Consider the following 55,843-nt stretch of genomic DNA (forward strand, 5'->3'; position numbering starts at 1 on the left):
CAAGACTGGTGATAAGAATTACAAATACTGAAGTAGATTTTCCACATCTTGGTTGAATACAAAACAGTGGTTCTCCTTACATCTAACCAACCATTATATGTTTACACTTTCCGTTCTCAGCTCAAACTAAACACTTCTTTAAACGTTATTGCTTTATAGAAGTTTATGTCTTTCAAAGTGAAAACTGAAACCCATTTTTTTAAAGTTTAAGTTTCCTAATAACTAAACTTTTGTACTTTAAACCTGTTACGGACATTTGGGTAACTCATTAGGTTTCAATTTCAAACTATGATTAATTACGCCCTGCCCACTTATAGTTTGCACAGGATACAAAACTAATTAAATAACAAATTCCATAATTAACTAAACTTTTTTTAATCATTAAATGATTTGTCTCTAAAGACTAAAATTCGATCATATCTTCCAAATCATATTGACACCCCAATTAGCTGTACTTGCTAAGATGAACCAGATTTAGATATCAGTTTTTACGCCATCAAGTTTTACCCTTGTGGAAGTTAATTGTAAAGATTTTTATTAAACTACTGTTCTCTTCCATTAGGTCTGGGCCATTATTACTTTTACCGCCTTTTCCGACCCATGGGGCATAATTTCCTTCAAAAGTGGGATGTTGTGTTACTTACCTACACCCTTGGAACAATAAAGACAATAAAATCCCGCTGTATAAAGGTTTCATAAAAAAAATCGCGCATTTTCATCTCAAAAGATGATAAACTAAGTATTTAACTACTATAAGTCTGTGTAGCTCTCTAGACAAAATTTGCATTAGGAACCCTTGGTAAAATCTCTAAACTTCCCTGTAATGTATAATTTTGAATAATTATTTCAATCCGTTCCTTATACCATGATGAACCGTTAATTATCAATTCGATAGCGATTACGTTTTGTTCCGTTCGTTAAGTTAACGGAACTTTTTCCAACCCTACTGATCAAAGATTTTGGGCCTAAATTTCAATAACTATTCAGATATATTATAGTTGGGGTTGGTTAGGACAGTAAAAGAAATGTACATTGGTTACCAGAATTTTCCGTAATTTTTTCGAAAGTTCCAAATCCTTTCATCCACGGAGCTTTCCTATGGTCCTACTTCACTACCAGAAATCGATTTTAAAATTGGCCATTCTTAATATTACAAGCAGAAATACATGTTATTTCATTTTAAAAGAAGTATAAGAAAAAAATCTAAAATTTGTTAAAATCTTTTTTGGTTCTGTGAACAGTTTTAGATTCATATTATTTTTTACCCAGTTTACACTGTTTACAGGGAAATTATAAATTTTGATTTACAGTTTACAGTTTTAGGAATTAGGTTTTGTTGAAAAGATTAATAAAAAGCCTTGTGTGAGTACTTAGTTAATGATTATCACATTAATTATTTCTATTACTGCAGCACTAGGTATTCCTGTCACCGGCTTCTTTAATTTATAAAAGTCAGGGATATACAAACCAAATTTTAAAATATAAAAAATTCAAAAAAATTCCTAAAGGCTTTGTTTAGGATGCCTACACAATACACATCCCTCTATTTAGTAATGTTTAAGCTTATTGCTTACCTACATTTGTTGTCTTCATACACAATACTATCCTTGTTTTAAAGCCTTAGTTATGTTAAATTCTAACAATTTCCTCTTTTTGTGCCTGAAGCAGAAATTCGCAAGTCACAATTTTTAGGCAGTGAAAAGTGGCTAATTCTGAATTGTGAATAGGACTCAAACTGGCAATCGCTTAAGTTACGTTGACAACTTGACAACTTGACAACTTGACAACTTGACAACTTGACAACTTGACAACTTGACAACTTGACAACTTGACAACTTGACAACTTGACAACTTGACAGTCCATTTAGGTTCAAAAATACTAAAGTTATCAAAACCTTCCCTCCCTGGTCCTGCAAATTTTCATAAGATAAAATAAAAATATTGTGAAAAATATTCTATCTATGAGCGTGATGTATGGGTTGATGGAAGGCCCCAATTTTTCGATCAATTAAGCAATGTCTGGAGGTTCAATGGTTAAACTCTACAAATATATACAAATTCAATAGTTTCCAGCTTTAGCCTCTCAGCTATAGCTATAGCTCAAGTTAATCAAAAGAAAACCTGAGGTTTAAGGCTTAAATCTGTTGTGCTTCTATATCCTCTAATTACTCGAAGTATTGATATGATTTACATTAAAAACTTGCTTAATTGCCTGTCTTTGTCTAATACTGATATCTATGCAACCTGATAGTGTAGGAGATATTTCAGAATATAATTTTTGTTATATTTAAAACCTTGAAACAAGTACACAAGAAATAGATAATTTGATGTAGCGTCCCATTTTGTTGCCTATATACTGTATAGTTTGTACATGTAAACTATAAATACAACTTGCTTAAGCTACCTAAAAGTTGGTATGGAGATTGTTAATATTAACTTATTTTTTTAAAATAAAAGTTGTTGTGCATTATTTATTTAACAGTTTTCATGGTGAGTAAATGTGATGCAAGGAGTTTGCTTTTAGTCCAACAATGGAGGATTGAAATATATTGTTCAACTTTATAAAAGAGACAGTAGTTCTACTGAATAATATGGGAAAAAAACAATTCAATTTTAATCATTAATACTTATGTTAAAAATATGTGTTAAATGAACTGAGCTGAAAACTTTAGAATGAGATATCCTTTATCTCGATTATTTAATCTGAGTATACCAATGGACACACTTTTGATTTTCTTCTTAAACCGTTCTTTCTAGGATATAGTAGAGAAAAATCAAAAACCGGTTTTTAAAATTAGAGAGTTCCTCCGTTTCTGTAAATAATCTTAAATGGCGCGCAAAATTTCAAATTTATCGGCTTCATATACGCGACTCTGATTGGTTAGTCTTGATATTAAGAAAAAGAGAGGATCAACCATTAATGATTAATCTCGCTATTCACCATTCTAAAGTTTTCAGCTCAGTAGAAATAATTAACCAAGTGAATACCCATTTTGAAAGAGGTACACAAAAGAAAATGACGACAAAGAAGACAACGACAACGAAAAAGTTAAAATCAACAACGATAAAAAAAAAGAAAAAAGTCAACACTGCGCAAAGAAACCCAGTCTTCCAGGAAGGAAACACAGCAAAATCTCCACCAGATTTCCTAATCAGGAGATATCTCATGTAAGGTTCAGATGCAGACCTGGACATGAGAAAGGAGTGCAGTTTGATCCTGAATAAAGAAACTCAAGCTCCTGACAGACCAGATGAGGACAAAAAGTTCCTTTCCCCAGCTAAGCCTCCATTGGCACGCTACTCGCGCATGGAGGGAAGGCTGGGGTTTTTCATAAAATACGCTCCATGGACTAGTTACTCCATTGTGATTTTAGATGTGTTTTTTTTAGTATTATTGTATTATATATGTTAGTAATTTAGACTGTATGTCAATATTTAAGATGCCAGTAATAAGGCATAAAGATATAAACGATAATACAGAGCAGTATACAGAGCAGTAGACATAGCAGTATACAGAGCAGTTTACAGAGCAGTATACAGAGCAGTATAGAGGGCAGTATACAGAGCAGTATACAGAGCAGTACACAGAGCAGTATACAGAGCAGTATACAGAGCAGTACACAGAGAAGAATACAGAGCAGTATGCAGAGCGGTATGCATGGCAGTATACAGAGTTGTATACAGAGCAGTATACAGAGCAGTATACACTATACAGGGCAGTATACAGAGCAGTATACAGGGCATTATACAGAGTGGTATACAGAGCAGTATACAGGGCCGTATACAGAGAAGTGCACAGAGCAGTATACAGATCAGTATACAGAGCAGCATACAGAGCAGTATCCAGAGCAGTATACAGAGCAGTATACAGAGAAGTATACAGAGCAGTATACAGAGCACTATACAGAGCAGTATACAGAGCAGTGTACAGAGCAGTAATTAATGCTCTTTTTCTATGAACATAATTTAAACGGTTAGATTGCAACAAAGCCTTGCAATTAATGGTTTTGTTCAGCTGAAAAGTAAAATTTAATTGTTTATCTTTTTTCATTCATTTTACACTGAACTGCATCATTCCTTCTAAACTTTTTTCGGAAAAAGTAAAAGAAAGTTTTTATGCTTCAAAATAAATAGATGATAAAAAAAGATCATCGAAAAAATGTTCAGTAAGTAATTCTTTTTTTTCATAAGGAATTATCATTATTTTAAGTATCTAGAGAAGAAAAGATCTGAGATTATTACAATGTAATGTCCTGATATGTTAATTTACTTAATTCTATTTTAGAAGTCAGGAAATGATAATTTTATAAAAAATAAAATCTGAATTTTCCTTTACTTCACCTTATAAAATCATCTTGGTATAATGCTTATGTAGCTGTTTATTATTGCACTGTGCAAAGTCTATTTATATTCCATACTTTCTCTAAAATATTTATAAAAATTTCTAGAAAAATCTAAATTGAAATGATATTTAGGGTAACAAAGTTTTTAGTTAAAAATGCTTAAAGGCTTAAAATGACTTGACCCTGATAAAGAAAAAAATGTGATCGAAAACTTAGTAGTACTGCGAACCAAAATAATATTATCATGAATATATAAAACTTTGATTAATGAATTACGTATGTATGGGTTCTCAGAAATCAAATTTATTTGATTTATCGATTAACATAAGTTTTTAAACCAAAAATATTAAAACTGCCAACTCGATTTCGTTTAAGCAATAATCAAAATTGTATTTCTATGAACAATTTTGGTTAAATAGTCAGCATGCCTTCTCTTTAAAATATTCCATCCCCCCCCTCGCCCCCATTTGTTAAAAATCGAAATATGTACTATGAAAATGTACATTTTTACCCGGGGGGGGGGGATGTTGGAGGTTCTTAAAATGACTTTGATAAAAGTCATATCGTCATTATGATTCATATATTTTCTAATAAAACTGTTTATGACAAGGTCATAATGATAAAATGATACGAAAAGTTTACAAATAAAGTTCTGCTTTAAAGTTTATGTTCTTTATATATCTACGTAGATATTATATGTATGTAGCCAGGGGGGGGGGGGCAAGGGTGCAGGTGCACCCCCCTTTCTTCTGACCGAGGGGTGCAATGACGAATTTGCACCCCCCCCCCCCCTATTCCTGTATAAAAGAAATTGTTTTCATAAGTTTCTAAAATCTAGTTATAAATTATATAGCCCGAGTAAGAATTGATTTCCAAACCAAATTATAATCTAAGATAAGATAAGATAAGATAAGATAAAGTTTATTGCTAAAATACATGCATCTGTATACAGATAGAGTTGAAGCACCTTGGAACACCTGACGAGCTGATAAAGAAAGCAAATACAATGTTGAAGCACCTTGGAACACCTGACGAGCTGATAAAGAAAGCAAACACAATGTTGAAGCACCTTGGAACACCTGACGAGCTGATAAAGAAAGCAAACACAATGGTGAAGCACCTTGGAACACCTGACGAGCTGATAAAAAAAAGCAAATACAATGTTGAAGCGCCTTGGAACACCTGACGAGCTAATAATGTTAAAAATCAAGAGAAACTGAAATTAAAAGTGGAACAGGACAAGGTGATCAGGCGCGCAACTGGTGGGGGGGGGGCCAAAGGGGGCAAGGTCCCCTCTAGCCTGACTAAGAGGGAGGGTATGCCCCTCCCTTAAGAAGACATACCCCCCTGTAGGGGGGGGGGGGCAAAGAGCCAAGAAGTCCACCCTGTTTTGCAATTTAGCGATTCATGAATTCTGATCCTGAGAAAATTTATGAGCTAGCAGAGCAAAAAAAAAAAAGTAATAATTGAACGTTTGTCTATTGAGCTTATAGTTCAATTGATATAATGTAGTACAACTATTCAATTAATCCTACAAGTTCACCGCAACTATTGTGTGATGTGTCAAATAAAAAAAATATTTTTCATGTAAAATCATGATTTTTTAATGAAAGACATTTCTTGTCAGTGTCTGAGTACAATGTACATATTTGATTTATGGATGAATAATGAATATATATATACGTAAATTGTAAATTAATTAATATTGTGATTTACATTAACCAGAATAGATTTCTTTTTTCATTTCATATCAGATGACACATCTGACTTACTGAATATCCGGTTGGTAAGGTTAGTTTTTTTATTGTTTGAGTAAAATTCACATTTTTCTTGCCCCCTAAAAATGTTTAGGGGGGGGGGCAAAAAAACATTTCGCGCTTCGCGCCAAATATTTCCTNTAGTTGCGCGTAGGGATTTGTCGAGATTCTAGTTTATTACAAATCTAAAAATTGTTCAAATGTTTAATATCTCCGTCAATTTTTTGATACAAAGGACAGGCCTAATTTTGGAAAGGTCACTAGACGTTTAATCTTTTTCTTGGTCCACTTTATGCCATTTATTAATTAAAGAAAATCGAAGACGACTTTCAAGTCGTCTCTCAAATCCCATGTTTAATGGGACACCCAGTAGTATATGTAAATGTTATTTATCTAAAACATAACTATACATTTTAAACTGTGAGTGTGGTGTTTAAAATGAAACATTTTATTAGAGAACTCTTTATGCAATATCCGTTATAAAGCTATGCAGTAATTTAATCATAAGAAACTTTCATGTCAACAAGAATCATTAAGTTTAATTTTGAGTTTAATTTGTATGTTTGTATGCTGGGGTTAGAGAGCATTTTAATTGTTATTGTGGGCTAGACAAATCTACGTTGTAATAGATACCCGTCAGTAGATTCACAATTATTAAAGAATTCAATAAGTTGAGATATTTATATATTTATATTGGCAAAAACGAACAATATATATTCTTTTTAGATTTAAGTAAAGTTTAAAACAAATATCTGCAGGTTTATCTGACATCCTTCACACCATAAGGAACATACACCTTTGCTCCAGCAATTTCCTTGGTAAGGGGAACCTAAATATTAGAATATTAGAAATCACGAGAAATGGAAGGATTACATTTAAACTTTTCTTATTTAGCAAAATTTCCAGAAAGTAGGATTAAAACAAGTTTTCAGAAAATGTCTGATTAAAACTTATCCAAGTAGAAAATGGGATTTCAGGAAAATTTCGAGTATTAGTTTCATGAAAGTAGTTTCTATGAATATCTTTATCAGAATCCTAGGCGTAAAAGGTGGTCTTGATAGAGAATCCTGAGCCCGCGATTTTAAAAATTCGGAAAAATACAACTCAGGTCTAAGCTGCTGTCGTTGGGCCTTATTTATGGCTTGGGCTTTTGAATTTAAGTTGCATCCAAGTTTCCACAGAGTCGAGTTCATTAAACCGGTTTATTAATGTATTTTTATGGTTGGAATTGGCGCATTTTGGGTTTTGATGAGAACAACACTCAGTATTGAGCTTTATTCTCCACTAAAAACAACCAAGTCGGCTTTATTTTCTCCGTAAGTCGAGCCCAAGATCTCGCAGCTGTCAATCACATGAGAAAAGCAGTCGTCAGAGTTGGGTCTTAAAGCTTTTAAATTGCAAGCTTTGAGCTAAGAACTTTCTATTTTTAGATGAAGTTAATTATTTTAATATATATGAACGGTACGACCAACAAGAAATAGACCAATTTAAAATTATTGCATTCTCAAGTCGCCTGTTATAAAAGGATTAGGTTCTTGATCGCTTGAAAGTGGATTTCAAGTTAATTCTTTTGAAGGCATTATTTATTTAGTTTTTGTTTAAATTTTTCTGAAAATTTTCAGATAAGTAATGAAATATATTTTTTGTACTAATCATTTTCAAATATTGCTAATAGTTTTTGCTACAAATTTTTTTATTACTTCCATATCTTTGTTCCATTAATTCCATTAATTCTGTTAAATCAAATACTCTATGTTAGAAATATAAAAGGTTTTCACTATCAGATTGAAAAGCTATTGAGATTTGAGTTTGTGGCAAAGACGCAATTCCTTTATCTTGGTTAGTTTAACTACAGGGTTACCCATAAAGGGTAATACTTCTGTAAGGACTGAACCTCTATTATCTCTGGACTGAACAGAATCTTAAGTTTTTATTGTATAAGCTATGATTTACTGCAACTAAACTTAATTGTGTCTTGCCAAAGCAGGTATTTTACCAGTAATAAACTATCTGTAAGGTAGAAAGCAAGTTCAAATTTTAGATCATTATTGTTAAGAGGTGGAGGTCGTCTTGGAAGTATTAACCCTTCGGTAACTCTGTAAGTACAAAACATCTCTTCCGATCAAGAAGTTCAAAGTCTTTCTTTTGGAAAACTGTTTTCGATTAAGATGGTTTAAACCCTTATATTCTTCTTTAATTGTGAAAATGAACTACATTAACTCTAGATTTAGTAAAAGATACGACTTATTACAGATGTACAGATGTAAAACAGCTGTACAGTACAGCTTATATATTGTATTTAGCTAAGCCCAATAGTTTGGCATAAAGTGTTAACCCACATATCTAAATTTTAAGACGGCCGACGGGTTACACGCTTTGGGTAACCCTGTTAAACTTAATACATAAAGGACTATGTGATACTACTCTTTTAATTTATTCTAACCTGGCAAGCAAGTCTTGAGGTTTCACAGGGTTCGAATGCTAGCTCAATCATGTCAAGCTCTTCGTCAGTAGGTTTCGCCTTGATCTTCTCGAAATCCTCCTGGGCAAAGTACACATGGCAGGTGGAGCAGGTGAGGGTCCCCTCGCAGGCTCCAAACCCTGGGAACTCAGGCTCAAGTTTATTATTCACCAACACGTCAAGAAGGTTTTCATTTTCCACACCTTTAGCTGGTAGATTTTTAATCTTGTTCGTCTCCACAAACATAACATCAATGACATTTTTCGATGCAGAATTTGATAGCATCGTTTTTATCCCAAAAGTCTTGATTCCTACGTTTCCTACGACTTGAACCAGAGATTTCCTGAGAGCGAACATGTTGCACGTGTGGAATCTGTCGGACTGATGGTTTGAGGATTTTTAAAAACTGTTTCGCGGATTTTTGACCCAATAATTCGGGGATTTAACTTAAATTTCTTTTACAAGCCTCGAGTTTTAATAAATCTGATGTTAGTAAGGATGAAACATTTTCAAATTACGGAGTTTATGGCAAAAATGATTTAAAATTTGCGGTCAGAACATTATAGCTCTTATAGCACTCTTCCCTAATCAGTGATCATGCCGAATAGTGTTATTTATGTCGTATTATGGGGAAGGGTATGTCTAAACCATATTTAACTATTCTTCGGAGTACGATATTTTTACAATAATAAACAAATATTGCTTTCGATAAAAATGTATGTATATGATGAAGAAATTTTTCGTATTTGCCAAAAACTTAAAATTAGAAACTGTAAAGTATATATTTAAATTAAAATGTTTTATGTCCAAATCTTTTTTTATTACATACAAACAGAAAAATATTTCTTTTTTTATTATTATTCTGTGAAAAACACATATTAAGAGATTGGTTGGTACCTATCTAGGTCAACAAATAACTCTGAGAATGAAGAAATTGAATAAAACTCAATATTTTGCATATTTAATATCTATTGCACAAAACATATTTTTAAACAGCTTTCTTCATCTACAATCTCTACAATGGGAAACAGAATTAAGTGGATTTCTCTCCTACATTTTAATCATAAAAATTCGTTGATGAATTTGACAATTAAAAAAGGGCTCTGGACATTTTTAGAAATATGTCATGAGTCATGACGCAACTGCGTTGCAAATTATGAATTAAAAAACTTTTTGATTAACGTGTTAGTCACTCAGGCACCATATTTTTCAAAATGTCTATTTTAAGAAGTATATCCATTCCCGTTTGCATATTTGGACCACCTGTAAAGCATATTGATTTTTGTGTCAGTTAATGTATAAAATATTTAACTATTGTTCTGTAAATAATTAAATAACTCTTCATTTTCCCAGTTATATAGTTGAGGTCCTCGGTCTGTAAAACAGTTATATATATCACTAGCTGAAGTGCCCGGCATTGCCTGTCGTAATTTAGATTTTTTTGAAGAAAAAAAATTACGAATTTTTAGATGATTAAATTTTAGATTTTTATCCTATTCTCCCCCGCGGGGTACTCAAGGGTTCCCTAAAAAAATGTTGGCCCATTCAGTCCATCCGTTTGGCCAACTATAGCTAACATACAAACAGATATAGATGAGCAAAGAACTTAATTAATTAGGAATAAATCTTACGAATTATGATGAAACTACAATGTAAGTAGAAGAGTATAGATATATTTTGTTTATAATATACTGTTACGTATTAAAAAAGCTTAGCACTTAGTATTATTGTAAACAATTTAACAGCCATTAAACATTTTACTTGATAAACTCAAAAATGTAAAATTCAAAAGATTCGTAAAATTATCTAGCGTTGGTTTAGCAATTTTAGAAATGATTTTTGTCTCGTGTTTTTTGATCCGAGCTGTTCTGTTTTTGAGATAATCTAAATTTAACAGCTGAGCTAAAGATAAGGGATAAACTAAACAATATATTGGGATCTGTAATGTGATTTATTTTAAAAATTTTAAACAATAATTAAATTAATAAAAGTTTAGCATTTTTAAAGAAAATTCATTTTCTGTATTTTAATTACTTTTAAAAGTTTTTGCGGCCCAGTCACCATTAGAAATTATTTTAATTTTCAAAACTTTTAAATTGCAGTCTCACAATCATCACAAAGTTAAACATTTTTCCTCAAAATTTAATAAAAGATATTAATTTCTAAAGTGACTGTACAGTGCAAAAGACATGAAATATCATCTTCTTTATTATTAATTTGCCTGAAAGGTGAAGGGCACATTTTGATGAAATAAATCAGTTTATAAGCTAAAATATTAATATTTTTTTTGTAAAACCTCTATTTTCAATCTTTGCACAAAATTTTATTGAACTTGAACATTTATAACAAATATTTTAACTCTTTATTAAATGCCTGTATTATAAGCCGGACATATTTGAAGTTAAAATGAAAAAGTCGACATGATAATCAGATAAGTCGATAAGTTAATCAGATAAGTCGACAAGATAATCAGATAAGTCGACAAGATAATCAGATAAGTCGATAAGTTAATCAGATAAGTCGATAAGATAATCAGAAAAAAGTGCCCTGTTACATCTACATTCTACAGCAGCATGATGACTATCGTTCTTGCCTTTTCAAAAAGAAAAGCAGAACTATTTTGTTTTTGTGAAAGGTTCAGAAGTCAGTATTGACGAATGACAAAAACTTGAACTACAGTGAGAACCAGACAATGAAGACTACTGTCAGGCGCAGGTTATGAATTTAGAAAGTCCAATGAACATAAAACAGACCCATTTCACTTAATAAGTGAATTGCTAAATTAAAAGTAAAACTGTTTGCTTTGTAACAAAATCAAAGACACGTATTTCATTGTTTTTATGACCTCTTCCTATTACAAAGTTTTTTTTTGGTTCTTGCGGTAAGAATAGTTAATTCAGTTAGTTAAACTCTCTAGTGTGCTGAGACTAAGAGTTCTACCAGCTATGCCTAGTTATTTATAGTAATATAGTTTTTAAACTTAATAATATTATAATAATATTATAATATCAATTTAAATTCGTTACTGCAGTACTTCTATATAAAAGAGCAACTATCTTTATTATTTGTACTGTATAAATGATTTTCTTGTTTAGTTGTTAAACAAAAGCACGAAAATGTGGTCTGCCTTTTATGTGCCTTCAAAATGACCGGAGAACGAAGATTTTTGTTCAGATTTCACATTTTGGAAATGCCAGGATTGTTTTTGATAATTTTTCAAGAATAATAAATATAGAAGTAGGTTGACAAATTATTTTACAAGATCGAATACTACCTTCAAGTCGTCTCTCAACTATCATGTTCGTGGGACACACTGTACACAAAAATTTGTTTTCTGTTCATACAGACAATTAAAATAAAAAGGCTTTAAGTGACAATAATTAAACATGATTAAAGATTTTATAAGAAAAAAAATATTACTGCACATGGATATATTCGGTATTTGTACATGCAGTTTACATATTTATCAGAGATATGAATTTTAGTTTGGAAATTGTTAATTTTGAAAGATTGATCAAATTTTAGGATCAATCAATGCAATTGATTCCTCAATTAAAGTTGTTCATGCAAGATATAACCATCACGGGATATCGTAGAGGAATTAACTTAATTCGTAGATTGAAAGAAGATGGAGATCAATGCTTGGTCTCAAGGTTTTCAACACAAAAGTTATGACTTCAGCTATAAATAATCAAATAACTGGTTTCAGCTGGATTCAAAATGGCGGATGAAAAGAAAGATGGCGCGAAGAATCCTAGCTACTGCTACAGTACAGCTGTTTCAGATGCTGTTCTAGCTGCAACATGTGTTTATGGTAGGCTTTTTCACACAATCACAAATAAATCCTCTCTTATAAAATGCATGTGCTCTTAAAGTAGGGTTTTACTTGCGCGCAATTGCGGGACCCAAAACCGCGTAATTTCACACAAATCCACGCAAAATGAGAACAGTTGCGCGCAATTCCGGGCAACGGAGTTCCGACTGGAACCCTATCTTTGACGTACATGCTTATTGATCACTTGCTTGTTTAAATATTTGACTTTACTATCAAACAGAAGCCTAATTTCAGCCTAAAGTCTGCTTTCCTGAATGCCTTTTTCCCCTATATTTGACTCATTCTTTTTTTAGACCCACTTCCAGAGTCCAGACATTGAATTTCAACATAAGTTTTGCAAACAAAATATACAGAAGCTTATAAACAGTGAATTACCACATTTCGGTTTTCTTTACTACACACTTAAATAGAAAACTATGAAAAAAGTTTACTTTGTTTCCGGATTTTATTCTAAAAATTAGAAGATTTGTGAACAATGGAATTTTGTAAGAACGCCATTGTATAATAGTACACACTCTAATACTGGCACGACGTGTTATACTGTTTTTGGACAGACATTTTCCGTATCTTGAATGACCTTTCCCTTTTTGAATCATACTTTTTACCTAAAGAAAAAAAGTAAAAAAAGATCAAATAATCTAATTGTAAAAAAAATATAATAATGGTTATTAAGGAAATATTTCATACTTGATTAATCAAACAATTTAAGTTAAACTAATTTGTTTTTGATCCAAAGATTATTTGTTTATTTTCTAAGAATAATGGTCGGCGTTTATATCAATACAATGCCTTTTCTTTTTACGTTTTGATTTTTAAATTACAAGTTTACAAGAAAACAAAGAGAATCTTTAAATTGACATCTTCTCTTAGTTTCCGTGCTAATACAGTTAAACCTTTAATAACGAATACATCGGAAGAATTTATCAAATGTCGTCTTGAAAATTTTTCAATGAGTTTTATACTATACTACGTAAATTTCAGTATTTACGAAAATAAATAAATAGCCATGAATATGCGGGAACAGTTTTAAAGAATTCCTTATAATCATTTAATTAAAAAACTAAATATCTGCAACATTCCATTATCAGAAAGTGAAGAATACGACATTTGATGAATTCTTTCGATGTATTCGTTATTAAGGGTTTCACTGTATGTATCCATGCTGTTTAAGAGCTTGGTGGACATCAAAATTGAAATCGAATAACGTCTTCATTTCATTGATATGTACGACGATAATTTTAGGTCTGGGAAGCATGGCACATGCGCACTGGTTAAACTTCCGGAAGTTCTTCCTGTTTGGATATATTTGGTTTGGTTTTTGCTTGTTTGCTTCCTGCCTTGGAGTCCTTCGCTTCGGTAGGGTAATAAAAAAATATTTTGAAAGAAATTTTTAATACACTCTCATCACTAAAGTCTATTCTTGCATTCAGAGCTAATTTCTTTTAAATTAAATTTTAGTACCACAAAAATCTTGGGAAAATCTTTCTTTTGAAGTTTAGAATTTGTTTTATAAATATATTGTTCAATTTATCGTTTTTTTAAAGCAAACAACACTTTTTTCATGAATTACCAGCAATAAGTTATATTTTCAGCTGTGTTTCAATGCACAGGATGCAAATTTCCAGGAGAGTATATTGAATGTAGATAGTTTTTTTTATCGTTTTGGATCGAGTTTAAACTAACTTAATAATACTTATAAGGTTTCAAAACTGCATAATGTTAAAGTATGCTTTTATTAGACGTTGCAATTTCTTAATCCAAAAAAAAATCAAAAAGCTATTCTTTCAGCACGTTCTTTTTTGCATTTTACTGGATTATTTTTGGCCGTTCTTTGCTGAAATCTTCCGTCAGAGTCAAAATTTGACATTGTATATAAAATTTGCTTTTATTCCACTATGCCAAATTTAGACCACGAAAATATAGGGGAAAACAAACCAACTAAAAATTATGTAGACTGCAGGTGCAGGGTTTCCTTTCAAGAATTTTACGAGTTTTAAACATATATTTATGTTTGCAGTAAAATATTTACATTAAATAATCCTAGGGCAAAAGAATCTATCTGTAAGTGTGAAGAATGCTCATGTTTTAATCTCCTGGGTAGCTGGAGCTGTAGGACTACCGAACCTTCTTGCTCAGTTCTATACATACACATTTAATAAGGTGGATTTTATCTAATTATTTTTATAACTATCATAGAGATTAAACAAATTTTAAATAACAAACTTCAGTTAGACTTTCCATGAGTCTTATCAGACTGAACATTTTGCACAAAAACGATTCAAACTTTTGTAGCATCAAAATGTATAAAAACAATACCCAATGAAATAAATGTGGAATTCTTAGAGTTGTTAAGTAGTTTGGTGGGTTAAGAAATTTTCTTTTATTTGTTCAGCCTGAGATAGGAAACCTTCATCTGATGACCTGTGGTATTCCTATCCTAGCTTACTTCTCTAGGAGGTCCTGGATACAGGTTAGGTTTGGGTAGGTTGGGCAACGCTTTCAAAAACTATAGGACAAAACTATAGTTTTAAAGCAAAAATTATCATTTTTGTTTAAATTTTAGATAAACAAAAGAATTGAGTCTTTGTCACACGGTCTAACTTTATAATCCCTAAACTTTGCAATCTGATAGTGTAGACCTTTGATGTTTCAAACTTAGATTATGTTTTCTACCGGAATTAGAAATATTTAAAGTCTACGACATTGGGTTGCAAAGACATAGGGATAAGAAAATATGAGTTTGTGGCAAAGGTCCAAATGCTTTTCTCGTTCGAAGAAATTTTTATTCAAATTTTTATTTTTCATTAAAATATGCTATATTTGTTGTTTATGTTTTAAAACGATTGTTTTCATTCCAAAACGATCGTTTTCATTCCAAAACTATCGTTTTCAATACAAAACGATCGTTTTTAAAATTATCGTAATCATTCAAAACTTTCGTTATCATTCCAAAACGATCTTTTTCATCCGAAACGGTCGTTTTAATTCCAAAACGATCGCTTTTCCATTTTTGAAAATGATCGTTGTCCGGAACGAACGTTTCGTTTTTTTCTTCTTAAAAACTATAATAATTAAGTTGCATCCCTTCCAAAAACGATCGTTTCGTTTTCAGATATTTTTAAATTGTTAACAAAACGAGGGGAACGTTTTCAAAACAGTGAAACTGTCCCTCTTTAATCATATGTGCTCACAATAGGAGTTTTGGATATTAAAACAACATTTATTGAAAACTATTTTTGCAAGTTGAAAATGAATTAATAATCAAACAAATGAGAGGTATAAAACCTGATATTTGAGACACAAAGTTAGCATAGCCCAGTCCTGGAATGGAAAGATAAAAGGAGTGTTTTCTGGGAGAACATTTTTTATATCTTTGAATAATCAGTTTGAAGTAGTTATAATTTTCATAAAATCCTTTTATTTAAAGGGAGTGTTCGCGAAAAATGAAAGGGGGTATAGGCTTGATGCGATAAAAAGCGCTTTTGATCGCTACTAATCTTACTTCTATCTGTTGCGTCTATAAGGAGAAAATTGTTTAAGACGTCTCATACTGAATAACTTGGCGTCCATACAAATTGAGAAAATTGCAACATACGAATTAGACCGTAAAAAATCAATTTAATTTTAAACAAATCATTCAGATATTACAACATATAGTCATCGATTATCTTTCGCCACATTTTGAATGGGCGCTAAGTTATTCGCTATGAGACGTCTTTAACAAGTTTCTCCTTATAGACGCAACAGATAGAAATAAGATTAGTAGCGATCAAAAGCACTTTTATATCGCATTAAGCCTATACCCCCTTTCATTTTTCGCGAACACTCCCTTTAAATGGTAACACAGAATATTATAAAATCATATCAGCATTATTGGAGAACTAATCTTATATTTTTGACAAATTTTTTCTTTGTAAAAATAAAACTGTACATATCATTTTCATAAAATAGTTTTTTTAATGGTAACACGCAATTTTATGTAACCATATAACCTTAAACACAATAGAGAGCAGTACAAATGTACATAATAATCTAGTTAGTTGTATAGTGTCTTAATATAATGTCTAGGATATGCTAAAAAATAGAAATAATGATAATGATAATGATAAGTTACAATGTTTTACAAAAACGTTTAATTTCTTAATAATATAAAAAAGATTTCCCGGAAAATACGCATTATTGCTATACCTATAAGCGATTTCTTGTTGAATTTCTATAATGTTTGACTTCATTTTTTCCCTTTCTAGCTACGTACCATTGAATTCTTTTATTGTCAGTTAATTAATCTTAAACATTTTTATTTTGTGAAGGAGTTGGCTGGGAAAGCTGTTGCTGTTGTAAGTGTAATATCCCTTGGTCTAGGAGGATACTACAACAGGAATATATATGCTGTTGCTGCTGCACTTTGCCTCATCATCTCATCACCTTTAGACAGGTCAGATAATTTTTGCCTGACTAAATTTCTTTTCAGACCCACTTTCAAAGATGGCTGAATCTGAACATGTTATAGCTTCCGCCAAAAAACGGACCAAATACCTAGCCACAAACTCGGATTTTCTCTATATCTTTGCAACCTATAAATGGAATAAACTTTTGGTACTCCAGATTTTACCATTACATTGAACAAAATTCATAGTCAACAAACTTTCATAGTTTTGAGTTATAGTTCTGGAAAAGTTACGAGCTAAGGTTGCTAAGATATAAAGATAATTTTAGCATTAGGCGAGAACTCAATTCCTTCATTATAACTTTCCCCATACCCTTCTTTGATGCACCACAGCAGAGATAATGTGAATGTAATATATTTAACAGTTCGTTAAACAGTCTGTAGTCGTAATTTTAAGTGATCCAGCATTTGCAGAGTGCCGTGTCCGATTTACAATTTTACTCTTTAAACATTCAACCATATCTAATCAATAATGTGGAAGATAACATCGTCTTCCTAGCTTGACATGTTTTAATTCCGATAATTTCTGCACTGTTTCCACGGAACAGAAATGCGCAATCGAGTGTTGTAGAGAAACCTCAAATGAAAATAATCAGTTTTCTAAATTATAGAGATTGATTTCTAATACTTGAAACTAGACATTGACACCGTTGTAAATCAGACTTGACCACTCTAAAACGGATGGTCACTTTGAATTATGTATACAGACCCATTAAAAGTAAAAAATGGCATTATTATCAAATACAAATATCTAAATTGATCTGATTTGTCTTTCTAGCTAATTTTGTTGTATTCCGGATTGTTTGATATATGAGTGAACAGTCCCTTGAATCCAACAGGAAGCCAGATGGATCAGTACATCCCGGACCGCTGCAGAGTAGACACAAGTCTCCCTGCACTTAGCCGTCCTGGGACCTGCGCTACATATAGTGCACACACAGCATACAGAGAGAACCCTTTTGGACGAGATAGAAGAAGATGAACCGTGTTCCTATTCTAGTACGGAACCCGGCCTTTGTTGGTGGACTAGAACCGGATGAAGATGGAGTAGATCCAGCAGACTCAGCTCCCTCCATAAGTGGGAATGATCCAGTTACCACAGTTCCTGCTTCAGATGACGAGGAAGCAGGTGGAGAGGTTACTACGGGTAGAGCTGAAGTAGGGCGAGAAGATATGGTGGATATGTATGACTTTCTAGGTGAGATAGTGGAGCAGATACAAGCATTCAACTCCACCATGCAAGGAAGCAGCAATCCCAGTCAACCACCTGCGGTCCCTGACGTCAACACATGGGATACAGGGAAGGCTATCAAGCAGGAATATCGGATGTTCCCCAACCCGACCAGGAAAGGGTTGAAGGACAGGTTAGACAACCAGATATGGAGCCTGCTCCAGATCATGCAGGAACGAGTTGACCAAGGTACCACCCCCCCCCCAGATTTAGTGTATATAAAATCGTTCTCTAGGAATATACCAATGTATATCTTTACAATCTAATGATGTAAACTATTGACATGTCTATCTATATATCTATATATATTAATAATAATGTTATACTATGGAATCGTTCTATAATAATAATAATAATAATAATGTTGTATTCCGGATTGTTTGATATATGAGTGAACAGTCCCTTGAATCCAACAGGAAGCCAAATGGATCAGTACATCCAGGACCGCTGCAGAGTAGACACAAGTCTCCCTGCACTTAGCCGTCCTGGGACCTGTGCTACATATAGTGAACACACAGCATACAGAGAGAACCCTTTTGGACGAGATAGAAGAAGATGAACCGTGTTCCTATTCTAGTACGGAACCCGGCCTTTGTTGGTAGACTAGAACCGGATGAAGATGGAGTAGATCCAGCAGACTCAGCTCCCTCCATAAGTGGGAATGATCCAGTTACCACAGTTCCTGCTTCAGATGATGAGGAAGCAGGTGGAGAGGTTACTACGGGTAGAGCTGAAGTAGGGCGAGAAGATATGGTAGATATGTATGACTTTCTAGGTGAGATAGTGGAGCAGATACAAGCATTCAACTCCACCATGCAAGGAAGCAGCAATCCCAGTCAACCACCTGCGGTCCCTGACATCAACACATGGGATACAGGGAAGGCTATTGAGCAGGAATATCGGATGTTCCCCAACCTGACCAGGAAAGGGTTGAAGGACAGGTTAGACAACCAGATATGGAGCCTGCTCCAGATCATGCAGGAACAAGTTGACCAAGGTACCTGCAATGATACAGATATTAAGCTAATAGAAGGATTACAAGTCCTAGCTGTTCTACACGCTAGACTCGATGTCCTTACTGATATAGCGATCAGACACAGAGCTAGGAGACCTTAACCATACCAAGGGATCTAGAGCTTATGTCCCGCTATTACTATTATGTATATGATATATATGTATGCATTTATAGATGTAAGATTAAATGTATCAATAAATATACTTATACATGTGAACGACTTTACTATTAGGGTGTTATTTATGTACGTGCATTCAGACATATAAGGCTATCTCGATATATGGAGATTGTAATACCAGGTTACAAATATATGACAGCGCATGAGGAGTTAGGCCCGCGGAGTAGGACTAACCCGATCTGCATTGAATACATATGTAAAACGTATACAGTACATAGTGCATAGTACAGATCATGTAGTACACAGTACAAAGTACATAGTATAATACAGTTGTACTGGCAGAAAGAGATACCCCCCCCCTAGGGTGATGGAAGGGGGATAGTATGGGGGTTGTGCAAAGCAATAAATTTAACTATATTGGATATTGAACCCTGAACTATTTGTCCTCAATATTTGAAAAATTTTAGTTGAATGACTGTTGAAAAACGTGCTAAATTCTAAAACAGAAGCCAAGCTGGACTATAACAATAAATAATGGGGCCAGGCTTGGCTTAGAGTTTATCCCAGGGTTGAAGGGGTCAACCCCCCCTTCTCACCCCCCGGAATACATGTGCAGGGTTGCGCGTAGAAACTGTACCGACCAATAGTGTACAGGATTATACTGGGCTCCGGCCGCGACAGAGGTGTATCATCTTATCCGCCAATAGGAGCAAGATCTGCACTATACTCTGTTTCAAACCCATAACACTGTACTAAACCAAGGGATAAACACTCAAGATAAAGAATGGCTAAAACTCAGTCTACCGACAACCAGGATAAGAAGAGGAGGACTTCAGGTATACCCCGGACTTAAAATATTTAGACAGATGGACTTTAGTTAGTTACTCTGTAAGAATAGTTAAGTACCTATAGCGTAGGGTAGATAGAAGTTCTCAACCACTTCATCCTAGAATAAAGAGTGAGTTAAAACAGTTATTTCAATTTTAAAGTTTCAAGTTCTACGGAATTAGAAACTAACAGTTACTTGGGTTCTACGGAATCCCTGTAGCTAATATTCAATAATCTCAAGTTCTACGGAATTAGAGATTAACAGTGACTTGGGTTCTAACGAATCTTTGTGGCTCAAAATTCACTTGGGTTACACCTAATCCCTGTGATTAATTATATATAATTCTTAATTTCAAGTTCACTAGAATTTGGAATAAACGAATAAACTGAGTTCTAAGGAATTAGGTTTTTTCGGAGGAATATATATATAATAATTATTTCAAGTTCTTAGGAATTAGAAATAAATTAATAAACTGAGTTCCAAGGAATTAAGTTTAAAACTGTAACGTCCCGAGTTCAATTGAATTAAGGATAAAACAGTATAAATCTCACCCTCTAAATATTCTCAAGAAAATTATACTCAGGGCAGTGTTAAAGGTTGACTATTTAACTAATCTTTAACAATGCCTGGAGATGAGAATAATCCTAACCTCCAGCCAGCTGGAGCCTCCACCGGAGCGGGAGAGGATATGCCCGTACATTAGGAGTGGGTGAAATATGTTTTAAAAATACATTGTTTCAATCCTTCCGTCCTCCTTGCTCATTTAATGTATCAGATATGGAACCTTCTATGTCTAAATACAGGAAGATGAGCAGGAAGGAATATGTACAGGCCCTCCATGAACGGTTGGAACCTGCCTCTGCTTGTGACCTCATTTATACTCAATTTAAAGAGAGGACGCAAAAAGTAGGGGAAGTATTTGACCTTTATCTTCGTGATAAATATAACTTATTTATAAGGTCATTTCCTAATGGGAAAACTAGAATTTTCAAAGAATTCTGTGAATCCAGTATTAGAGGATTACACAATGAAATCTTAAGGAATAAGGCTCGAGAATTCCTCTCGATCCAGGCGATCAACAGGTTCAAGGTTGAAACGTTTGATCAATTGAGGCGAATTATACAAGTCTCAGTTGAAAACATTCAGGCTAGAACCATCGCCGGAGAGCTTGATGCATCAGATGCAATAGGCACTGACATCTGTCTCATGAATTACAGTTACACTAACGCTGCAAGTTCCCGCGAAAAAGAGAGGAAAAGCAGATATGGAGTGAACGTAATGGATGAGGACGTAGAGGAAGACGAAGTTGCAGCCTTTAGAAGGTTCAAGAAATATCAAAATCAGACCGGTTATAAAGCTAAAGGGATTAAAGGATTTACTGTCCCTGGTAGACAACCCTCAGAAGACGATATTTGCTATAATTGTAATGGTAAAGGTCACTTCAGCAGGAATTGTCCCAGGAATAATTTACCTGGACGTTATCAGAACGTTAACAAGGTAGAGAAGTCCAATCCCGATACCTCTGATGATATTAAAGGAAACCAGGACAATTCAAGCTCTGACTCTGATCTAGAGATAGATTATGTAAAAGAGAAGAAGAAACCTAAAACCAGCCAAACAAAAAGCAAGAAAAGTCGTCGCAATATCTACCAGATAGTAGAGGAACAGGGTGCAAAATGCAAAAATGTCTGAAGTTTGTACCCTAAGCTCACAGCTGTCTGAACTGATGTCAACCATGTCAGGACGGAAAGGAGAGGTAAACACTCTAGGTGCAACCTCTGTATTCCCTCCAGACGTGGAAGACATCAATAGAGAAGGCAATGACAACATATTCGCTTTTTTATAGGCAGCTCATTATGTCGCAATAGACCGAATGTACAAACAGAGAAATATGCGTCTCTGGGTTACATTCGGGCTATGAAGAGTGGGTCCAGAGTCTTTATCAAAGCATTGATAGGCTCTGGAAACCTCTTTGGCAACATAATGAGTGAAAGGTTAGCCAATTTACTGAAAATCAAATATAAACCATGTGCAAATAAAGCTGGTACAGCTGTTGCAAACCAGAAAGTACATGAGTTGGGTCTGGCAGATCCGTTTGATTTAATTCTAGAAGGGTTAGATGATCCTATTACAATTCAACCTTATGGAATACGTTCTTTAAGTCATGATTTAAATCTTGGGGAACACTTTTTACGAAGGTATAAAGCAGGATTAAAATTTGAGGGAGATAAAGTAACCTTAAATTTAAATAACCATAGCTTAGAATTGGTTAGCAGGTCCAAACCGCTAATTAGGAACTCTAAAGATCAAAGATTTATTAGTGTCATGGAAAAGGATAAAGAGCGTAGAAATATTATTGAATCTATACCTGATCCTAATCCTAACTGCATTGAAGTTGATGATACTGCATTCTCGGTGGAAACTGTACATAAAACAGTACTACCTAAAAACACATTAACATTTGTTGAAGTGTCTACTAAAATGAATGCGAATTTTGGATTTTTTAAGTGCAAAGAAAATAATGCATTTATGAATTCCAACCTACTTTTGCCCTTGAATGGAATGTTTAAATGTGATAAAAACAGATTTTTTGTAATATTAAACATGGGGGATAGAAACACAATTTTACAGTCAAAAAGAAGGATTGGAAATGTGTACCCCACTTCAAATTTGTGTTCAAAGGCAGAAACCAATCAATCAACCAATCAATCAATCAATACACTGAGTCATAAACCTGTACATGAATTGTCTAAAGAGGAAGTTCAAGAAAGAAGAACTTTTCTTAAGGAGCAATTAGAGGTTAAAAATATGATGATAAATCAAGATCAACAGGAACAAGTTATAGATCTGTTTATGAAATATTTTGACGATGTGTCTGTTAGCAGCAAAGATTATGGTTTATCAGACCTATTACAGTTCCACATAACCCTTTTACCTGGCTCACATCCTGTACAAGCTCGTTGCAGGCCATTAAATCCACTACAGGAACAGGACTTAAAAATCCAACTTGACGAGTCGTCTTCGCTGGAGTATAGATTTCAGGTCGATCAATGATCGTAAGATCAAGGATTCTTATCCTCTTCCATGCATAGAGACTAACCTACATAAGTTAGCTGGAGCAAAGATCTTTAGTTCACTAGATTCGGCCGGAGCTTTTCATTCTTTGACGATTAGCCCGGCCAATCGAGATAACACTACCTTTGTTTCACCCTTTGGCACGTACAGGTTCATTAGAATGCCCTTTGGCTTGTCTAATTCACCTAGTGCTTACTGTAGGTTAGTGCAGATGGCGTTATCCAAACTTCCTCCTGGATTCGCCATCGCCTACCGCGACGATATATTGATCTATTCAGACACCATAGTAGATCACATGCGTCACTTGGAAGCTGTGCTAAGGATCCATGCTGAAGTTGGTATGAAGATCAATCTCAGCAAGACTAAGATCTTCAGAGATCAAGTCACTCATCTGGGTCATCTAGTCAGTCATCAAGGAGTTGAAATGATTCCAGATTACATTTCTAAGATTCAGCTCTGGCCTATTCCTAAAACAGGGAAAGAGTTAATCAGTTTCTTGGGTTTTACCTCATATTACCGTGCATTTATACCCAAATATGCTGAGGTAGTAGCCCCGTTGAACAAATATAGAAATGAGAAAAACTTGGAATTAAACCCTGATGAAATATCTAGGATAAATCAACTTAAGGGACTGTTCCTGACTAAGCCAATTAGGGCTTACCCGGATTACAAGTCTACAGAACCTTTTATCCTAGATACTGACTTTTCAGGAGTAGCAGCAGGAGGTGTTCTTTCCCAAGTACAAGGCGGGAAGGAACGTTTTATCGGCTGCTTCTCCAAGTCCCTTGATACAGCTCAGAGACAGTATCCAGCTCATAAAGGAGAGCTGTTGGCTGTCATTTTAGGGCTCCGGAAGTTTGAACATATACTCCGGGCCCGGAAATTCCTGATTAGAACAGACTCTTCAGCTATAACATTCCTCAAAGGGCTGAAAGAAGCTCGGGGGATATTTGCTCAATGGTTAGTGTATTTATCATCCTTTGATTTTGATATTATGCATAGACCAGGAAAAGTAAATTTAGCTGCAGATGCTTTGTCCAGGACTGAGATGCCTCAAGATGAACAGGACAAGGAAAACCCAGATAAATATTTGGTTTACTCAGAGATAGATGACGTTTATCAAACTACACAAGATAAATCAATCAATCAATCGGGAAAATCAAAGAAACTCTGTGTACTTAACATAGAACCTAATTCTAAATTTTCAGTGAACCCAATCCTGGAAAAAGATTGGAAACTGGAAACTAAGAAGGATTACCCTTTACAGTTAGTCTTAGATATAGTTAAAGCTGGAAAATTGCCAAGCAAGGAAGAAAGGAAGCAATTGCCCCCTTTGACTAATTCGTATTTAAACTGGTTTGAATTTCTCTATGTGAAAGACGAACTATTATATTTACAAAGACCTGTAAAGGAAGGTAAAACAAGTCCTCCCAGGATTTGTGTACCCCGTTCTATGCAGAGAGAATCGGTAGAACTGGCTCACGCTGGTCACCGCAGGATGACCGAAACTCTTGACAAACTAAGAGCTAAAGCATTTTTCCCAGGAATGAATAATCTAGTCACTTTAATTGTGACTAACTGTGTGCCATGCATCCAGAAAAATAATTCAATTCCCTCTGCTAAGAACAAAGTACAACATCATGAGATACTAGGATACCCATTTCAAAGAGTTTACCTGGATACAGTAGGTCCGTTGACTCCCTGCAGATATAAAGGGACTGTCTGCAGACACATCCTCACTGTACAGGACGGGTTCACTAGGTATCTTGTAGCTGTGCCAATCCCAGACCTGGAAACAAAGACCATATTAAATGCCTTGATTGATAGGTTTTTTCTGGTCCATGGAATACCAGAGACGATTCACACGGATAATGGGTCTTCTCTGATGAGTCATTTATTTCAAGACACTTGCAAACAAATGGGTGTTAAAATGACGCAAACCCCCACCTATAGTCCCCAGGGAAACAGAGTTGAGAGGGCTCATAGAACACTTGGACAAATACTTAGGTCTGATGATAGTTCTAACCCCAGCTCCTGGGCTCTAAAGGTGGATGCTGCTATATTTGAAATTAAAATATCTAAAAACCGGATCACTGGGGTTGCCCCTTACTATGCAATGTACAGACGAAACCCCTGGGTTCCCTTAGATGTATTTTTCCGGGACAACCATATACAGGGTGTCTTAAAGTGGACTAACTTTGTGTTGAACCTATCAAAACATATTGAAGATATCCATGAAGAAATGGCAAAGCATGAGCAATTATGCATTCCAGTATCCACAGAAATTAAGATACCCCAGGGAAGTTCAAATATAAACCTGGGAGACACAGTATATTATATGTTACCCAGAGGTGTAATTAATTTATCCAAGAAATTAACCTTGAGGTGGACAGGGCCCTATAAGGTGACAGGGACCCCCGCTGAATCATTATCGGTGATCAATCCTATTGGTAGTTGGGCTGTAAATAAACGTGAATTACATGTCCTGACCTCTAGACTGTGGAAAATAGATCCAGCTTATTATAAGCCGGTCAATGAGCAGATTGATTTGGATCAATTATTTGATGAAAATAGCGAAGATAATGAGGTTCAAATTTCAATGGATAGAGAGTTAAATGCCTCTCCTGATGTAAATATAGAAAAACAGGCAGACGTGTTCATACACTCATCTGAGGACGAGGACGAATATGTTCCCCAGGGTATGACGGAAACCCCAGACAATCCGGAAACCCCCAGGAATGTGTCCCCTCAATTACACCCTCCAGGTATTAGTGAGGACCCTCTAATCCTACAACTCAGTCAGATTAAGTTGGAAAATGAGGCTGAAATAAGCTTACCTCGAGGTGAGTCGACCTCCACTGAAGTAGCAGTGCAACCTCCTGCAGAGAAGAGGAAGTATAACCATAGAGAATTACCCCCTCCACGTGAAGGACGGGGAGGAGTTCAACGGGAAGCTTTCTCCAGAGCTAAGAAACACTTCCAACAGAACCTGAATAAAAAAAAGAAATAATTTTCTTGAGGTTGTGATAATTTACTCAAATTAACAATAATTAAATAAATGATTTAATGATTGTAAAAGTTTGAATAAATATTAAAACACTTTGACTAATAAATACTCGGATATATATATTCAAAACAATGATGTATATGTCTAAGATAGTTAGGAAAAGTTAGAAATGTTAGGTGGACAGACTGACATAAAAAAGAATATTCTTGAATAGACCCCTTTATTTTGGAATAACATGAAATTAAGATATGATAAAATAAATCTAATTTTGTGTAATTTCAGGAAGGAGAAACAAGAAGATGTCTAAAGCGAAGATGTTAGTTCCAGCCACCCTGCCCGGTGTACAAGTACCCGAAGGGTATATATTAGTACAACAGGTCAAACCGGCACCCAACAATGCCTCAAACCCTATGTCCCAACCTACCTTCGGGAAAAACTGGAGTAGGAACCAGAGGAAGAGGGAGAGGAAAGAACAGCTTGCAGCCGGCAGAGCAAGGGAACCTGCTAGGAATCCAGGTCCTGTACCGCCCCTGCTACAGCAGAGACGGGAGTCCAGCCTGTAGTTGCACAACCAATGGGTTCAATTACAGCTGAAGCAGGGCTCAGCCCAAACACCTGTACGGGAACGGAGAATGGTGACGTGGTTAGTGAATCCACTGCAAACCATCCTGGATACCAGACTGTAGATTATGCTCAGCATAGGGCTGACAAGCTTGCTGTTAGGAACAAGGACAATTTGTCAGCTGAGGTGATGTTGAACCATGTAAAAAAGTTGGTGAATTACTTATATGGTTTTGCTAAAGTACTGGCATCTCCTGACCCCGGAGCTGAGTTTGAGGTCGTGAGAATGTGGCGATATGCCAACAACGGTACGGTACAACGGTCATCACCGGAGGGAACGTAATCAGCGTTGCCTGTGAGATTCTATTTTTCTTCAAAACTTATGGGAATCCGGTGGAGGGGGATGCATTTCTCACCCCTGCGCTAGATTGCATGAAACTACATCCCAGCATGATAAAAGGTGAATTCCTTAAAGGCTGGGTAGAGGAGAAAATCTTGCAGCTGCATCCAGATATGATTGTTGCCAAACTTGACTCTGTAACTAGGTCAGAAACGTTTGCAATCTTAAAAAAGTTCCTGAATGTCTTGGACAACAGTGGTCAGCTGACGGCTAGGTTGCCTCAAAGCATATACCAGCCCATTTTTTGCAGATTCTAAAAGTAGAGCACAAGAGCTTTCTAATGATGTATCATTTGTCATATTTGGACATAAAACATGGGATTTAGAGGGGGGGGTCAAATTGACCCCCCCCCAGCGTATCCTGGTTTTCAAGTACCCCAGCGGAGATAGGGTTAAGTTAGTTGAAATTTTGAAAGAATTGTTGATGTTTATTTCACATTATATGCCTGATGACCTAACAAACAGGAATATTTTGATAATATAATAAACGATTTCAATTAAAACTTAGTCAATTAACGAATTTTATTTACTTGTGATGTGAGCGAAAATAATAACATCGCTTCCATGAGTCAATTTAATTATTGTCGACTAACCGAGAAAATGAACTGAACTACTAACCTAATGATCAACTGGTTAGCTGTACGGTCAGAGTAGGTAGACTGTGCCGCATGTACAGCAATTGTACATCCTTAAATAGAAGTATTTAAAAATCGCAAAATGATCAATTTACATTTTTATTTTATTTTATTTAATTTTATTTACCCGCGAATATAAAAAAAAATTCCGCTGAATCAAACTTGCATAATATAATCCTAAAATTAGTTAATAGATCAATTTATTAATGAATCTTACCCAATACTATTTATTTAAAGCACGCAGTCCGCCAAACTCAGTCTCGAATAAACATTTGAGGGACGCAGCTGAATAATTATTATTAGGCCGCGACACCGCAGATCAAATCAGAGACAAATAAAAACGTCTAGTCATTGATCAAAATGTAATTATCAGAGTTTAATTGAAAATAAAAGTTTATTGTACGGGCGCCAAAATTACTATTAATGGCGAACAACATGAACGAATGTTAGAACTCAGGACAGTGACAATAACAATGTCAGAAGTTGACGTTGAAATCTCCCCGAACAGGATCATAGACCTTCAGAACAATGTAGAATTAGAAAAACGTTGTATTGAAAGCATGAAATGTTTGATGGGCATAGATACTTATATGGTTTTGGAAAAACCGAACCGCTGTCAATTAGCTAAAATTAGAGGCTTGATTGTCAGCCAGGTTCAGCTAACACATAAAGGGAAATCTGAAAATTATCTGGTTAATGAGGAACATAAAATCATTCTCAGAAAATTAGATAAGCAAAGGAGTGAAGAATGTGACTTAACATACTTCACAACTGATTACCCTGAACTGATGATAGTCCAAGATTCACTAGAAAATAGTGTCAAACTCTTGGAAATGTCAACTCATGCTGATAGCTTAAACCTGGACCTAGAGTTAAGGTTAAGTGAGGAATTCCTCCATTTTCAAATGGAGAGGATGATACAGTCCTCTATACATGAAGTACAGAAACATTTATGTACTCTGGGGACAAACTCACTCTATCAGCTAGAGAGAAGTCCTATTCATCCAAATGCATTGATTAGAGACAGAGGAGACATTATACAGGAGATGCAATGCCAGACTGTCGAGGTCACCTCCAGTCCCGATTATCAAAGACATGATAAATGTTCTAAGGAATATTTGCCAGTATACCTAGGTGAGGAACCAGTCTATCTGGATACGTCAAAGTTGGTCACAAGGAAACCCACCCTTGACCTATTAGACTGTGATGAAGTATTTCCACCTATCTTTGAAACCACAAGTGGACAATTAGTCCAAGCTGCTCCTACGGTCCAAACTATATCGCTTCAGTTGTCCAAACCTGAACAACTGGGGTACCATGTAGATGAATTGGAACATGTTGAAGAGACTGATAACCTACTTTATACACATAAGGAGATACAGGCTTATATGGAACTCTTCCATGCTAAAAGGAGCAGCAAAGCTGTCACATATGCATTGACAGCTCAATATTGTGCCTCACCCGGCTCTTGCAGTGAATATCAACCCACGGGAAACCCTGGGTTTTGAACTAAGCAATTTAGCTCAAAGCACCCTTAAAGTACTAGATTGGAAGTCCTATATATGGGACGCTTTCGATACTTGGGGCCATTATGCCAGCTGTTTAGTAATCCTGTACCTAATAGGAAAACTAATCTATACGCTAGTGAGTGTGGTTGCAACCCGTAGAAAAGGAACCTCATGGGCTACTGCCCTAAGGCTTAACGTCTTCCTGCTTACAGAGTTCCGGAATAACTTGATCCAAACTCTAAATGAAACTGAGAGGGGAGCTGCTGCTGCTCCCACTCATGGTATTGAGCTAGAAGAGTTAAACTGATCCTGGCCTCCCTAACGGTGATGATGATAGCCCGAAACATTACGAGCTATTCATGCCTCAGGGGGATATTGTTGTATTCTGGATAGTTCGGTATATGAGTGAACAGTCCCTTGAATCCAACAGGACGCCAGAGAGATCAGTACATCCCGGACCGCTGCAGAGTAGACACAAGTCTCCCTGCACATAGCCGTCCAGGGACCTGTGCTATATACAGTGCACAGACAGCTTACAGAGAGAACCTTTCCAGACGATTTAGAAGAAGATGAACCGTGTTCCCGTCATCGTGTGGAACCCTGCCTACCTAGAGGAACTGGAACCAGATGGAGGAGTTGTTCCAGTAGACCCTGCTACCTTCACAAGCGGGAACTCTCAGATCATCACTGCTCCGGCCTCAGAGGATGAAGATGTAGTTGAGGAAGTTGTCGAGGACAAAGATGAGGAGCATGATGATGAAGATCTACCCCAGACAATGAAGGATATGTATGACTTCCTTGGTGAACTATCTGAGAAGATCCAAACCTTCAATACTACCATGAAGAGGAGTACTAACCCTGGTCAGCCACCAGTGGTCCCTGATGATGTCCCAACTTCAGATGATGAGGATGTGACTGAAGATGTCCCAGAGGATGCTGAAGAGGATACTTAGCAGGTACTCCAAGATGCAGTCCAGAGCCTGTCAATGTTGAACGACGGGCTCAGGAGTGTATTGTCCCTTAGCAGGGACACCAGCTCGCCACAGCATTCTGATGTCCCTAGAGTTGATATATGGGACACAGGGAAGGCTATCGAGCAGGAGTTCAGGCTATTCCCCAACCCGACCAGGAAAGGGTTGAAGGACCGGCTTGAGAACCAAGTATGGAACTTGCTCCAGATCATACAGGAACGAGTTGTCCAAGGAACCTACAATGATACAGATATAAGACTAGGAGAAGGATTACATGTCATATCTGTCCTACATGCTAGACTTGGTATCCTAACCGAGGTAGCACTTAAACATAGAGCTAAGAGACCTTAAGAATACCAAGGGATCTAAAGCTAATGTTAAGCTATTATTATTATTATGTGATTTATGTATGCATTTATAAGTGTATAATTAAATGTATCAATAAATGTAATTATGTTGTAAGAATGACTTATTACTTGGGTGTTTAGATTTGCAAGTGCATTCAGACATATAAGGCTATCTCTATATATGGAGATAGCTGAAGTATTGTAATGCCAGGTTGCAAAGATATAGACGGCGCATGAGGAGTTAGGCCCGCGAGATAGGACTAACCCGATCTGCAATGTCATCAGGTTACACAAATGATAGATGAAACAAGTTAGAGTACTTGAGCAAAATCTCATTAAGTGTGAATTTTAAGATACCAATTTATTGCACGTTCTGTGGTACCAGGATACCACAGTGATTTAAGGGATTTAATGGATTTAATGGATTTAAGGGATTTAAGGGATTTAAGGGATTTAAGGGATTTAAGGGATTTAAGGGATTTTAGGGATTTAAAAGATTTAAGTGATTTAAGGGATTAAAGGGATTTAAGGGATTTAAGGGATTTAAGGGATTTAAGGGATTTCAGGGATTTCAGGGATTTCAGGGATTTTAGGGATTTAAGGGATTTAAGGGAAAAGGGATTTACAGGATTCAAGTGTTTACAGAGATTAAAGAGATTCAACGGATTAAAGATATTCAAGGGAGTCAGGGGATTTAAGGAATTCAAGGGATTCAAGTGATTCAAGGGATTCAAGGGAATCCAGGAATTCAAGGTATTCAAGGGATTCAAGTGATTCAAGGGATTCAAGGGAATCCAGGAATTCAAGGTATTCAAGGGATTCAAGGGATGTAAGGGATTCAAGGGATTTAAGGGATTCAAGGGATTTAAGGGATTCAATAGATTCAATGGATTCAAGGGATTCAAAGGATTAAGAAGATTCAAGGGATTCAAGAGATTCAATACGGAATACGAAATAAAGCGAAATTTTCGCAGGAAACCCTACTCCATATAGATTAGAGAGGAGGAGGGGGGGGGAAGTAATTTATTAAATTTCACTCGTATATTTTACCTTGTAAAAGTTGTACCACAGTCCCGTAGTTCCCAACATGTACGCTACTGTTAGCATAGGGGATACGAACTGATGTACATACTGAAAATGTACAAAAAAAAGTTTAAAGGTATATACACTCCATGTAGGGGGGACGAAGGGTTTGTGCACACATTTCACTGTGTCTTTTTTGGACTGCTATAAATAAGTAAATAACTAAACATTAACCTTCAATCTTGAAATATCAAAACAAAGATTGTAGACAAATGCGTGGTAGGATGGCTTGGCTTGTTGACTAACTCGGTACATTTACCTTGAACCAGTTCCTGTTCAGTTCTGATCAGGGAGTATGGAATAGAAGGTAGATATAACTGACGCGGTTCGCCCTACCATATGATTATGCGTGCTTTGCAGACGAGTACTCCATTTGTACAAGAAATATTCAAAATAGATTATTGTATACGTGGTAATTGTACATCAGACAAACAGTTCTTATACAAATAGAGTACCCGTCTGCAAAGCATGTATAATCATATGGTAGGGCGAACCGCGTCAGTTATATCTCCCTTCTATTCCTTACTCCCTGGTTCTAATACATCACACTAAAATGTACACAAACCCTATCCCCCTACCTGTTGTAGACATTCACCTTTGATATATCTAGTAAACTACATTGAGAACCAGAAAACTCTGGAATACTAAGACGATATCTTAGTATATTTTAGTTGTTCATTGGACTATCTAAATTCATAACTCGAGTCTTAAAGTCGTCTTCCTATTCCACAGTTTTCTGATTCTTATTGTATCATTTTAGATGGATTTTAGTTATCTACGTACAAGGGTTTACATCATCATTTTTACGAGAGAAGGGATAAGCAAACTTATTTTAAAAAAGACAAGATTTATTTAAATCCATGTTTTGAAAAAATATTTGTGAAAAATGCTATAGTAAATAGCAAAATTGCAGGAGGAGGGATCTTTCAAAATGGTGGCAAAAAATAATCAAAATTAAAGATGGCCGACAATCTTACTTGAAACCACGTGTAGTACATCCAGAATATGGTTGAAAAATATATCCCTAGCGGGAGAAAACTCATAATTCTCTCATCAAAAAAGAAATAAGATGTCCCATTGACAAACAGGTAGACCATCACAAACATACCTTAACAAAACGTAGTTTATATGTCACAGATTTGCAACTCTAGAAAAAAGAGAACTTCGCCATTTTGTTCCCAAATTGTTTAAAAGAAGAGGAAGTATTAGATTTTTTCTATTATAATTTGTGAGAAACTTGTAAATCTGAACACAAGTACAGTAAGAACCAGAAAACTGTGGAAAAGGAAGTCGAAATTACATCAATAATTAATTGTTTTTGATGTTGTTATTGAGCAAATAGTTTTACAAGTAACTTATAAGATCATTTATTGAATAAAATGGACCTGTTTAATGTTTACACTGCACAATTGCTGTGTTACGAATGTTCATTCATGATTGCACTATTTATTGTCATAACTGAGTTTAAAAGTTGACTTCCTGTTCTGAGAGTTTTCTGATTCTTACATTTTAAGAAAAGCTACTTTTTTTCTGAAGAAGGAGCCAGGAGGGTAACTAAAAACTGTAAAAGATAAAATATTAAAGAAACATGATTTATATCTTACCTAACTTGACTAGATAATCTGCTGTAATGTCCAGTATAAACCCAATACTGAAGAAGGCGATGAAAGGTACGGCAAGCATAGCTGCAGCTCTCACATATGGCATTGCCATTAACCTTCGGATAGGGTTCAGGGGGGTCGAAGGCTTTTCATTGTTAACAAGTATATTCCTGAAGAATTCTCAGATAATCACAAATTCATTAGAAATGCTTTTTAAAGTCAGTTAAGTTTTTTGTGCAATCATTTTTTTTTCTCATCACTTCAATTCTTTATTTATTATTATTATTATATGGAATGGATTTTAATTATAACAATTGTCTTAATTACTGTAGAAAATCTTTAAGATAATGGGGCTAATAGCGTAATTTCAAGTGACCCTCTGTAGATTGAGTTGCACTCAGATTCACATTTGTACCTGTAAAAGGTTTATCTAATTATTTCAGACCGATATTAGTTTGAAATGCATTTAATAAAATAATCCCACTCTGTGTTCTCTATTTAGAGGCTGTCTCTACCAAAAGAGTAAAAATTTGAACCATCCATTTAATTCACCGCAGTTCTTTTCAAGAGTTTAGAGGACAAGCATCACGAGTTCAGAGGACACTCATCAAGAGTTTAGAGGACAAACATCAAGAGTTTAGAGGACAAGCATCACAAGTTCAGAGGACAATCATCAAGAGTTTGGAGGACAAGCTTCAAGAGTTTAGAAGACAATCAACACAAGTTCAGAGGACACTCATCAAGAGTTTAGAGGACAAGCATCACAAGTTCAGAGGACAATCATCAAGAGTTTAGAGGACAAGCATCAAGAGTTTAGAAGACAATCAACACAAGTTCAGAGGACAATCATCAAGAGTTTAGAGGACAAGCATCAAGAGTTTAGAGGACAATCATAAAGAATTTAGAGGACATGCATCACAAGTTTAGAGAACATTCATCAAGAGTCTAGAGGACAGTATCAAGAGTCTAGAGGAAAGGTATCAAGAGTTTAACAAACTCAATCTATTAAAGGCTTCATTACATACCTTTCAGCTTTCACCTTGTTTTATATCCTTCATTATAGTCATTCATTTTACATTTAGAGGCCAAGCAGCAAGAGTTTATAGGACAATCATCAAAAGTTTAGAGGACAATCATCACAATTTTAGAAGACAATCATCAAGAGTTTAGAGGACGAGCATCAAGAGTTTAGAGGACGACCATCAAGAGTCTAGAGGACAAGTATCAGGAGTCTAGAGGAAAGTTATCAAGAGTTTAGAGGCCAAGCATCAAGAGTTTAGAGGCCAAGCATCAAGAGTCTAGAGGAAAGGTATCAAGAGTTTAGAGGACAAGTATCAAGAGTCTAGAGGAGAGGTATCAAGAGTTTAGAGGACAAGCATCAAGAGTTTAGAGGCCAAGTATCAAGAGTCTCAACCAAGATAAAAATGCTGAAAAGAGAGGTTTTTGTGTCTATCCTGCTAGCATCTCATCTTCTGATAGTGACTATCGTTCCAGGAAAGCCAAGCTTTTACTCTCTGACAATAGACATACTAGCTGGGCTGTTATCCTGGACAGCATGCATCTCAATCCAGTCATTTTTAATTAGTCAATCCCTGCGATCCATTCTTAACTCCCTTCTTCTGTTATTGATCTTGATAGAAGAGATCTTTATAACTAGAATGATGGTGATATCTCTGATTGGAAACCTACTACCAGGACACCTCCTCTGGTTCTATCAAGAACATACTGCACTTGCCAAATATATCCTCAACCTCAGACCTTTTGCTACATTACAGGCAACAACATTGCAAGCAATATCAACTGCACGGATAATTCTTTTTGTAAGTCCAATAACTTATCAGAATATGAACAAGGCATTATTTGTTAATTGGTCAATAATCCAGGGGATAGCATCAGTAGTCCTAGATGTCTTAATAAATGATTTGAGGTGCTTAACAAAGTATGGTGAAGCATATGAAGCTGAAGGTACTCTATTAATTCCAACAGAAATAGGATTCTTGAATAATTCGCAATTCAATCACATCTCAGCTGCCAATTCAATCCTTGTGGACCACAATAAAGTTGAATGCTATGACATTCCACTACCAACCTTATTTGTCTTCCTCACCGTCCTTACTGAAGGATCAAGGATTGTGTTTGTTGTTTACAAAGCTTTAAAACCCAAAAATTTGCAATCACAATTTCAAATGACGGAGACCACCACACTTCAAAGATCAAGATCCTTTTGTTCTTTGACAGTGAAAACCCTGCAAGAGAGGAGTTCATCTCTTAAGCCAAGTGAAGAAGTTTGGCTACCAATTGAACAGACTTCAAGATTCACTTCAGCCAAGCAGACATTTTTGTATTATTTTCGAAATGTTGCAAAAACTCTAAAAGATCTTTTGGTAAGGTCTTCTACTGTGGCATTAGTGATGTCTGCTTTATTCATGGTCGCCTTGTTGTCCATGTTCGCAAAGTTTCACCAAAACCAAGCATCTGGTTTCCAATCTAATCTTGAAATTGTGATAATATTAGCCAGGATTTGGGTTTTTATTGTTCCCCCTGCTTTTTGCCTCTTAGATCCAGATATATACAAATACACAAAAACTAAATTCGTCCAAATGATTCACCATTCTTAAAGCGAAAAAAACTTCATTTATGAATTTGATATGTCATGTTTTAACTTCTTATTTACCTTACCGAAACTATTTTTGTATAATATGGAAAAGAGTACAGCATATTTGTTTGTTCTTATTTGTGTGCTTAAACAGAACCATTGTTGAAATATCAACAAGAGGTGTGTTTTATTTAACTCATGATTGATTACCATAAAAACAAATATTTCATTTTATTTCCTTTTAAAGATTTAAATAGTGAAAAAATTTAAGTTTCAAATTTTACCGATATTGTAAAATGCTCACTGCTCAGTTGTTTAAAACTTTTTAAGCTTAAATATATTTTTAAAGAATGTTGCATACGTTATTCCTCTTTACAACATTTAAGTACACTCTATTGAAGAGAATAGAGAATTTGTGATAAATGATTCTTAATATTTACCAAGATATGTTCTTTCTCTGCATGCAACATGCAACATGCAACATGCAACATGCAACATGAGAAAGTTAGAATTAAAAAATCTTTCTTACGTACAAGGTTTAAATATTTATTGAAATGTTGAAAAGCATTAAGGCAGTACTTTCAAAGAATATGAAGCTTACTCCAAATCCAAAGCAGAAACATTTAAGTTTTTCATCCATAAAAAAAGCATATTTATATTTACTATCTTTAGATGGTATAAAGAAACCTCTCATTGCAAAATGTTTACAAAAGAAAAATCTTTAAGTCGTCGATTCAAAAGAAATAACTTTATACTTCGGGCACTGAAGATTTGATATGTACTTAATGTCTGAATTAACTGCAATCTGAAATTTTTGTCTTTTAACAGGTTTTAAAAGAAATTAAATTTTTAATAAAACTTTTAGTCATTAATATTTAAAGAATTTTATTCGTAGCCGCGTCTATTTTGAATGTGGAATCTCAGGTTGCATAAGCAGAACAGGGAGTTAGATATTTGGAACCTTTAAACGGTGAACTTTGTCAAAACTCCGGCCTTGTTAAAAACATGAGGCACACTCTCAATTACCACTTAAATAAACGAATAAAATAAAGTTTATGATGTCAATCCAGGGCTTAAACAAAAATTCTTTAAATTAAAAATGTTCTGAGATTGTTTCCTAATTCTGTAGGGTAACCAATGAAGAGATGGGGGTGGAGCACCATGAGAATGATTATGACTGTTTCTTTGATTTTGACTAGGACCAGGGAGCTGGAGGAGATCATAGGGTTTCTCACCCTGCACAAAATAATCATCAATAAATATTGAAAACATAAATTTATCATTTATCACATCTTTTCCTTAAAACTTTTTTTAACATATTGATACAAAATTGTTTAGAATTGCATAATTTAACAGTATACTCTTTGTATCTTTGCCTCCCCCCCCCCGCTCNCCCCCCCAATTTCCTGCGAGGTTTATAGTAATCTAAAAACTATGCTTTCTCAATGTGTTTTAAAGTTTTTTAATTTTTTGATGTAAAAAGTTTCTAAAAAGAAGGAAAAGAAGTGACAGACCGTATTTATCAACCAATATAAACCCTGAGACCAAATTCCATAAGTGCACACCCCAACCACTCCAAACAACCTACCCTGGTTAGGCGGGTCCAAACTGCGTAGTAAATTGTGATTGATTGTTTGTAATATCTCATGCTCTGTAGTTGAATACAAATATGAATATGAAGAAATAAAAACCAGACCTGGGAGTTTTGAATGTTAAGAATACCCGTACTCTTTCCCTTGTTGATTAGAAGTGAGGTAGAACTACTGCTTTTACCAATTATAGCCCAGTGCAAAGCTGTATTGCCCTAAACACAAGAAATAAAACTGAAGTAAATAATTATTTATAAAATAAAACAAAAAAGTACAAAATTAAGTGTTTCAGGAGAAAATATTTAAAAACCCTCTAAAAATAGAGGTTGTGGGAATATTTCCCCCCAATTCTAAAAATACATTTAAGGAAGAGGAAATGAAAGGAAGAAAGAGGAAAGGAAAGTTACATACTTATTGTTTAAATTAAATTTAATATAACTTGTTGTGGATAGTTAGTATTTTTCGACGATGAACATTGAACAACCAACTTTTAGAAATAAAAATTATAGATTTGCTTGCAAGTTGATTAAATAAACTAGGCTTTATGGGTTGTGAAAAAGATAAAGGTTCTACACAAAATGGACATTTTTAAGCATCGTTGAAACTATGTTTCAACTGATTGCATTGCTGTACCCCTATAAGGCTAATTAATCAAGAATAGTTGAACATTATGCAACACTATTGGGCATCTCGTATCCTTGTCTGTCTATATCATCCATGTCCATCTAGAGAGGATAGTGTTAACATACCGTATACCACATTCCTCAAACCATATACATTACAAGGGACATCTCGTATCCTTGTCTATCAATATCATCCATGTCCATCTAGAGAGGATAGTGCTAACATATCGTATACCACATTCCTCATACCATATACATTACAAGGGACATCTCGTATCCTTGTCTATCAATATCATCCATGTCCATCTAGAGAGGAAAGTGCTAACATATCGTATACCACATTCCTCAAACCATATACATTACAAGGGACATCTCGTATCCTTGTCTATCAATATCATCCATGTCCATCTAGAGAGGATAGTGCTAACATATCGTATACCACATTCCTCATACCATTTACATTACAAGGGACATCTCGTATCCTTGTCTATAAATATCATCCATGTCCATCTAGAGAGGATAGTGTTAACATATCGTATACCATATTCCTCATACCATATAAATTACAAGGAACATCTCGTATCCTTGTCTGTCTATATCATCCATGTCCATCTAGAGAGGATAGTGCTAACACATCGTATACCACATTCCTCATACCATATACATTACAAGGGACATCTTTTTACAATAATTTTTAGCATGTCACAAACTAGAATTTGTCGTTTATAGGTTTAATCAGTAAAAAAATTCATTGCTTAAAAGGAAATGAAAAATTTGGAAAATTTATTTATTAAGATTTCAAACATCTTTGGTATATCTCGATAGGTTTAATTTAATCTCATTAAATTAAATCAAATTCAAGTTCAAGTTAGGCATAGATTAAGAACAATAAAGATAGATCACTAGATGTCGCCTTTTCAAGATAAAACGCTCTCCAAAAACTTCTATTTTCTAATGCGACGTAGTTCATAGCTTGAAATATCAAAGGTCTTCAACATCCGGTAGCAAAAATATAAAGCATTACAATTAGAATTAGTCTTTAGTTACTTTACTTCATAGATTAATAACAATACAGTTAGAACACTAGATGTCGACTTTTTAAGATTTAGGGGTTTTTCATTAACAATAATCCTGAGGCAAACGTCCAAAGGAGTTAGGCACATGCTCTCTGTATGTGTAAGCTATACAGTATACACTAACAGATAAAAACATTGTTAAAATCGTGTATTTAAAGTTTTAACCTTTGCACTATCCTGCATGGTAAGGGATGCCCCAAGAGTAATCAGAAGTCGTGTCGGGTCAATACTTGAGGTCTTATAGCAGCTCCACATCAAAGGAGTCATCCCGTTCTCATCCTATATTCAAAAATATTCTGCAATTCTCATTCTTACTGCAGACATATTGTTGTAGAGTAAAATAAGAAAAATACTAGTTTTAAACATCAAAACATCTAATTCCATTTATTTTTTATTTATTTACTTAAAGAGACTAGAATTGTAATTTCAAGATATCCTCCATCTTTATTTACTTTTATATTTCAGATTGAGAGTGGTACCCTTTAAACCTTCATCTGAGCAACAATGAGGAAGATATGATCGTTTTTCATTCTTGAAGTGTTTAATTCTAGTGTTTCCTTCATTGTTGCTGCATTAATGTGCAAGTTATCTAGAAAGAAAAGCAGCAATTGTAAAAAAACTGTTGTCAGACAGAAAAACAAGAATATCTAGTATCTACACAATTCTTATGAGATGAAGGTTTCCAGGGAACCGTTGTGAATCGGACATACAGCTCGATAAATAAAGTTTTACTTCAAATTAAGTCTCCGATCACTTAAATAACTACTTTCAAACTAATTACTATGTAAAACTTAAGCATTGCAAGGATTTGGGCAAAATAAAAAATTAGAATTCAACTGTCAAGATTTACAAATAATTGTTGATGTCTTAAAATATCGGAGGAGGCACTATTAAGACAAAATGGGGGGGATTAACGGAAATATTTCCTAACCTGAGTATTTACACTTTGTCCTTTAGCAATGAGATATCCTACAATGGCTGTGTGACCGAATTGAGCTGCAAGGTGAAGACAGGCACACCCCTCGCCGTCAACAATAGACGGGTCAGCACCGTACTGTAACAGCAGGACTAGAACTTGAGTATGTCCTTGTCTACAAAATATTTTTAACTAAACCAAAGTTTTCTGATATTAATTTTGAATTCGTTTTCCCAAGAGAAAAGAGAAAAAACATAAATGAATTTGAGAATTCCTCTTTTAGAAGTCTCGATACATACATTTAGAATATAACTGTCTGTAAATGTTTTAATTACTTTTTACAACACAACTCCATTAAAAACAATTCCAAAGGGGAAAAAAACGAATTTTAACAAAAATTAAAAACCAGCTCTAAATAAGAGCAAAAAAATGAGTCCTAAAATATTTTTTCTTTGGTTTTAATATTCTGCCTGGTGGCCCAGTGAAGAGGGGTGGACATAAGTTCCCCGCCCACCGCATCTAGATCCGCCCCTTTTTTTACTAGGTATTGAACTAGTTCACGTCTATTCAGAACCAGGATTTAATTCAACAATTTATTTGAATACTAGCTTAAATATTCTTTCGAGTTTAGGTGGTAAAGGGAAGGAATGGTTACGTTAAAAAGATCTCAAAAAAACTTCAGCCCCCCCCCCCTTTCGAGACGAGGGCTAAGTTTTTTGTTTTTATCTTTTTGGGAGGGGACTCAGGCCTGAAAACCTAAAAACCATCAATTTCACCGATCTAGGGGGGGGGGGCTGAGCGCTCATAGCCCGCCCATAAAAGCGCATCTTTAGGGGAATAAAAAAGATAAACCATAATTTTTTTTTATTTCCCACATTTTTTTTTGCTGGCATGGAACTAGACACTACTCAACAGTAGACAAGTATAAAAATCCATGGTTTCCTGTTATTGATAGCTGCCCAATGTAGTAATGTCACATTTTCTTCATCCCTAGTGTTTACGCTGTACCCCCCTTCTATTATCTCCTAAACTCAAACAAACATTCTCACATTGGAAATTAGACATTTTACTTGTATACTTTAATTTTCTGTCAGTTTGTTTGCATAAAATAAACGTCAAAACGGCTGAACTGATCGGGTCCAAATTTCTTGTGGATCTCACATGACCCAAGGGAAAGTCAAAATTACAAAAATATGTGTCCAAAAGTTTTCGATTTTTGTAAAATTTTGCAAATCCGCTAACTTTTTTGTTAGTTTTATATTGTACAAATGCTCACAGATAGGCAGATTAAAAGTTGAAATAGAAGATGGGCGCGAAGCGCCTGAAGCCCAGTTTTTTTTTATTCTAAATATGATCAAACCGGCCCACAGAACAACCAAAATCTTAGCATTGGGTTGTACTTGTATTCAGGGAGTAGTAGGGTTAGGCCAATTCTTGTCCCTTTCAGTCCACAATTATTGTGGTACAGATTACAACATGCTAAAGTTACCCTCCCTCTTGCGTCTGGTCTGGCGATCATTTCAGTTTGTGACACAAAAGAACTTTTAGAATACTTAAAGGGAGTGTTTGCTAAAAATGAAAGAGGGTTAGGCTAAATCAAATTCAGATTCGATCACTTCTAATTTAACTTCTATCTGAACACGCTTAATCCCAAGAGACTGGAGTGAATTTACAATTTACATGGGCTCTACGCTTTGGGATGTTAATCGTTTTTAACCATTTTCTACGTGTAGAAACAAAACAGAACAAAAATTGTAAGTAATCGAATACGAATTTGGTTATGATACAGCCTAACACCCCTTACATTTTTTGCGAACACTCCCCTTAAAAACTTGAGAATGTTTTTATTCCTGAACTCTCTCCAAAGCTCCATACTGTGTTGCTTTCACAGCATTAAAGCTACTCATGTCTTGCTCTACATCCTGCCTGAATTAATGGAAAAATTAAAAACTGTATTTATATTATTAATTTACGCCATTTGGTCTCGAAGATTTCTAAAAATCATTTTCTTACCCCCCCCCCCCTCTAAAAAATTTACACCCCTGAATTTTTATTTGCCGAAAAATTGTTCAAAATTCAAGGGAGGCATGTTCCAAGCCTTGATACTAATTTCTAGAACGGCTTAAATCAACACTTTTGTCCTTTTTCCATTAACAACCTACCGAAAACTTAACCTTTTTAATATACAATATATTATACAATTTGAGTCAATGTTACTTTACCGATTAAAAGCCTATTTTTTGCAAATTTAATTTTGATCTTGTAAACTAAACAAAATAAAACAATGATATGATTTTTTCTTAAAAATAGGCCTTTTAAAATACATATAAAAACAATTTTATATCACGAAATTTAATTCATAAATAGTACCTTCTAGGAGTCGGTGGAGCCGTGAAAACAGTCCCTTTATATAAAATCTAACCTAATATCGCAGTAGGTAGCGTAAAATCTAACCTAATATCGCAGTAGGTAGCGGGATTTAATCCCTTGACGCATTTATCCTCCATATTATCACTCCTCCCTACTCCATTCTCAAACTAAATCTGTAAATTTATACAAATTAGTCACAACCTTATCATATAGCATATAAAAAGCTCAAAAAGGAAGATTTAGTTCTAGGAAAGGAGTAAAAATTTAAACATATAAAAAATACTTAAGGTCGATTATTTACTTATTCTCATAGACATCAAAAAATTATGTTTCTCTGAAGAAATTAAAAGCAACGGGGATTTTCTTTTAAACATACTGAAATATTAATAAGTCGATTATTTTTTAATTACTTTTAATTTTTTTGGGGATGAGGGGGGGGATTTAATATTACAGTGAATTCACTATTTTCAATGAAGTACAACAAAAATCAACCAAGTTACGAGCGAAATTTAAAAAAATGTGTTAATTATAATGTTCATAAAAAAGATTTACAAAACTGGTTTTACAATTGAAAATAAATTAGTATTTAATGCATGATCTAAATCTAACAATTGCATAAGAAATATCACAAAAAATATAGAACTGGTCAAACTAGTTTTTATAAAAAATCAACAATTTGGATAAAAATCATAATAAATGCAGACTTTAATACTTAATCTTACAAAATACAAAATATAAAAAAATCGGATTCATCTGAAAGTTTTTGACATTAGACATTAGAAAAAATTTTCTATTAGTTTTTCAGTGATTTACTGCAATCAGTCATATTTAGGCACTTAATTTATAACAAAGTTTTAAGAAAACAATTTTCTCATTTAAAGTTCAATTTATTGAACCCTTTTATATGCGTTAAAAATATAATCAGGAACGGACGTCGGTTACAATTTTGTGATGGATTGGTAACAATGATGAAAAAAATGCACACGAGATCAGGGTATGCTGAAAAAAACGCATTTTTGTTGAAATCTGTCGCTAGAGGTTTCTTGGTTTTCTGTGACATACAAATTTTGTAAAATAAAAATTTTTCAGGATAAGATTACAACCATTTACATCCTAGGTGTGTTGTGTCCTGAACTGAAAACTTTAGAATGGTGGATATCGAGATTAATGCTTGATCCTCTCTTTTTCTTAATATCAAGACCAATCAGAGTCACGTATATGAAGCCGATAAATTTGAAATTTTGCGCGCCATTTAAGATCAATATAAAGAAACGGGAGGAACTCTCTAATTTTAAAAACCAGTTTTTGATTTTTCTCTACTATATCCAAGAAATAACAGTTTAAGAAGAAAATCAAAAGTGTGTCCATTGGATACTCAGATTAAGTAATCGAGATAAGGGATATCTCATTCTAAAGTTTTAAGCTCTGGTTGAGTAGTTAGTAATGATACCATGGATTCTTTCTCACCCATCTCAACCTGATTCCAGCATCTGTCCTTATCTTAATACTAGCTGCTTCAGCTGCTGTTACAGTCTGCTTCACGGACTGCATCAGGTTCTGCGCGTTCCCGATCAACATCTCGGTGGCTTCTAGGTCTTCTTCGGACCCTTGAGCTCCCAACATGGTCGCCTTGACTGTTGAGAGGATCTTGAGTTGAGTTCCGATTGTAGGAATACGCTCACATACTTGAAGAAGATTGATGCGCATCCTCTTATCTGTGCACTCTTTTGCAAGCTCCTTAGCTAATCGGGATACTTCATCACTTGCCTCTGCTATAGCTTTGGCAATAGATATCAGCTCACGCTTGCTTCCCTCCTCTTCCTGGACCAACTTACTTAACTTTGCCATCAGGTTTGCCATTTTCTTGGCAGCAGCAATGATGTCATTATCTTTGCTGGACCATTGACGCACTTCTTGATGAAGGTCGTGTGCAGCCATCATGATTGGACCTTGGCTAGGGGTAGGGGCACAGTCAAATGGATTTTCAGACTCGTCGTCTGTGCTGTCTGGTGGGGGAGGACGAGGAGGCGTGTACATGTTGTATCCGCTACCGGGGGGTGGAGGGCGAGGGGGTGCGTCGTCATAATCACCGTCTAATCTCAAGGCAGAGAGCTCAGGATAGGGTGGAAGAGGTGGTTGTTCATCGTTATTTGAATGATTTGAACAGACCGCTGAGTGAACACCGTGAACGGCTTCGAGAAGAAGTTGGTTTTGCTTCCGCCACGCTTCTACAGCGTTCTTGTCCTGGATATTCATAGCGACAACCTTTGCAAACTGTACCATAGGAGATACACATGACTGAAGCTGCTCTGCAGAAATGTTGAGAACAGAAATGTATCTTGGATCTTCAGAATTGTCAGCTTCTTGTTTAGTCAATTGAAGAACTCTGTTGGCCAAGCGTGCTATGGCGGAAGTGTTCTCCACCATTTTACTCGGATCCAGTCTATGTATCGCCTCCTCACAGAGTTTTGAATGCAGTTTCATAAGTTGGGCAGACTCTCCGATAAATCTAACAGAGTCTGTTGTTTCATCCACCAAAGCTTTTGCTCTGGCCAGAGTTCCTGCGTACTGTTTTCGCAGATTTTCAAAGTGTTCATCAGCTGCTTTGTTCTCAGGATACACCATGCGTATTCTTCCCGCATTTACTAGCTGGGGGGTCAAGGATTCAATTTGACCTGCAGCTGCTAGTATAGCTTCAGAGACCTTCTTGTTACCTGTTGTGTTCCCTGTACCTACCAGCTTAGAGGTGGATACAACCCTTTCTGAGAAATTTATTAGTTTGGCAGATTTATTCTCTAGGGTCTCCTCCCGTTCTACAGGATCGGTGGAGGGAGTGAGGACCGCATCTGCAAACTGTTTAAGGGGAGTGGATATATCAAGGAAGTCCTGAACTACCCGATCAACCAGGGCACCCTGGAGACAGTCTACCAGGTCAACCAGGTTATGATTGATACCTCGCGCCAGGTTGATTCCGGTTGGACTTCCAGCATCCCCTCTTCTGGAGGATTCCAACAGCTTACCTGAATATCAAAATCAATTACAAATCATTTGAGACATAATTGACACTTGATCCCTCAATTTCATTGGTCAACCACGGGATATCGAAGAGAAATTAAATTAATATGTAGAACTGCATCAGGTGGAGATCAACGCTTGATCCTAAGAGTGACAACAAAAAAGTTCTGACTCCTGGAAAACTAAATAAAATAACTATTGTCTGAATGCAGAGTTAAAATAAAATTCTTCAGCTAACCTAGATCTGAACGTATTGCTGAGGAGAGGGATTGTATTTTAGCTCTAGAGGTCGGGTTTAATCCTTCTCCAACCCTCCGGGCTTCTTCTAGGATTAAATCTACTGCCTGCTGTCCAACACCCCTGAATCATTATTTCTCTTCAAAGACTATAATTATATTATATAATTGGGTACAAGATATGCTAGATATATCAGAAGATAGAATATAACTATTTATATATTTATTGTATCAAATAAACGTCAAAACGGCTGAACAGGGCCCAAATTTTGTGTATGACCTCACATGACCCCAGGGAAGGTTTAGGAATGCTCAGAATTACAAAAATTGTCTACAAACATTTTTGATTCCGTAAAACTTTGGAATCCACAAAAAAAATGTAAATCCGCAAAAATCGTTATTTTTGTCTTATCAAATAGATAATGCTGAAAGATTTAGTAACTATTAAAATAGAAGATGGGCGCGAAGCGTCCTGAAAGCCTATTATTATATAATTGGGTACAAGATCAAATAATTAAGTCAATGATCAAGTTTTACTTGAATAAATAAGAAACTTGATTTAAAAAAGGTTTTACCCCTAAAAAAAATTTGACCAATAAGAAGATGTCCAAATTTTGATTTAACATTTATAATTTCCCTTCACATTAAGTTTCTCAAATACCAAAGAGAACTTGATTTTCTAAAATATAGATCTGTTAATAGATATCCTCATTTCCATCTTTGGTTTGATCTCCTAGTATACCCTGTACAGTACTGTATACAATAAGAGTATATTACCTATCATCTAGTCCAGGTTGATCTAACCATCTCCTAGTATACCCTGTACAGTACTGTATACAAAAGAGTATATTACCTATCATCTAGTCCAGGTTGATCTAACCATCTCCTAGTATACCCTGTACAGTACTGTATATATAAGAGTATATTACCTATCATCTAGTCCAGGTTGATCTAACCATCTCCTAGCTTGATCAAGTCTACCCTGAACAGTATGGGCAGGTTGCTGGATTCCACTCTTCTCTAGTCTAAACATTTTAATATTTTAAAAAATAATCTTAAATTTTTTTCTTTCAATCAATTGATCAGAAATAGGTCATGAGAATCTATTTTTTATTTAGGGAACCCATGTTTTTCCTAAAAATGTTTATTTAAATATCGTCAGAATGTTTTGCTGGAAGCATTTCCATAAATGACATTCTTCAGTTGATGCCAGTTCACAGTTGCAACATTTAAATAATATTGGTTTCATTCTATTTTTGGCAATAAAGAAATTACAGTTACCTGGATTTCAATCTAAATGCATACCTGGATACGGCTTGAGCAACACTAGCGCAGACCTCACCTAATCTTGATTCAATACTTCGAGCCAAATTCTCAGCCTAACAAATACAGTTTACACAGATAAGCAAAAATTTGGATACAATTTTATTTTAAGGCATTCACACTTCCCTCAGTAGAAAAATTTTTCATTATAAATGACGATCTTTCCTGTTCATTTATAATAACATATTGACAGATCAAAGTTTTTTACCTGAGGCGTGGTTCCCCGCCCTGCAGCTCTCAGCTCACAGAGTCCGTTGGTAAGAGTTGTGACGTCAGCAGCTACACGGCGGATATGCTCGGCATCAAGAGGGAGGGAACCCTCAGCTACCTGGACGCGGCATTCAGAGTTTAACAATTATCACAATTTTTAATAATCAAATAAACCATTTGTTTTAATATATATATTAAAATATTAAGTCTATTTTCATCTTCCTTTTGGCAAGTAGGAATCTGAACAAAACGTTTAATTTAAAAGTTTTCAATTTTAAACGAATAAGTCGCCATTTTGATTTTTTTAAATGCCGCGTTACATTCCTTGATTGCTAGGTCGAGGATTGTGCGCAATGATTTTTCTCCTACTCCACCTGGAAAATAGTTTTACAATTTTAACCAAATATTTTTGGCTCGGAATATATTTTCGAGGAGGGGGAATACCCCCCCCCCCCCACCTCTTTTTTATATACTTTTTACCAAAATGTTGGGGGGAAAATTTTATTTTAAAAATGGCGGGCTTAAATGATTTTTTGAGAAATCATATACAATATACAATACATACCTCTGGAAAAAAATGGTTTTTAATTTAATATTTAAAAATGGATTAAAATTTGTAAGATAATAAAAAATCTTTGATGTATATGTTTCTTGTCAAAATCTATAATTTTTATTTCTAAAAGTTTTAAGTTCATCATCGAAAAATACTAACAATCCACCCCCAATTTATATCAAATATAGTGTAAACAATAACTATGCAACTTTCCTTATCCGTTTCCTTTCCTTTTATTTTTTTTTTATATTTTTTACAATTGGGGGGAAATATTTCCACAACCTCTATTTTTAGAGGTTTCTAAATATTTTCTCCTGAAACACTTAATGTTGTATGTTTTTGTTATATTTCATAAATAAATAATTTCTTAGTTTTACTTTTCATTTTACCTTCTAGTGCTCTGGGGTCTCTAAGAAAATCCAATGCAGATTCCATCTTTGTATCTATAGTAGCAGCACTTCTTCTCATCACCTTCAGTATTCAATAATTTAGAAGAAAAATAAAAAAGAACAGTTAAGTTAAGTTGTTCTTTACATGCTCCATACAAAATACAAATCTTGTTGAAGCAATTAGGATTTAAAAATCGACCCCCGTAATGTATTATTATGTTAATATTAGCAGGGGTCACTATTATCTTGTAGAAGCATTTAACCCCCCCCCCAATTTTCCCTTCAAAAATTATATTTTTTCCCCACCTTGGTAGTTAGGTAACTAAAAAATAGATTATGAGTATTGGAAAGAGGGAAAAACTTCAAACATGCCAATTTCTTTATTTCTGCCCCCCCCCCCCAGAAAAAAAACATTATGGGATTCAAAATAAAGATTTAATAAAGGATTTTAGTTGAGAGGAGAAACAACATACAAAATTCAGAAAATCTCAAGTTTTTTTAATATATATTTAGGATCAAAAACTTCTATCAGATAAATTAATAAAACTTGATTTATTTTCCGACTATTTACATACAAAAAGTTGCAGGATAATTTTTGAATAAAAGGCCGGCATCAAGTACAAAAACTACGCAGGGGACGATTTTTCGAAAAATTTAAAAATATAAAAATTTACTTGAAGATTATCTCCGCTCCATTCATCTTCATCATATGTGACCAACTGTAGAACCCTAGGAATTAGGATACACATGAGTTAAACAAATGTCAAATTTCTGACGGGAGACCCCGTGATGGAGTTGGATTAGTTTAAATTTCACACTGTAAATAGTGAATGCAGAACACAGAACAAGCGATTTTTTACATTATGAAATATAGATGCACAGTATCTGGTATATCTAATATAGATGCACAGTATCTGGTATATCTAATATAGATGCACAGTATCTGGTATATCTAATATAGATGCACAGTATCTGGTATATCTAATATAGATGCACAGTATCTGGTATATCTAATATAGATGCACAGTATCTGGTATATCTAATATAGATGCACAGTATCTGGTATATCTAATATAGATGCACAGTATCTGGTATATCTAATATAGATGCACAGTATCTGGTATATCTAATATAGATGCACAGTATCTGGTATATCTAATAGCTCAATTGTACAGTTTAAAATATAGATGCACAGTATCAATTAATTATCAATCAATCCAGGATCAATCAATCAATCAAACAATCAAGGATCAATCAATTATCAATCAATCCACCCAGGATCAATCAAGGATCCATCAAGGATCCATCAATTATCAATCAATCCAGGATCAATCAAGGATCAATCAAGGATCAATCAATCAACCAACCAACCAACATTATATAATAAAAACCATCAACCATTAAGTTAAAAGAGATAGGAATTGAGTATTTGTCACAAAGCCAGATTTTCTTATACCTATATCTTTGCAACCCAATTTCTTATACATAAGATATTTCAAACTATGAATTCTTTTAGGTCAAATAGTCTAAGTTTAAATTATCGAGGGTTTCCACCATCAGGTTTCCAAGATATCGGAATTAGAAAAATTGAGTTTGTGGCAAAACTCAATTCCTAATTGAATATTAGATCAAGCATTCAACTGTCAATCAATCAATCAATAAGAATTAACCTGATGATCTCCCCCACCTCCTCCGACATCCTGGCCGCCAGGTAGTTCCTATTCTCACCAGCCTCATCGTGACCTTTACCTCCCTAGATAGATAGATAGATAGCCCCCACCTCCTCCGACATCCTGGCCGCCAGGTAGTTCCTATTCTCACCAGCCTCATCGTGACCTTTACCTCCCTAGATAGATAGATAGATAGATAGATAGGTAGATAGATAAGAAATTGATAGATAGATAGATAGATAGATAGGTAGATAGATAAGAAATTGATAGATAGATAGATAGATAGATAGATAGATAGATAGATAGATAAAGTGAAAATTTAAAAAAAACGGTGTATTTTCCAGGATAAAATCCGTACAATCCGTACAATTTGAAAACAAATCCGTACAATCCGTGCAATCCGTACAATCCGTACAATTTTAGGGTAAAAAAAAAATCAATCCGTACAATCCGTACAATCCGTACATTTTGGCCACCCTGTAAGATAGATATATCAAAAATATAAATTTGAAAGGGAACCCAGAGAGGCACATTTTTAAATAGATAAATATATAGATGGATGTAAAAATATGGATATATAAACATACATAGATGGATGAAAAAATATGGATATATAAATATATATAGATGGATGTAAAAAGATGGATATAATAATATATATAGATGGATGTAAAAAGATGGATATAATAATATATATAGATGGATGTAAAAAGATGGATATATAAATATATATAAATGGATGTAAAAAGATGGATATATAAATATATATAGATGGATGTAAAAATATGGATATATAAATATATATAGATGGATGTAAAAAGATGGATATCATAGATGATAAAAATTTTATATAAGATATGGGCAAGATCAAACCCCCTAAACAGATAATTTGATAAATAAATATTTGAATTAATTGACGATATGTTAATAGATAGATAGATAAATAGATAGATAGGTGGATAGACCAACAGATAGACATTTGTTAATTAAAGATGGTAAGAAAGAGCTAGATGGATAGACTGACAGAATAAAAGCTAGATAAGTAAATAGATGAGTGGAAAGATAAACATTAAACAACTACCTGTGACAGTATCTGAATAAATATCTTCATACTACAAATAAGTATTGGAGCAAGGGTTTTAATCTGTTCAACACATCTTGATAATATCTCACGATGAACCTGGAAATGATCCGATAAATAAACTTAAAATTTCATAAGGACTGTATTTCTACCTGTATCTTAAACTATAAACATGTATATAAATAAATAAATACACTGAACTTAACAGTTCATAAAATCTGCTATGAATGTAACGATGAACCTAGAATAAAATAACGAATGCAATGAACAGTTCATAAATTTGCTAATGAATTTAACTATGAACCTGGAATAAAATAACGAATAAACTGAACAGTTCATAAAATCTGCTAATTAATATAACAATGAACCTGGAATAAAATAACAAATACACTGAACAGTTCATAAAATCTGCTTATGTATGTAACGATGAACCTGGAATAAAATAACGAATACAATAAACAGTTCATAGAATTTGCTAATGAATGTAACGATGAACCAGGAATAAAATAACGAATACAATTAACAGTTCATAAAATTTGCTAATGAATGTAACGATGAACCTGGAATAAAATAACGATTACAATACACAGTTCATAAAATCTGCTAATTAATATAACTATGAACCTGGAATAAAATAACAAATAAACTGAACAGTTCATAAAATCTGCTATGAATATAACTATGAACCTGGAATAAAATAACAAATAAACTGAACAGTTCATAAAATCTACTAATGAAAGTAACGATGAACCTGGAATAAAATAACGAATACATTGAACAGTTCATAAAATCTACTAATGAAAGTAACGAAAATGAAAAATAAGAAATGCTATAATACCAGAAGAGGTTAAATTACTTCAGAAAGCACTTTTATTTACCTTATATGGTCAAAGTTTCATATTATTGATCCAGCCTTCTATTTTTAAGAATTTTCCCGATTTATACGGGGAATTTTTTATACATTGAATAAATTGAAATAAAACCTGATGAGTTAGATCTTCCACTCTCTTTTCAACCTCCCTGGTTACCTTGCTCAGACTTGGTGACAAGTCCCTACAACAATTAGTCTTTAAAAAATTTGACTTTTTTATGTTATTTTTATAATTTAAATCAAAAGAGAGATGGAAAAAGTAACTTGTACCATTCAGTCAAACCATGAATTGTGCATAATATATACCTGACAAATTGAACCAGGTCCTCCATGGTTTCGATCACCTCGGCCACAGAGAGATAGTCCAGAACCTTCTTACAGTCCTTGATGATCTTTCTCACCTAGTCAGTCAAATCTCAGATCAAGCAATCAATCAATCAACCAATCAATCAACCAATCAACCAGGAAATCAAAGTTGCTTGATTTATGAAAAACTAATGTTTTTGTAAAAAAAAAAACTAAAACGTAAAATAAAACACCGTTTCAATTTGAAGAGAAAGAATTAAGATTTTATTCACAACTTAGTTATTTACTAGATTAAGTGCGCGATTTTGCCCGTGGTATTTTTTAAAATACAATTTTGAAGAAAAAAAATCGATTTTTGAAAAAAAAAAGTTTCGATTTGTAAAGCAAAAATTTCCATATACAAACCTCAGATTCGTCAAAGCAGAGTAGGACACTTGATGTTCCCTGTAGAATCCATCTCGAGCCTTCGATCAGCTTGGTTCGAGCCATCTTCGAGTAGGGATCGTCCCGGGATATGTTCGAGGCTTCCTCCAATAACGAAGATGCATTCTCGACCTTTTTAAACAAACATTTTTTGAATTGTGTAACTGTGTTTACACAATTCCAGATGGCAATATTCTAGCTTCCTCCACAAAAAAATGTAGATCTGCGGATATGGATCCAAATAACAAAATTCTACCAAAACATTTAATAAAAAAGTTTACTTATTAAAATGAATGAATCTAAAGAACTTTAATAGGTTAAGAAGCAGAATGCATGCATGATCGTTTCCGTAGCTCATTTTCCCCTCCAAAACTTTAGAAATGCTTGCACATATCCAGTGCTTAGGATCCGGATCCATTGGATCCGCAAGATTTTGGCTTCCTGGATCCGGATCCGCAAAAATATGCGGATCCACGGATCCGGGTCCAAAGGGTAAAATATCAACCAAAAACTGCATAAAAAAAACTTTTTACTCCTAAAATCCAAATCTTAACTTATGAAAAAAAAAGAGAGGTTATAAAAATTTCCTCATTTCCGAATGGTTTAACAAAATTTAGGATAATAATATGCGAAAAAAAAAAATTAGAAAATTATTTTATTCAGTTAATCAGCAAAGAAATGACCTGGATCCGTATCCAATTTTTTCCAGTACGGATCCAGGATCCGGATCCGCATCAAAATTAAATGGATCCTAAGCACTGACATATCGCAAAAAATGATTTGGGGAAATAAATGAGAAAGAAAATATAAAGTTCTAATACCTTAGTAATCGCTAAAGGCATATCCTGCTGTAGAATTGAATCATCTGTAGAGAAAACCATTTCACGACCAACCTTTGCTAGGTTAGCCACAGCCTACAGTACAGTAATATTAGTATTATAGGTTAGCCACAGTTGTAATCAGTAATATAGGTTGTGGGGTGGGGTTGGGAGTGTATGACACAAGTTCTCGTTAGCTCACTGAAGTTAAGCACACTTGTCCCCAGCCAGGAACTGGATTGGTGTTCACGGGTTCGATTCCAGTACTCCAAATTAACCTGTGGTTTCAAAAACGTTATGTTATGTAACCTGACGGTTGTAGGAGGACTGAAGGGCGGCTGTCAACAACTCTCGCAGCGCAAGGGTGCGTGCTTTCTACTAAGCAAGAAGAAGTGGATTGATCACAGTGAATGATGATGAAGAAAGGAAAGGTGGACAAGCAGGGAGAGTCTATGTTTGCCAGCTATAGGTCCCTGGAGGAATACAATCCAGGCTTACAATAGATTGGGAGCAATGAGTGAGATGTTTTCTGTCTAAAAGGCACATGGGCCTCATTCCAGTTTTTCGGAAGAATTCCTGCACTCTATTATTCTCAGGTCTAAGAAGCCCTTAGGCAGCTGGAATCTTGTCAACCCTCTTCTCAGTATGAATGAAGCGTGGACGGATGAATGTGCTGCCAGACTACAATCCCTGGTATATCAATATAAACCCAAACAACACCAAACTTTCACAGTAAAAATTCCGAGATCTGATCGTTACAACCCGATCATGTCCTGTGGACAAAAAAGTAAAATAGGTTAGCAACCGCCTACAGGACAGTAATATTTTATGTTAGTCACAGCCAACAGTACAGTACTAAAAGAATTATGGGCTAGTTAAATCCTAGTACAATAGTAGTTTAAGTTAGCCAGCCTGTTTTACATTAATATGAACTTATTTTAGATTTGCTATGTCAAAAATGCCTAATACTTTTGACCCTATCTCCTAAGGTAAATGAGTAAAATAAATCTGAGCCCGAATTTAAAGAATTTGAGACGCGCTCAAATTTGAGAAGTGTCTCAAATATGGTTGGTATCCAAGGAGTATGGAATATATTGGAGAAGGAATCGACCCGACCCGGCCTACCATATGATGATTATACATGCTTTTGAGACGGTACTTCATTTGACAAAGAGTTTTTAAATGTCGTATTTTTAGTTAAGTGTGGTTATTTACTTTACCATATTTAATTAAACCAATTTTTTATATTTTAAGAAAATACGTTTGCATTGCCAATAATTTTACTTCCAAAAAAAGCTTTTGTTTGGCGTTATTCAGCCTACTTTTTTCCCTGTTTAATAATACTTAATGTTTTAACAGTGTTTTTTTATGTCTAATATTGTGTTAAAAGGTTTTAAACTTTAGGGTGAGTCGGCACCATGCACTACACCGGATAATTTCCTTCTCCCTTATATTCCATACTCCTTGTTGGTATCACTTGAAATTAAATTGAGCGTTTCGAGATTGCGCACAATTGGAACCGGTTTTTGGTGGTTTCAATTCTTTATATTAGGCCTCTGTTTTCCTAACTCTTAAGCACTATTTTACGCTGACCTTAGAAACAGCTTGAACCGGCCTCTCGAGGTCAGGCATCTGATGTCCAGCCTCTCCTTCCTCATGGATAATCACCAGCCGGGAAACCTGATGTAAAAACTTTTAAATCTGTTCATAAAGCGCTCAGTCGGTTGCCTTTTTACATGGCTCTGTGGATTAATTGAAGTCGAGGGATACAGCCACCTTTCTTTAATCATTTTAAGATTTTCTTTGAGTTTTATATTTGTGTTGAGATATTTCCTGAAATTCGAAAAAAGCATTAAGAAGGCAAAAAAAGCATTAAAAAGGCAAAAAAAGCATTAAAAAGGCAAAAAAAGCATTAAAAAGGCAAAAAAAGCATTAAAAAGGCAAAAAAAAAGCATTGAAAAGGCAAAAAAATCTCCATAAACAGTTATAAGCAAAAAAGTAAAAATTACGAAATGTCAAGCTTTTCCTAGGCCTATCCTTGATACCTGTAGTTTAAATGTTGCTTTTTAAAAATCAGCTAAATAGAAATCCAAAGCTAAAATAACAGTTATTTTAGTCTAAAAAACCCCCTAGCCTTCCCTAGCCGCGGCGTTCGGCCCCCAAGCCATTCATAGCCACAGCGCTCGGCCCAGAAATTGTCCTTACCTAACCTTACCCTGAAATAATACTAAATAATAAAGAAAAATCTTAAGTTAAAATCTAGGTCATTTACAAAATTGATAGAAGGGGGGGGGTCCAAAAAACGTTTAATGTGACGGACCCCCCCTATCCACTTAAATCTGTCATTTCTGGAAATGATTTATTTTGTGGTCAATTTGATTAATTTGAAGAAACAAGAATGAAGTGGCAAAAGTTAAGATTTTAAAGAAACACGGTATATATTTTTGTAATTTGTAAAAGATTGCAGTTTCTGGTGACCAAGAATGTTTGATACTATTTACAAAAAGGGCAATACCCCCACCCTCTGGTATATTCCTAGAGAACGATTTTTGGAC

The 55,843-nt window shown here is 34.8% G+C and overlaps 5 protein-coding genes across 9 annotated transcripts; 2 read left to right on the plus strand and 3 right to left on the minus strand.

Annotated features, from left to right (window-relative positions):
* The first annotated feature begins 3,193 nt into the window (after positions 1 to 3,193).
* LOC111702256 (uncharacterized) lies at positions 3,194 to 3,939 on the plus strand. The gene is made up of 2 exons (XM_023473887.1): positions 3,194 to 3,292; positions 3,481 to 3,939. Exons 1-2 carry the CDS (start codon positions 3,194 to 3,196, stop codon positions 3,937 to 3,939), a joined length of 558 nt encoding a protein of 185 aa, XP_023329655.1.
* Positions 3,940 to 6,777: 2,838 nt separating this feature from the next.
* LOC111702264 (adrenodoxin) lies at positions 6,778 to 8,958 on the minus strand. Its single transcript, XM_023473899.1, has 2 exons — positions 8,544 to 8,958; positions 6,778 to 6,929 (listed from the first exon to the last, which is right to left on the minus strand). Exons 1-2 carry the CDS (start codon positions 8,916 to 8,918, stop codon positions 6,861 to 6,863), a joined length of 444 nt encoding a protein of 147 aa, XP_023329667.1. The 5' UTR covers positions 8,919 to 8,958; the 3' UTR covers positions 6,778 to 6,860.
* Positions 8,959 to 12,270: 3,312 nt separating this feature from the next.
* On the plus strand, positions 12,271 to 16,904 carry LOC111702261 (uncharacterized). Its single transcript, XM_023473897.1, has 5 exons — positions 12,271 to 12,375; positions 13,639 to 13,752; positions 14,441 to 14,556; positions 14,789 to 14,866; positions 16,707 to 16,904. Exons 1-5 carry the CDS (start codon positions 12,282 to 12,284, stop codon positions 16,887 to 16,889), a joined length of 585 nt encoding a protein of 194 aa, XP_023329665.1. The 5' UTR covers positions 12,271 to 12,281; the 3' UTR covers positions 16,890 to 16,904.
* A 14,646-nt stretch (positions 16,905 to 31,550) lies between these two features.
* LOC111702263 (palmitoyltransferase ZDHHC17) lies at positions 31,551 to 42,427 on the minus strand. Its single transcript, XM_023473898.1, has 11 exons — positions 42,394 to 42,427; positions 41,874 to 41,949; positions 40,966 to 41,048; positions 40,494 to 40,586; positions 40,039 to 40,198; positions 39,273 to 39,386; positions 37,516 to 37,623; positions 36,937 to 37,055; positions 33,227 to 33,393; positions 32,600 to 32,730; positions 31,551 to 31,670 (listed from the first exon to the last, which is right to left on the minus strand). Exons 2-11 carry the CDS (start codon positions 41,928 to 41,930, stop codon positions 31,566 to 31,568), a joined length of 1,137 nt encoding a protein of 378 aa, XP_023329666.1. The 5' UTR covers positions 41,931 to 41,949; positions 42,394 to 42,427; the 3' UTR covers positions 31,551 to 31,565.
* A 382-nt stretch (positions 42,428 to 42,809) lies between these two features.
* LOC111702260 (vinculin) lies at positions 42,810 to 55,090 on the minus strand. Of its 5 annotated transcripts, none has more exons than XM_023473894.1 (17): positions 54,882 to 55,090; positions 53,292 to 53,384; positions 52,453 to 52,602; positions 52,048 to 52,142; positions 51,854 to 51,923; positions 50,871 to 50,969; positions 49,900 to 49,965; positions 49,790 to 49,806; positions 48,794 to 48,848; positions 48,120 to 48,201; positions 47,502 to 47,551; positions 47,176 to 47,295; positions 46,950 to 47,023; positions 46,574 to 46,669; positions 45,647 to 45,768; positions 43,844 to 45,413; positions 42,810 to 43,522 (listed from the first exon to the last, which is right to left on the minus strand). In XM_023473894.1, the coding sequence occupies exons 1-17, from the start codon at positions 54,918 to 54,920 to the stop codon at positions 43,507 to 43,509; spliced, it is 2,814 nt and encodes a 937-aa protein (XP_023329662.1). In that variant the 5' UTR covers positions 54,921 to 55,090; the 3' UTR covers positions 42,810 to 43,506. The 5 variants fall into 5 exon arrangements, with proteins under 5 accessions (XP_023329662.1, XP_023329661.1, XP_023329660.1 ...); XM_023473893.1 differs by having other exon boundaries at positions 42,810 to 43,527; XM_023473892.1 differs by having other exon boundaries at positions 42,810 to 43,534.
* Between the last annotated feature and the right edge of the window lie 753 nt (positions 55,091 to 55,843).

This window comes from Eurytemora carolleeae, unplaced genomic scaffold (assembly GCF_000591075.1).
Source record: "Eurytemora carolleeae unplaced genomic scaffold, Eaff_2.0 scaffold466, whole genome shotgun sequence".
NCBI classification, from domain to species: domain Eukaryota; kingdom Metazoa; phylum Arthropoda; class Copepoda; order Calanoida; family Temoridae; genus Eurytemora; species Eurytemora carolleeae.

Coding starts and splice junctions, on each gene's coding strand:
- LOC111702256 (XM_023473887.1), top strand. CDS start 3,194: ATGAGAAAGGAGTGCAGTTTGATCCTGAATAAAGAAACTCAAGCTCCT. Junction 3,293..3,480: donor CCCCAGCTAAGCCTCCATTG/GCACGCTACTCG, acceptor ACGATAATACAG/AGCAGTATACAGAGCAGTAG.
- LOC111702264 (XM_023473899.1), bottom strand. CDS start 8,918: ATGTTCGCTCTCAGGAAATCTCTGGTTCAAGTCGTAGGAAACGTAGGA. Junction 6,930..8,543: donor CCTCAAGACTTGCTTGCCAG/GTTAGAATAAAT, acceptor TCTAATATTTAG/GTTCCCCTTACCAAGGAAAT.
- LOC111702261 (XM_023473897.1), top strand. CDS start 12,282: ATGGCGGATGAAAAGAAAGATGGCGCGAAGAATCCTAGCTACTGCTAC. Junction 13,753..14,440: donor CCTTGGAGTCCTTCGCTTCG/GTAGGGTAATAA, acceptor AAATAATCCTAG/GGCAAAAGAATCTATCTGTA. Junction 14,557..14,788: donor ATACATACACATTTAATAAG/GTGGATTTTATC, acceptor TTATTTGTTCAG/CCTGAGATAGGAAACCTTCA.
- LOC111702263 (XM_023473898.1), bottom strand. CDS start 41,930: ATGAGTAGCTTTAATGCTGTGAAAGCAACACAGTATGGAGCTTTGGAG. Junction 39,387..40,038: donor GACAAAGTGTAAATACTCAG/GTTAGGAAATAT, acceptor TTTTGAATATAG/GATGAGAACGGGATGACTCC. Junction 32,731..33,226: donor AGATTATCTAGTCAAGTTAG/GTAAGATATAAA, acceptor CGTTTTGTTAAG/GTATGTTTGTGATGGTCTAC.
- LOC111702260 (XM_023473893.1), bottom strand. CDS start 54,920: ATGCCTGACCTCGAGAGGCCGGTTCAAGCTGTTTCTAAG. Junction 47,024..47,175: donor GGCGGGGAACCACGCCTCAG/GTAAAAAACTTT, acceptor TGTATTTGTTAG/GCTGAGAATTTGGCTCGAAG. Junction 46,670..46,949: donor GTTGCTCAAGCCGTATCCAG/GTATGCATTTAG, acceptor TAAAATGTTTAG/ACTAGAGAAGAGTGGAATCC.